This window comes from Miscanthus floridulus, chromosome 4, assembly GCF_019320115.1.
Source record: "Miscanthus floridulus cultivar M001 chromosome 4, ASM1932011v1, whole genome shotgun sequence".
Taxonomy (NCBI): domain Eukaryota; kingdom Viridiplantae; phylum Streptophyta; class Magnoliopsida; order Poales; family Poaceae; genus Miscanthus; species Miscanthus floridulus.
The window spans coordinates 35,717,909-35,789,997 of record NC_089583.1 but is presented as its reverse complement, the minus strand read 5'-3'; the positions used below and the strand labels follow the sequence as shown (position 1 = coordinate 35,789,997).

The following is a 72,089-nucleotide window of genomic DNA, read 5'->3' as shown; positions in this document are numbered from 1 at the left end:
CGCGATGGCAATAACGATCTCCGCCATTACCTCGGTGGACGCGATCTACGCACTCACATCAACCAGAGAGCCAACGACAGAGCATCCCACGAAAGTTATCACCGTATGGAATATGACACTGCCCACGGCCCGCCGGGTTTGAAGCAGTTTACTCCACACCTTTGCCAAGCCATATGGCCCAAGAATTTCAAGCTCGAGAAACTTCAGAAGTATGACGGCAAGGAAAACCCTGAATTATGGGTCATGCTTTACGAGACTGCGTGCAGATCAGCCATGGTTGACGAGCACGTCATGTCTAACTACTTCCCAGTCGCTGTTGGCCATGCAGGTCACTAATGGCTAGTCAGCTTGCTGGTGAACTATTTCAACTCTTGGTAGGAGCTCAAGCAAGCCTTCATCGACAACTTCATTGCTACTTGTGAACAACCAGGCAACAAATACGATCTGCAATGGATTCGAGATCGAAAAGATGAGCCACTACGTGAGTACGTCCGGCATTTCTTGGAGATGCGCATCAAGGTCCCATCAATCTCTGACAACAAGGCAATCGAGGCTTTCATCACCGACCTCCGCTTCCACGATGCCCTAAGGGACAAGCTTCTCCGCAAGAGACCTGATTCGGTCACAGCGCTCCTAGCCACCGCTAAGAAATATGCGGACACCGATGACGCTAAAAAGATAATTATTGAAGAAGCAGCAAGGGTTCCACGCTTCGACCACCCCCCACACCACGACGACTACCGCGGCAACCGTGGTCGGAACAACAGTTTTGACCGCCGCAACTAGCGCAACGACTCTCGTGACCACCGTGACCAACGTAATCAGCGGCGTAACTGCCATGACGATTATAGGGGCAAGCGTGCTCGGGAAGACGATGGCGAGGTCAACACCGTTAAAAAGGGTGGCGGACGTCGTAACTATGAAGACGACTACGCCAAAGCATTGAAAGGGCCCTGCCAGCTCCATCCTAAGTCAAACCATACCATGGGGAACAGCACAACGATGATAATGACGATGATGATGCAGACCCTCATCACAAATACGTCAAGCCAACCGATCGCGTGCACACCATCATCGAAGGCAAAGTGTCCATTGAGACCAAACGAGAACGCAAGCTGCTCGCCCATGCTTGCTTGAACGTGGCCAACACCGACCATCTCCTCACCGATCCACGGCTCCCTCCGTGGTCTCACCGCGAAATCTCCTTCAGCAGAAAGGACCAATGGGCCGCAATACCTGAGCCAGGGCATTTTCCCCTGGTCCTTGATCCTTGTATCAATAAGGTTCAGTTCGATAGAGTACTGATCGATGACGGCAGCTCCATCGATATATTGTTCAAGAACAGTCTGCCTGCCCTGAAGATAGCTCAGGCAGACCTCAAACCGTACGAGGCACAGTTCTGGGGTGTTCTCCCCAGACAGAGCTCTACAACTCTTGGGCAGATCATGCTACCTGTACAGTTTGGGACCCCGGACCACTTCTGCACCGACTATGTCAACTTCGTGGTCGCCGACTTCGACGACACCTACCATGCTATTCTTGGTCGACCGTAGCTCACCAAGTTCATGGCCATACCTCATTATAGGTATCTAGTGCTCAAGATGCCTACCAAGAAAGGAGTTCTAACCCTCTGAGGCAACATGTACGCAGCTTATACCTGCGAAGATGACAGTTTCAGAATAGCAGAGGCTCACGACCTCTCTATTCGCATGGCCCAGACCGTGCTCGACGCTAAGAAGACCTTGACTGACCACCAGGAGATCCCGGAGCTTGAGGCTCAATGCAAGAACATCAAGTCCAAGGAGCACAAGGTGATCCAGCTGGTCGATGATGATCCTAGCAAAACGGCCCTTATCGGGGCCAACCTAGATCCCAAATAGGAAGATGCGCTCATTAGGTTCTTGAGGAGCAATGTGGATGTGTTCGCATGGAAACCTGCTGACATGCCTGGTGTACCTCGGAACTTGATCGAGCACTCCTTGAATGTCAACGGCAAGGCCAAACCTATCAAGCAGAAGCTACGACGGTTCGCTCATGACAAAAAGGAGGCGATTAGGGTAGAAGTTACACGGCTTTTGGCAGCCGAATTTATCAAAGAAGTGTATCATCTGGAGTGGTTAGCCAACCCAGTTCTTGTACGCAAAAAGAATAATGAATGGATAATGTGTGTTGATTACACTGATCTCAACAAACACTGCCCTAAGGATCCCTTTGGCTTACCTCGCATAGACGAGGTCATAGATTCAACCGCTGGTTGCGAGCTCCTTTCCTTTCTCGATTACTACTCTGGTTATCACCAGATCGCTCTCAAAAAGGATGACCAGATCAAGACATCTTTTATCATGCCCTTCGGCACCTACTGCTACATGACCATGTCGTTCGGGCTCAAGAACGCTGGGGCTACCTACCAACACGCTATACAAGCTTGCCTCAAAGATGAGATAAAAGATGACCTCGTTGAGGCTTATGTTGATGATATAGTTGTCAAAACTAAGGAAGCTCATGCCCTTGTTGACAACCTGGAACACACCTTTGCATCCCTTAATACATTCCAATGGAAGTTAAACCCAAAGAAGTGCATCTTTGGTGTTCCTTCTGGCATACTACTCGGCAACGTCGTCAGTCACGATGGCATATGCCCTAACCCAGAGAAAGTCAAAGTTGTCTTGGACATGAAGCCGCCCAAAAAGGTGAAGGATGTTTAGAAGCTTACCAGATGCATGGCCGCCCTCAGCCGTTTCATATCAAGATTAGGCGAAAAAGGATTACCATTCTTTAAACTACTCAAAGCATCCGAAAAGTTTGAGTGGTCGGAGGAAGCAGACGCTGCCTTCGCACAGTTGAAACAATACCTTACGTCACCTCCGGTCCTCACTGCTCCAAGAGAAGATGAAATACTCCTGCTATATATTGCGGCTACTAATCGAGTGGTCTCCACGGCCGTGGTGGTCGAGCGAGACGAGCCCAGCCACGTCTACAAGGTACAGTGACCAATCTATTTCATTAGTGAGGTACTCAATGAGTCCAAGACCAGGTACCCACAGATTCAGAAGTTGATCTACGCCATACTAATAACATCCTGAAAGTTGAAACACTACTTCGACGGATATCGTGTGGTGGTCATGACTAAGTACCCTCTGTGAGACATCATTAGCAACAAGGATGCAAATGGGCGCATCATCAAATGGGCAATGGAGCTATGCCCCTTTTCCTTGGAGTTTAGAAGCCGCACTACAATCAAGTCTTAGGCACTTGTCGATTTCATCGTCGAGTGGATAGACTTAAGCACGCCTGCCTCTCCCGGATCCGATGAATATTGAATGATGTACTTCAATGACTCTCTCAACATTGACGGTGCAGGAGCAGGAGTCCTTTTCATGTCACCATCCAAGGAGTAGCTCCGGTACGTCCTTAGGATTTATTTCCCAGCATCTAATAATGCCACCGAGTACGAAGCATGCCTACATGGTTTGCGCATTGCGGTTGAGCTTGGCGTTAAACGTCTCTACATCTATGGAGACTCTACTCTGGTCATCAACTAACTCAACAAGGACTAGGACACAACCAGCGAAAAGATGGATGCATACTGCAAATTGATCAGAAAGATGGAAGGTAGGTTCTATGGCATCGAGTACATACACATGGTCTGGGACAAGAATCAAGCAGCAGATGCACTATCAAAGTTAGGATCATCCCGAGCAAAAATCCCACATGGCGTATTCGTCCAAGACCTGCTCATGCCTTCCATCGAAGAGGAAGATTCCACGGCAGACAAGCCTCCAGACCAGAAATTGGAAGCTACAGTTCCGGCGTCAAGCACCGCCGAGCCCCCTCCGACCATTCATGAGCCCGACTAGAGAATACCTTTCATCAAGTACCTATTAGATGGCAGCGGTTACATTGATCGGATAGAGAACGAGCGCCTGATGCATCGCAATAAGCAGTACCTGCTCGTCGATGGCAAGCTATGGCGCAAGAACGCAAAGGAGGAAATCTTGATGAAGTGTATAACCCAGGAGGATGGCGAACATCTCTTGGACCAAATCCACTCTGGCTCCTATGGCAACCATGTGGCCTCAAGAATGTTGGTCGGCAAGGCTTTCCGAGCAGGGTTCTATTGGCAGTCAGCAGTAGCCGACGTAGAGAAGCTAGTCCGCCACTGTGAGGGTTGTTAGTTCTTCGCCAAGAGAATCCATGTACCAGCACATGAGATCTAGATAATACCAGCCTTCTAGCCCTTCGCATGCTGGGGACTAGATATGATCGGGCCCTTCAAACCGGCTCCAGGGAAATTTACATGCATCTTTGTGCTGATCGACAAATTTTCTAAGTGGATAGAATACATGCCTTTGGTATAGGCATCCTTAGAAAAAGGCTATCATGTTCCTCGACTAGGTCATCCATCATTTCGGCATACCTAATAGCATCATCACCGATCTGGGTACTCAGTTCACCGGGAACGCTTTTTGGGACTTCTACGATGAAAGGAGCATAGTAGTAAAATACATCTCGGTGGCACACCCTAGAGCTAATGGACAAGTTGAGCAGGCAAATGGCATGATCTTGGACGCTTTGAAGAAGAGGATGTATAGAGAAAATGACAAAGCTCCCGGAAGATGGCTCAAAGAGTTACCAGCCGTAGTCTGGGGACTCAGAACTCAGCCCAGTCATAACACCGACATCTCGCCATACTTTATGGTTTATGGCGCTGAGGTAGTCCTCCCTGCAGATATAGCTTTCAGATCAGCATGGGTAGAGAACTTCGACAAAGGCAAGGCCAACGAAGTACGGGAGCTAGAAGTGAATAGCGTAGAAGAGAAGCGGCTCGATTCTTGTGTACGTACGGCCAAATACCTTGCTGTTTTGCGTAGGTACTACAACAAGAACGTTAAAGAGCGGTTCTTTGTGGTTGGGGACCTGATCCTGAAGTGGAAGACGAACCAGGCTGGTGTCCATAAACTCACAACCCCATGGGAGGGGCCCTTCATGATCAAGGAGGTCACACGACCAACGTCTTACAGGTTAGCTCACCTAGACGGTACGGACATACCAAACTCGTGGCGCATCGACAAGCTTAGACATTTCTATGCTTAACTACTGAGATATGTACCCCTCTCGTACTTTTGATTTACTTCAATAAAGCTATTATGATTTCTTCGACCACTCTAATGTGTCACTTTGACTTTTATGGTTATTCTAACTTAGCCAGTAAAAGCCGACCACCACTCCTTCTACGGTTTTCGGAGCAGGACCTCTCTCCGGTTCCTCCCAACACGTGCACGGGATCTGCTCTCTACGTTATGGGTGATCGACAGGTCCCCCTTGGTTTGACTTATCCGCGTCTACATGTGCATAGGTCATGCACCTCACACTCCGACCACATGGCAAACTAGGGCCACACAAACTTTTTGGGATGATGTGTCAAGCAAAATGGTACAACTAAACAGAACGTTATCATGTTCTCACTCAGTTACACCAACATAAGTTTCAAGCTTAAATACGTTTTATACAAAGCAAACAAGCTTATAATGATATACAGTTACGTTATTACAAGCTTGCCTGAAGAGGCCCAAGTTTACAATAACACAACTATGTCCTCCTTCTATAGCTCTAAGCCTATTACATTGGCTGGTCGGGGCGCACGGCACCTACTGCTCGCTGCTTCCGATATCCTACTCGAGTCTTGGGGACTCTTGTGCTAGTCGAGCTGAAGGGGATGGCCCCGCCGATGCCTGGCTAGTCGAGGCCATAGGCTTTGTCAGTTGGCTTGCAACTGATGGTGTTTCTAGCTGACTTGTCGATGGCGTACCCTGTATAGGTGCTGTCCCACCTCCACATAGGTTAATGTCGCCAATTATCTTTGACGATAGGTCTAGCTGGGCCATCTGAAGCTCCTCCGCCTTGTCTGGGTCTACCTCCTTCGGGTATTCAGCCTCTAGGTGCTTGAGATCGATCAGAGGGTAGTGGGCACACACCATGCTTAGCACATAGGCACCCGTGTACTCACCCACCTCCTTCATGAACTCTTGGAACCATCCCCATGCTTGTCTGCATCTCTCGACCAGTCCGAGCTGGGGCGTCCTTGGCTCTTCCTCTATGAGCACCGGGTCGACAAGGTTGAGGATGGGCAAAATGCCAGTTGCCACCTCCTGGCACCGGTTCTTCCATGTGTAACAATCCTCGGTGGCCTCAAGGCATCATGCTTTCTAGCCGTCATGCTCTTTCATCACAGCTTCTAGATGCCTCTTGGCATTGACTTTTAAAACTGCACATCGTACAAGACATCAAATGTAAAGGCACGACAAGATAAGGCAGACAACAGAATGAGAACGGTGGTCTGGAATACTTACTCTTCAGTTCCTCCTTTATTTTGGTGGTGTGGTCCTAGAGTTGAGACTAGCTGCGTGCCAGTTTCTCGTTGTCCTCCTTCAGGCGACCACACTCTGCGGTTACGCGGCTATTCTCCTCTTGGAGGCGGGTTATCTTAGCTTCTAAGCCTGCATTACAGCTGTCATTACCAACAACGCAACAACACGTGTCTTACACTTGCTGTGATAAAATGACAACTTACTTGTTTTTTCCTGCTCTTTGTCATTGAGCTGGCCGACCAGGTTCTGGTTCTGTGTTTCTTGCTCTGTCCTCTCCTGGTCGGCGGCTTCATGTTGGCGGCGCAAGCATTCCACCTCGGCCGCTAGTTCTCTATTGTTCGTCGTGATTCCCTCAATCTGGTCGAAGCACCTCTTTCGGTACTTCGCGGTCTTCATTAAGTCCTGCATATAAACAAGCTAAGTCAGATAGATCGACTACATAACAAGGTCAAGTGGTCAAGCCAAACATACCTAGACTTCTATCGCCAGACGCTTTGTCGCCCGTTCAACTTTTAGGGTCTCTTCGACCTCTAGGATTTCTTCGTGCATAACCCACTCGTCATTCCGCCAGCACGACACATATACATGTTGTCGTTTATCTTGGGGACAGCCCAGGATTTCTTCTACTTCGTCCTCTTCGGCCTCTTGTTCAGGGGGCGGCGCTGGTCTAGAGTCTGCAGTCTCCGCAACCACTATGGCCTTCCCATGAGCCATAGCATCGGCTAGCGTGCTCTGTGCCAACTCCGATTGCTGCTCCTTGGCTTGGTCTGGTTCCCTTGGCGCCAAGGTACCTGCTTTAGCAGGGTTAGTGCTCAGAGCACTTGTACTTTGCTCGGCTGTCTTCGCAACTAGCTTCTTAGGGACTGACGTCTGGCCGCTCGTCTGCTGAGGTTCTGGCGGAATTTCTTCTATAGGTTCCTCCACAATCGGCTGCTGAGCAGTTCCTTCTGCTAGTACTGGTGAAGTCGTGCCACACCCGGCTAGCTGGTCGAGATTTTTGGTGGACGCCGACTTGATATACCAGGGAAAAGTTCAGAAGACAATAGTATTCAATATAAATTATAAGCTTACATCAAAGTTACCGATTCTTATAGCTTGGAAGCATGGAATGACATGGCGAAGGAGCATCTCTTCGATCGTGCCTGCTCCGCGTGCTCGGCGGGTTCCACCAGGTCTTTTTCCATGACCGGTACTGGCGCCAGGGTTTGGTGCTCGACACTTCCCCCGCTTGTCCTCTGTGTTGTAGTGGTCGGAGATGCGATCACTACTGGCACAGAGGAGCCACCCTACTCCATCGACCCCATTTGTCTCCTCCTCTTTCGAGGGACGAGTCAGAAGATGTCCGCATCCTCTATTTCATCGTCTGAAAGGGGGAAGATGGCCTGGCAATGTTTGTTGGCAGCCGGCCCCTTGCCAGCAGCTCTGGCCGATGCATCCTCCACAACCTCGAGTGCTGCCTAGTGGATGTCTTCGGTCCTGGCACTGGTCTGGGCGGCTAGGCCGACAACTTGCGGCCAATCCACACCAGGGGGTGGAGACACAAACACTACTGCCCGGTCATGACCATTACTCTGGGAAACATAAAGGAGACAACAGTGAATTTCTTGTTACAACATGATTCTACAGGTACAAGGAAGCATCATTTACCTTTGGGGGAGGTTGAGCCAGCTTGAAGGCGTGCTTGATGTCATTTAACCTGACATAATTGGGATCGGCTAGGTTGAATAGCTCCCCAATCCTGGTCTTGACTTCTATCTTGTCGAGCGCCTCTTTCCTGGTCCTTATTGGATTTGCGCTCCCCTGGTACTCAAAGCCAGGATGTACCCTCTTCTGGCAGGGCTAGATCCTTCGGCTGATGAAGTTCCTAACCACACTTGGACCATCCAGCTTTCCCCACGGGATCATCCCGAGCAGTTCTACGATCTACTCCAAGTGCTTGGGCTTCTCCAACCAGCTGTTCTTCTTCTCTAGAATCAACCCCACGTCGCATAGGGTGATTGTGTTCAGCTCTTCATGGATGTAGAACCACTTCTTGTACCATTCGTCCAGTGAGGTGTTCCAGGGGTAGTGCAAGTACTAGGCTTTCATACCGTCACACAGATTGAGGTAGATGTCTCCAGCTATCTTTGAGCCGCCGCTCCCTTTCTTCCACAGACAGAACAAGTGGCAAAAGAGGTCGAAATGGGGTTGGAAGCCACCATAGGCCTCGCAAAGATGGATGAATGTGGAGACAAGAAGAATCGAGTTGGGATGCAGATTGCAAATCCCAATCTCGTAATACAAGCAGAGACCCTGAAGGAAAGGGTGCACTAGAACCCCAAACCTCGCTTGAAGAAATCCTCGAAAACCACAATCTCACTTGGTTGTGGATCGGGGAAACTTTCTCCTTCCGGCGCATGCCATCCCACGAGTGCCTTGTTGTGGAGCACTCCCATGGCGACGAGGTCTTCGATGGTCTGCTCATTGCTCCTTGATTTCTACCACTCCTTCACCATGACTCCGCCTTTCTTCTAGGCATCTCTCTTTGCCATTAATCTGCCCTTGCTAAGGGGGTGGATGCGGTGGAGGGGGGATTGGTGGTGATTTTTAGAGGAGTAGGGTTCGGCAAGAGGAAGAAGAAGGTTGCGGCGGCGAATGATAATGGGGATCGGTAAAAAGTAACTTACCAGCTCTATATTATAAATAACCAAGAGCTCCGTCGTTTTGTCTGCCCGAGATTCTTGGTAGACGTGTGCACACGCCGCAGACGGTTGTTTTCACAACCTCAAGATCTACGCCAATAAACACGCCTCTTCGTTTCCAGTGTACGTGCCTCTTCATTGATAATGTGAGAGGGCCCACACTGACGCACATCCATACAGGCGCCAAGTGACTGTTTGCCAGAAAGAGTAAGAAGGCAGAGTGATATGTTATATCCGTCTGCTTTTTTGACCAGACGTGATAGATTGGACTTGACAGAGTAAGGAGATAAATAAAAACACCAAATAATAATACAAGCGGCGTTCTTTTTTTCGCTGCATGTCTTGAGCTCAATGATGGACCAAACCACTGTCGTGCTCAGGGACTGCCGAGACAACTGCCGTGCTCAGGGACTGCTCTGACTACTGCCGTGCTTGGGGACTGCTCCGATTACCATCGTGCTCGAGGACTGTCCCAACCACTGCTCGGAGATCGTTCTTCTCGGCTACATGTGATTTGTACTCACATACAGTTGAGAGACATTTATTTAGACCTTGCTACAAGGCTCATACTTCACCTTCCAGCAAGCTCGGGGACTACATCGGTACGATGCACCTGCTGGTGCATCTCGTATCGCCTGCATGACGATTGGATTCTTAACTTTAATGAAAATTCTTTTTTAGACCCTGGCACCACATGCCTGTGTCACCTACTACCAGGCTTGGGGACTAAGTGGGCACACTTCACCTTATGGTGAATGTGTTTGTTTAATTGACCCTTATGCTTTGACTGATTGTAAGGATTACTATCGTGCTCGGGGACTATCCTGACCACTGCTCGGAGATTGTTCTTCTCGGCTACATGTGATTTGTACTCACATATAGTTGAGAGACATTTATTTAGACCTTGCTACAAGGCTCATACTTTGCCTTCCAGCAAGCTCGGGGACTACATTGGTACGATGCACCTGCCAGTGCATCTTGTATTGCTTGTACAACGATTGGGTTCTCAACTTAATTGGGAATTCTTTTCAGACACTGGCACCACGTGCCTACGTCACCTACTACCAGGCTCGGGGACTAAGTGGGCACACTTCACCTTGCGGTGAATGTGTTTGTTTTTCGACCCCTACACCTCTGATGATCAAGGACGCTACGCTCCAAGACACACTTACATTTCTGTTTAGAAATACAAGTGGGCACACTTCCCAGGACGGAAATCTTTTTATTTTTTCTTAAGAGCACCATATATTCTTCAGACAACCTACTTCTTCGGCGACAACGGTGGTCAGAGATGTCAAGGACTCAAGCCTTACTTGTTGGAGAAGGTTAAAGTGGCGTGTCGCAGCATAATATATGGTGCTCAAGGACTAGATGTGGGGGTATTAACCCCTATACCCTTATGGCTAAGCTTGGGCCGGCCCAGATCGGTGGGTCCGGTCCACCAAAAGATGACGTGTGGCCCGGCTAACCTGATCGGAGTCCCGCGCAAGGAGTCAAGGCAGATTTGGCGATCAATCAAGATCCTGGTCAGTTAGAATAGGAATCCTTATCCAGCCACATATGGCAATTGTAACTGGCTAGGATTAGTTTCTAGATCTGTAACCCTGCCCCCCGGACTATATAAGGCAGGCAGGGGACCCCTCTAAAAAACATCTCTCATCGACATACAACAATACAAATCAGACGCATGACGTAGGTATTACGCCTTCCTGGCGGCCGAACCTGGATAAAACCTTGTGTCTGTCTTGCGTCACCGTCTTGTTTGTGGCTTGCGTATCTGTCTGTTGACAATCTACTACCTTGGGCATACCCCTAGGTAGACTACCGACCATATTTCATCGACACTCACCATCCCCGGTGTAAGTGTGTCAAGCTCGTTGCCAAACTTGATGTAGGCACGTTTACTCCAAGCGAAGGGACCCTTCATCTAGTCCCAAATGTAGGCATACGTTAGGCGACATCGCGTGTCAGGCACCTAGAACCAATCATGATGAGGCAGAACTATGGGCCATCCCACCGATAGACGTGACCACATCCAAAGCTGAAGTAGGTAAACACAGCCTCCTAGCAAGGAGTTCTATGAACTCTAGTGGCATGCCTCACAAAGCTGACAGTATAGGAACCCCAACACTCCAAAAGCCTAGCTGTAGCCCCCTGTCATGTCCTAGTCAGTGAGACAGGGGAGGTACATACATGACGCAGTGTCTCCCAACCCATCGGGGAAGAGAACACAATCAAACTGGTACATGATCCATGACCTGCACTAGTAGATAATTGTCTGCTCGTCTACAAAGTCAGGACACTGACCAAAGTTCTACCTCAGCCAGCTGATGAGTACTCTAGAGGTGTGGGTACTCACTGTCTTTGGAGGAAGCTTTCTCTTGAGGAAGAGTTGCACTCGAGCTCTCCAACCACTAGCAACGCACTGGCCGATAACTGGCTGACCTCTTATATGGAGACTAAGGAGCTTCTGCGCGTCCTGAAGAGTAACGGTCATCTCACCGCAAGGAAGGTGGAAGTTGTGAGTCTCTGGCCTCCACCTACAAAATAAGGACCAGGTACTATTGTCATGTGCTCATCGATAAGTGAAAATATAAATGTAAGTGGATTAATTCATAGTTATTTTACCCGTCGACCAGAGCTAAGATCGTTGCGGGGTTGATGGCGGGCAACCCACGCCGAACCTAGAACAATACAACGTCTAGGCTAGCCCTCTTAAGGAGAGGAGTGTACCTATCATCGTACCGCATGTCCTTGAACCTATCATGGGTTCAAGGACAAAGAGGGTGTAGTTCCTATAAACAACGGAATTTATTAGATTAATGCGTGAACACAAATAAATATGCAGTGCAAAAAATAAAGAAGCAGAACTGAATAAGTTACCTCCCCCTCCATAGTAAGTCATCCTCAGTGGTGCTCCTCATAGTATGGATCCAGCAGGTGGAATGACTCCATCCTACAAAAAATTGAGAAAGTCCAAATTAGTTAAATGTAAACAAATAATGAACTCTTCGATACTAGTAAACATGATTCTCAAATTGGACAATTAAAAAATAAAGTACATTGAATAGCATCATCAATTCATAAATGAGGTTCATTTGTTATTTGCACCTAACTAAGCGGTCAATGGCATGTATGGGAATTATGCCCAAGTCTCCCGCATTTGCCACATTGGTTCTACTCAGGGTCAGTAAGAAAGGGGGTTGCTCTCCCTCGCCTCGTTCTACCAAAAACCTGGTCCATGACCATCTTGTGTCTCGTTCTCTTTCTAGTTCCACGTTTGTCCCAATGTGTACCTAGGTCTGCAATGTACCTCGGACCAGTGTACGGTGGCCACTGCCCCTCATCTAGGTAAGGCTCCAAATGGGGAGACCAAGTAAGTACAAGGCTATCAACACTGAACTCCAGCGGTATCTTGGTCTCATAGGCAAAGTTGCGATGCTGAGATGCTGCAACATAATGAGAACAAGGAAAGTGGTAATGTCTGGTTCTCCCACATCTGCATGAAAAATTACTAAGTAACACAATATAACTCCTTGATGGCCGAACCTCACCATCAGACGTTGTACCACCCCTTTCTGTGACCTGATACTTACCGGTGTTGTGGTCAAAACATTTGACATCATGTGTGAGAGCCCTTTCCTTTGCCTTCTCTAGATGCTTTGTAGGTTTAGGTGTCCATGCCAGATTATTCCTCTGTAGTGCCATTGCTTGAGTGTGTCTCTCATTAAACTATGCAACCAACCTATAGAAGGTGAATGATACAATGGCATTGACGGGCATGGCACGTATACCCTTAAGCACACTATTAAATGACTCAACCATATTGTTAGTCTAAAACTCGTACCTCCATCCACCATCATCATAGGCTCTTGACCATTTTTAGGTTCTCTCATCAATCCTCTCAACCACTGTCTACCTTCTCCATTTGTTGCCATTTTTAGCTGCTCCAACTTCTCCTTGAAGAACAGCACCTCAAGCATGCGAGCAACTTCCTCGAATAGAGGAAAGTTATCCTTCGTGCCATCCTTCTGAAGTAAATTCTCAGCAAGGTGCCAAGTGCACTAACGGTGGTGCAAAGGTGCATACCCCATAATCTACTCTTGTACGGCACTGAGTATGCCCTGGTGTCTATCAGATATGACACTTAATTCCCTACCAAGGCCAATGACATGTATATGAACAAGACACAAGAACCATCCCCATCTGTCTTTGTTCTCCCTCTCCACCAAAGCAAAAGCCAAAGGAACCAATGTGTTGTCTGCATCATAGGTAATGGCTACCAATAGTGTGACCATGTACTTGCCAAGTAGAAAAGTACCTCTAGGGATAAGACTGGAAAATAGTGCCTAAAGGCCTCGACGCACTAGGGAAAGCATCAGAATGCATGGAAGAATATATGCCACTTGTCCTTCCATTCATTTGGCTTTGAGATGTACTCATAATGCATGCCTAGATTTGCTGCTTTTATTGCATTGAACATTGTAGGCAACTACTTGTACCCCTCCTCCTAGTCCCCATATATCATCTTCTAAGCCCATTGCTTTGCCCTCCATGCTTTCCCATACTTTATGTCATACTTAAATATCTCCTTAGTCATCTCCATAATTGTCCTGACCTTCAAGTTGGCCTGACCCTACAATGTTGTGTATAACCTTCTAGCAATGAGGGTAGAGGTCAACCGTCGATGCTTCTATTTTAGATCTTTCTGCACAAGTGTGTGGACCTACAATTTAGGTGATCTTGAGCTTCCTTGTGGCCTTCTGTTTTCGAGAACAGACTGTGGTAGAACCACCTAATCTAATGTCGTCCCAAGAGTACTTATCTTCTATTAGACACTAAGTACCCAAGAGAATGCACTAAATCATGCCGTTCCGTTGAGCACACCCCAAGGGAGAACTCGAGAATCCACATTTTTCCCTCAGGATCATAAATTAGTGGATAAAGCTTACAACATCCTTAACCATTTCTTACATCACTTTATTACAATAACAGAGTATTACACAAGTTGAATGCAATAGCAGAATTAAAACAGTTTACACGTAAAAGACTTTATACATTTCGGGTTCACAAGTTTTATCTTGCAGCAGAGCACAACATATGACTAGAGTTACAACAGAAATAGAGATTAATGATGAATTATTAACATAGTGAACATTTATAAACCAGATATGATGGCAGATCATATAACTTCTCTTAAAAAACTTTTAGTGAGAGTTATAAATAAACACTATGATCGAAGCGCAAAAGGAATCCTCTCTGAGCCCACCAGGAGGTTTCCACACACAAAAGTTATCTACCATCCATCGGTCACCTACAATAGGGGGAATAAAACCCTGAGTACTTGATTGTACTTGACAAGACTTACCCGACAGAAGGAAAGTAAAAGACTCCAAGGATATGCAAGGCTTATTTGGTTTGCTGGTTTATTGCCTTTGCATGAAGCATTACTAATAGTGCATCCTTATGTTCTAAGTTTTTAGCAGTTGTTTTTAGTTAATTAGGTAATCATTCTAGGTAAGCACCTATGCTACTTTCAAGCATGTGGATAAGCAATCAGAACCATTTTATCACCTTCTAAGTTCTAGTTTTTACTACGGTGATAGACCATTGCCAAGTCGATATCATTTCATAGAAACGATGATTTGTGAACCAATGTATCCTAGTTGGGTACCCCAAAACACACGCCCCGCTTGTACTCCAGGCACAAACAAGACCAACCCATTCCACTCCTATCGAGGGGTCTAGGTCCCCATCCAAACTTGGACTCCAAGCCCCCACACTTGAGACTCGGTCTCGGTATGGTGCTTAGACCTCCACCTTTCCCCACCTCCAATCAGTCAGTCCGAAAAGAGCTAGAACCCACGACAAGAGTGCAACGAGCCTTCTCGCTCCCATAAGCAAGTATGTGCTCAGGATAATAAGTCTGTGACCTGACTACCATCCACAGCAACAGGCGGTCCTCAATCGTCATGAATAGGGAAAACAATGTAACCAAGCTAAGGCCCATGGCCGCGAGACACAACTTGTTACACCCACCAATACCCATACCATACCCCTACCCGGTCTCCATTTTCTTTTCATCATTTTATTATGAGAGTAATAGTAATCACCTATTGTGAGTAACGGCAGGTTACTCACGCTACCGACAACCTAAGCATAGCAGCTACTCGAACCTGCAGTAGTAAGACTCTTAGGATATATATATATATATATATATATATATATATATATATATATATATATATATATATATATATATATATATATATATGTGTGTGTGTGTGTGTGTGTGTGTGTGTGTGTGTGTGTGTGTGTGTGTGTGTGTGTGTGTGTGTGTGGTTTCCATAAAACTCTTGCAACATAAATGCACAACACATATATACGGTGTATACAAAAAATAGGGGTTATGCACCAGGCCATGCCTGGGCAAGATATAGTCGAAGGTTAGCATTCCATCGTGGTAACACGATCATCAAGGCACCATCTTTTCTGCTACCCCAGTCGACTCCACGATCCATCATTGTCCCTATGATGATACACGTAGATGCAACGCTGAGATGTAATTAATTTATGACAAACGCAACTCTAAGAATACGGCTACACCTCGTAAGCTAATGAGCTAGCTCTAATGTCTAACATACTAGTCCACATATCCATGTTGTCGAGTAACGCGTCGTTTCTCGAAAAAATATTTTAGTTCTACCATACCGAAGTGTTTCAGTATTTTTCGATTTAATACATTTATATATACTTACACTAGGGCTCATTAACTATCTTAGCAAACTAATTGATATGAAACTACAGAAATTACAGTGAGCACCTAATAATGTTAGTAACTTTCTATGAAGATTTCAGCGCCAACACTACCACCAAATTCATCACAATAATTCCTACAAGTTTAAGTTTTAACAATATTAAGTACTTCAAATTAATTAGATTACTCTTGAAAATTCTATGAAACTATGTGAACAAAATATACTAGCAAATAGATCATGATTTTAGGAACCAAACAAAATTAGTTTCACAATTTTTTGGTTAACTATACCAATTTATCTCGAATTTACAAGCTAGTCTCAGAAACTAAATTAGAAACGCTTCAGAAAAAGAAAAGAAAAACAACAAAAAAAGGGACGGTGGCCATCCATTCGAAACAGTAGCCCGGCTTAGCCCAACGTGGGACATGGGCACGCACAGTAGGCCAGCCCAGCATCGGCCCAAGGCGGGGAGCCCCCGCAGGCCCACTCTTTTGCAAAAGAGGGCTCAGGCTTTTAGACATTTAAGTGGAACAGTGAAGCGCTATTACCGTAGACTCGCGTTTTGCATCCAGGACCTCAGAATGTGTCGTCTTTGCAACGGGGCCATCCTTGGTGTCCCCGCGCGCGATGGCGCGGCAACTGACGGCAACCCATGGTTTCACCAAGCAACAGAGGACCTATTCTGACCAACTAAAGGGCTGACCACCATCAATAGTTCAGACAGCGACGATGGGTCATGGTGAGATATGAGGAGGTGCCCTAGGATACGCTGCAGCGATAGGCGGCAGTTCACGACAATGGTGCAGTTGTTCTAGCAAGCCTACGCACTCTTAGAAGGGTAGAGGTGGCGGAGAAGCATTGGCAGCTCATCGTGGTGCATGCTCCAATGACGGTTGAAGCAGGGAAGGTTCAAGATGGTTAGGCCATGTGCGCCTGGGCACAGCGGCGATGTCCTATGGTGAACCTGCCACATCACAATAGCTCCAACAGAGGCCCTGACCAGAATGACACGGGCACCAGCTAGAGGAGGTCAAGACGAGTTCACCAATATGAGCAATCGAACTACTACCAGTCATACGGTCCTACCCCCAACTTCTCGGCACGGTGGCATTTTGACCGGTGACGAGCAAAATGCTAAATTGGTGGTCGGTAGCGCTTGGCCGAGCATGGGGAAGATAGGGCACCTGGTTGTCTTCTTATGCCACTTACTAGTGCGAGGAATCGAACTATGAAACCCTAAGCTAGGCAAATTGGAGGGCAGAAAGGCAAAGCTCTAGTCACGGTCATGCCATGGAGAGAGCACACGAGCGAGGGCGAACGGATTAAGATGGGCAACTCCATTCGATGGCGGTAGCATGAACACGTGCGCATAGGTGTCAAAGTTCCTAATGGCTAGAGGGGGGGTGAATAGCCTATTAAAAATTTCTACAACAACACTTAACAAACTGGTTAGACAATTATGAGGCGAAGCAAGTGTTGCGCTAGCCTATGAAAAATTGCAAGCCACCTACCACAATTCTAGTTTATATAGTTTCTATCCACACAATAACTATGACACTACACTAAGTGTGCTCTCAAAAGCTAACTAAAGAGCCACACTAACCAAACTAACAAGCTCTCACAACTATCTACACTAAAGAGCTTGACAACTAGTTTGCGGTAATGTAATGAGAGTGAGCAATTTGTTTATACCGCCATGTCAAAGAAGGAGCCAATCAATCACAAGAATAAATAACAATGAAGAGCAATCACCTCGGAATCAAATGATGAACACAATGATTTTTTATCGAGGTTCACTTGCTTGCTGGCAAGCTAGTCCTCATTGTGGCGATTCACTCACTTAGAGGTTCACACGCTAATTGGCATCACACACCAAACCCTCAATAGGGTGTCGCACAACCAACACAAGATGAGGATCACACAAGCCACGAGCAATTCACTAGAGTACCTTTTGGCTCTCCGCTGGGGAAAGGTCAAGAACCCCTCACAATCACCAAGATCGGAGCCGGAGACAATCACCACCCTCCGCTCGACGATCCTCGCTGCTCCAAGCCATCTAGGTGGCAGCAACCACCAAGAGTAACAAGCGAATCCCACAGTGAAACATGAGCACCAAGTGCCTCTAGATGCAAACACTCAAACAATGCACTTGGATTCTCTCCCAATCTCACAAAGATGATGAATCAATGATGGAGATGAGTGGGAGGGCTTTGGCTAAGCTCACAAGGTTGCTATGTCAATGCAAATGGCCAAGCGAGTGAGCTTGAGCCGGCCATGGGGCTTAAATAGAAGCCCCCACTAAATAGAGCTATTGTACCCCTTCACTAGGCACAACACGGGGTGACCGGACGCTTCGGTCATATTGACCAGATGATGGACCTCAGCGTTCGGTCACGCGATGCGTGCCACATGTCACCTCTCTTCAAATACTGAGCACTCGATCTCAACGGTCAAGTGATGACCGGACGCGTTGCTGCGAAGTGACCGGACGCTGGACCTTAGCGTCCGGTCGTTTCCAGTAAGCATCCAGAGATGATTTTTCATGACCAGACTCACCCAGCGTCTAGTCACTTGGCATTTCCCCTATGCTTGACCATGTCAGTGTGACCGGACACAGCCAGCCAGTGTCTAGTCATTTCAGCGCCAGCGTCCGGTCGACGACCGTCAATGCGCTTCTTCTGCTGCTACTGATCAGACACGCCAGTCCTTTAGAGACCAGCGTTCGATCACTTACAGTGACCACATTCACCTGAGTTTAGGGCATCGGTGGCACCGTCGGACTGTCCACACACTACGGGCGGATGTAAGGTCGAGATGGTGGACTAGAGGGGGGGTGAATAGTCCTTTCTAAAATTAACCGTGTTGGCTAACCGAAACAAATGCGGAATTAAAACTATCGGTCTAGCCAAGACTACACCCCTCTATCTATGTTCTCTAGCACCTTCCAAAGATGCTAATTAAGCCACAAAGGTGTCGGGCTAGCTAGAGCTCATCTAACCAATTCTAGAAGCAAGGCCACACAAACCTATGCCACTAGTACTTTAAGCAACAAGGGAGTTCCTATACAAACTAGTAAGCAAAAGCACAAAGCTATCTAAGCTTACTAGCAATGCTCAATAACAAGGCAACCAATGCCAAATTTGGGAGCACGATTACTTAGCTACACAAACTTAGCAATGTGACTAACAAGGTTACACAAACCAAATTAGCCACACAAGGGAGCTACTTCTATGCTACACAAGCAAGAAGGTAACTAGTAAGCTACACAAGCTAACTAATTATAAGAGCAACTACACAAGCACAATGTATATAAAAGTAATCACAAGCTTGTGTAAGGGGATTGCAAACTAATGGGAAGAACTAGGTTGACACGGTGATTTTCTCCCGAGGTTCACGTGCTTGCCAACACGCAACGTCCCCGTTGTGTCGACTGCTCACTTGGTGGTTCGGCGGCTAATTGGCATCACCCACCAAGATTGCACGTCGGGCACCGCAAGAACCTACCCTGAAAGTGAGGGTAGCTCAATGACAAGCTCAACTAGAGTTGCTCTTCGTGGCTCCCGTGGGGCGAGCACAATGCCCCTCACAAAGCTCTTCTTCGGAGCACCGCACAAGCTTCTTGCGGGCTTCAACGGAGATCACCACCAAGCCATCTAGGAGATGGCAACCTCCAAGAGTAACAAGCACCACCAGCTTGCAACTCTATCACCTAGTGCCTCTCGATGCAACCTCATGATGCAATCGCACTAGAATCGCTCTCTCATACAATCGGATGATCACTATCAAGCATATGTGAGATGGAGGGCTCCCAAGCACTCTCAAGCATGGACACAAAGTCCCCCAAGGTGCTCAGCACCAGCCATAGCCAAGACCACCTTCTATTTATAGCCCCACGGGCTAAACTAGTCGTTACCCCTTCACTGGGCAAAACTTGAGACAACTGGACGCTCCGGTCGTGCGATGCACGCCACATGTCCCCTTCTTTAAACGCTGTTCACTCGATCTCAATGGTCATCTGTTGACCGGATGCTGCAGCAAAATTGACCGGATGCTGAACCTCCAGCGTCCGGTCATTTCCAGTAAGGGTCCAGAAATGATCTTTACCGACCGAACACGTCCGGTCGCCCTTGACCGGACACAGCCAGCATCCAGTTAGACACCCTGACCACTGAGCTACCACATCAGCTGGACCAGACGTAGACGCCAGCGTTCGGTCAGTTCGAGACCCAGTGTCTGGTCAATTGACCGACGCTGGCATCTTCGCTATTACAATTGACCAGACACGTCGGTCTCTCTAAGACTAGCGTCCGGTCACCTTATGACCAGCGTGACTAACTCCTTTTCACCTCTAACTTCTTCTCCTTTGCAAATATACCAACACCACTAAGTGTACACCACCATGTGTATGTGTGTTAGCATTTTCACAATCATTTTCCAAAGGATTAGCAACTCAACTTGTCACGCCCCTCAATCCTAGCGACGATGCAAAGTTAGATCACTTAAGTGGCACTAGAAGACCGATATGCAAACAAATTTGCCCCTCTTGATAGTATGGCCATCTATCCTAAATCTGGTCATCAACTTCTCTACACATCTATGACCAGTGAAATGAAATGCCCTAGGTTATACCTTTGCCTTGCACATTCCATTCCATCTCCTCCAATGTCGATGCAACACATGCACCAACATGATCAATAATGATATGATCCACTTCATATCATCATGTGATCATTTGGTTCATCGATCTTGACTTCACTTGCTTTTCACTGTTGCCTTCATCCATCGGCACCAAGTCTTGCTCAAGCTTCACCGCCACGCGGTCCATCGCTCCGAAGCCTCTGACTTGCCCTTCATGCTTGCAATCGGTCCATCATGCCAAGTTATGTCTTGATCTTCTCCACCTTGATCACATGACTCAATGTCATGTCCCATGTGCAATAAGCTCCTTCATCATCACATGTGTGAGCTTTGCAACATCTCCAAGCCATTTTCACCTTTTATGACATATGTTGCTCACACGCATGTACCTATGGACTAATCACCTGTGTATCTTATATAAACACAATTAGTCTACCTAGGTTGTCACTCAATTACCAAAACCACACAAGGACCTTTCAATCTCCCCCTTTTTGGTAATTGATGACAACTCTACAAAGATATGGAAATTAAGCTCTTTTGGATTCATGTTGCTTGCCCAAACAATTTTATCATGTGAAAATGATTTTGGACAAGTACCACAAACCCGAGATGGTAGTATTAGCTCCCCCTACATATGTGCTAGAGTGTTTGATTTGAAGCTCGCACATATGCATAGATTAAAATTGTGGGAGAGTAATTACTACTAAATGATGCTAAGGTGTATAGAATAAATCTTTGAAGCGTGTACCAATCGGAGTTGCACCTTTAAGTTCATCCTTAGCACCATGGTTAGCTAGATATCACTTGAAAATAAAAGCACTAGATACCTTGTGAGATCAACATTAAAAGCAAGGTACTAGCATTACTTGAAAAGCATACCAAGTGTCTAGATATCATCCTATGCATGCTAGTTATCAAATCATCATTCAAGTTCTACAACTAGCATACACCACACAAGCATGCATATTGAATTTGAAAGCTTATGCAATGCAAGCAAGCACATGAATATGCACATATCAAATGCAATCAATCAAAGTTCATGAGCTTGCTCCCCCTACTTGTGTGCTTCTCTTGTCCAAGAATTTTGATCCATCTCTTTTCTTCAATGTTGCTCCCTCTTTGTCCATGTCCATGTCCAACCTCAACTTCTTTGAGCTTTTATATCTTATCTCGCCCCCTTGTATAATCTCAATCTCAAAGCTTTCATATCTTTGTACAATCTCTCCCCCTTTGTCATTAATTTCCATAAAAGGTGTGCTTCTCATTAATGCAAAGGTATGCATTTGGGGTAGATGGTTGAGGCTTGAATCTTATATTTTTTATGGACATCACTTGATTGTTGGAATGACGCCATTTGTAAATACCACTTGTATCTTGTGTAGGGCTTCTTGAGATACCACACATAAGATTTTTTATCTTGAGATCAATTTGTGGGACACCTCCCCCTATGTGATAGCATGGGTCATCCATTTGATACACTTGAGCTCTTGTAGGTGAGGGATGCATTTTTCATTTGATGATCACTTAAAGTTGAGGATCACTTGTGGAACCATCATCTTGCATGATTGATACCATGTGTAGATGTGATGCCACTTGAAAGAATCTTTTAGTATGGAACCACTTGTTGGATTTATTAATAAAAACCATTTCTTGAACATTTTCTATCTTCATGAGTACCACTTATAGGATATCACTTGAGAGTTGATCTAGATACCTCTTGACACAAACAAACTAGATATCTATTTGCATTGTTGTCTTGTGCTTGTACTCTTATCACTATCATGAGCTTCTATGGCTGACTTGAATTAAATTGATTTGCCTAAGCTTTCAAGTCCGGTTTGAACCAATGACAAGCTTCTTTACACCTCTTGCAAGGGTTATCTTGCCAATGTTGTACTTGTCACTTGTTGGCAATCCAAATTAAATCAAGTACTTGGGTTTACTTAGCTCATGAACAAATTCATATACTAACCACTAGATCAATTAATCATTCAAGCAATAGTGGTAGGCTATGAATTTAAACATTTCATTTGTTATGCATGATCCTATGAAGTATGTACTATATGCACTATTCACATACTAGTAAGGGATGAAATGATCATGCACATTACAATGATACCTTTGCTATGTTGGAGTAGAGGATAGTCATATAGATTCTAATTCATTACTCCAATAGTAATGCGAAGTCCAATTTATAAGCTTGGTGAAGACCAATAGATACCATTTTGAATTCCATTCTTCACCCATATGAAATGAATACCGCTAATGATCAAATGCACTTTCTTGATGTGGTTGGCTTGCTTCATCTTATGATCAAGGCTTGCATGAGAGCATCAATGTGAGAGTACCACTTGATATATCATGATTAGCTCTTTTTTTGGGTGTTGCTTGCTTTTCTTGATCAATCCTTTTGATTTCTTCAACTAAGCATCTCAAATGTCCCTCAGATCACCACTTCCATGTTAGCCTTCTAAGTACCACATTTGGTTTACCTACTCATAGGCGGCAAGCCCCTACAATAGAGAGAAGTGACCTTTCTCCAAAAACCATTCTTGATACTCACTTGAAATGACTTGATTGATTGATCCAAGTGATGGACTTAACTTGGTGAGTAACCTTGATTCCTTCTTTAAGTCCTTTTCTTTCTTCTTGTTTAAGTCATTTTCTTTCTACCAAATGATTTCCAATAGTCACTAGAACTTAAACTTCAACTTCATCTTGAGTTTGATCTTGATCTTTCAATTTGAGTACCAAATATATGCAAAGTACACTCCACAATCAAATGGCCTTGTACTCTTTGCTTGTCATGCTTTTAGATCATCTCAAAACCAAACTTATATGCCTCAATTACTTATAAACATGTTTCCAATTTGAGGACCTTTCAATTAAAGTGACTCTAGATCAATCCAATATTTGTCACTTTTCTGGCAGATTTTGTACCCCTCAAAGAAATAAGCATATCTCCCAAAGTACAAATCCAAATATCACAAAATTTTGTGGAGCTGTGCTTTACTAAGTTATCTAGCAGCTGTAAAAATTTGAGCTTCATTTAACTTCTAGATTGCTACCCGATTTTAATTCTTCCACCAGTGCTACATGCTGAAAACTGCTGCACTATAGCTGACAAGAATCACTCCAAAACCGAAGCATTTCTTATCCAATTCTCATAAAATTTCTACAGCACCTCAAACCATAAGTCTAGAGCATGTACACAAATTTTCATACTAATCCAATAAGTTTTGATCACTCAAACATGGCTAAGATCATAGCTCACTCAGATTTTCAATATAGGACAGATTTCGATCACTTGAGCTATACTTCATCAAATATGAATCAAACTTGAAACTAACTTGTTTGAATACTTCCAAAAGACATAAATCCATTCAATCCACTTACTAAATATTATCTTATGAACTTATCAAATGCAAATCAATCTAAACTTGACTACTAATCAATTATTCATTCAATCAACTTATAGCAAGCAACTTTGCACATTTGTCCATTTCAATCAACTCATATGCACCCAAATGAAATGATCAACAAGAGATATACCTTGGTTGGCTCATAATCATCCAACTTGCAAGCTTCAACTCAATTATTTACAAACCATTAAATATATCTAATAAATCACCAATAACTTGAATTTGACACTTGCATGTTGTAGCACATTTGGACTTCACTCAATTTGTCATGGCATTGGGATAATGATCATCACTTAGCAATACTTGGCTCAACTAAATGATCAACAAGATGAATATCATTTGAACCAAGCCTCCAATGCTGATGGCACCTACAAACAATCATCCACTTTTTGATGGTACCCAAACAATTTTGGGTCCTCTCAAGTTAGGTGCAACATACTTAGGCAACGCCTTAGTATGAGTAGCGGGATGTTTTGCAATAGCAACCATAGAGGTACCATTATCATCCTTTCTAAGCATATTATTATCAATAATTCAAACAGGATTAGAAATGTCACCTAGGGGACATGAATGTGCCATGTGTCCCCTTTCCCGGCATGAGTAGCACTTTCTCTTTGCTTGAGCCTTCTCTTCTTTGCTCATGTAGTGCTTCTCATTGCCTTGCCTCTCATGGATTGCTTAAGCCTTCTTCTCAAGCTTGGTAGGAAACTTAGAGGCAAAGTGTCCCATACTTCCACACTTAAAGCACTTGATGTGAGCATAATCTTTCTTCTCATCTTCATTCTTGCTCATCATCTTGGCATCTTGAGTTTAAATTGGATGCCTTGCCTTTCCACCCCTTCTTGTTTTCTTTTTCTTCATCATCAAGTCACCACCATCTTCATGATTGATCTTGATTTGCTTTTGGGGTGTCTTCTCTTGCTCAACTTGTGGCTTTGGTTGAGGCTCTTCTAGTTGCTTCACCAATTGCTTGGTTGGGCACATAAAGGTAAGATGACCCCAAGTGCGGCACTTGAAGCACTTCACATACTTGAGCCTCTCCTCTTCTTTTATCTTCTTGAGCTTCTCAATGTTGGGGCAGCCATTTGCAAGGTGTCCTGCTTCATGACACCGGTAGCACATGGTATGAGAGAGCTTTCTTTATTGTAGCTTCTTCATCATTCTTTCTCTCTTTCTTTCGCCCTTTGTCATCTTCTTCTTGAAGCCAAGGCCACACTTGTCACCATAGTTTCTTTGAGTCTTCAACATGTGCTCAAAGGTGACTTTTGAGTTGTAGCACCTCTCTAACTTGTAGCTCAATTTCTTCACTTGTTCATTGAGCTCATTGTTCTCCTTCAAAAGGTTAGTCTCACAAGACATAGAAGTATAACAAGCATCTATATGTGAAGAGCATGGCATATCTAATAAATCATCACAAGAGGTGGATATATGCTTCTTGCCTATATCACAAGGGTTAGCAATAGTATGTGATTGATCAATTGACCCATGTGATGAGCTCTCATTATTTTTAAGTTTCTTTGTAAATATTTTAATGAGAGAAGCATGTTGTTCTAATAATTCATCATGAGATGCAAGTAGTGTTTCATGATTCAATTTTAGCTCATCATGTGAAGATTTATAAGCATCAAGTAATTTCTTATGTTCTTCACAAGAGTTCTTTAGAAATGAGTTTTCATTTTCTAATTTCAATGTTTTAGCTTTCTCATTTTCTAAAGACATAGTCATGCTAGCAAGTCTACTAACAAGCTCATCATATGAATTGACATGATCAACCACATTATCATTTGATACCTTGGTGTCACCTTGTGACATGAAGCAATGTGGTGATGTAGTTGGAGAGCTTGTAGTAGCATTTTCATCATGGCTTGAGCATGAACCATTATCACCATCAAGTGTGCATGGGGTGGCATCATCACTTACAACACTTGTGGCGTCATCATCAACCTTGTCAAGTGAACTTGTAGTGGATCGATCATCATCATCACTTGACCATGAGGTGGAGCAATCTTTCACAATCATCACATTGTGATCATGCTCAACACACTCATGCGCCTCCTTCTTAGGCTCATCCTCCTTCTTAAATTTGCCATCATCCCATGTGGAGGAATCACCGTAGAAGGCTTGGAGTGCTATCCACATATCATGAGCACTCTCCAAGTCCCACACATGTCCAAAAACTTCGTCATGTAAAGCACATGTTAGATAATAAAGAGCACGATGATCAAGTTGTAAGCAATCCTCTTGTGCTTGGGTTAGATTGTCCTTATCCAAAGCATCACGAGAAAAACCAACAACAATGATCCACCATGCCTTAGGACCCAAATCATGGAAATGATCAAGCATATGACGTTTCCACCGTGCATAATGTGTGCCATAAAAAATGTGTGTCACAAACAACTTCTAGCCCAAAGTTTGCCATCCTCTCGGGTCGGTGAAGACCACAAATGAGAGACCTGGCTTTGATACCACTTGTAAGGTCGAGATGGTGGACTAGAGGGGGGTGAATAGTCCTTTCTAAAATTAACCGTGTTGACTAACCGAAACAAGTGCGGAATTAAAACTATCGGTCTAGCCAAGACTACACCCCTCTATCTATGTTCTCTAGCACCTTCCAAAGATACTAATTAAGCAACAAAGGTGCCAGGCTAGCTAGAGCTCATCTAACCAATTCTAGAAGCAAGGTCACATAAACCTATGCCACTAGTACTTTAAGCAACAAGGGAGTTCCTATACAAACTAGTAAGCAAAAGCATAAAGCTATCTAAGCTTACTAGCAATGCTCAATAACAAAGCAACCAATGCCAAATTAGGGAGCACAATTACTTAGATACACAAACTAAGCAATGTGACTAACAAGGTTACACAAATCAAATTAGCCATGCAAGGGAGCTACTTCTATACTACACAAGCAAGAAGGTAACTAGTAAACCACACAAGCTAACTAATTACAAGAGCAACTACACAAGCACAATGTATATAAAAGTAATCACAAGATTGTGTAAGGGGATTGCAAACCAACGGGAAGAACTAGGTTGACACGGTGATTTTCTCCCGAGGTTCACATGCTTGCCAACACGCTACGTCCCTGTTGTGTCGACCGCTCACTTGGTGGTTTGGTGGCTAATTGGCATCACCCGCCAAGCCCGCACGTCGAGCACCACAAGAACCTACCCCGAAAGTGAGGGTAGCTCAATGACATGCTCAACTAGAGTTGCTCTTCGTGGCTCCTGTGGGGCGAGCACATTGCCCCTCACAAAGCTCTTCTCCAAAGCACTGCACAAGCTTCTTGTGGGCTTCAACAGAGATCACCACCAAGCCGTCTAGGAGGTGGAAACCTCCAAGAGTAACAAGCACCACCAGCTTGCAACTTGATCACCTAGTGCCTCTTGATGCAACCTCACGATGCAATCACACTAGAATCGCTCTCTCACATAATCGGATGATCACTATCAAGCATATGTGAGATGGAGGGCTCCAAAGCACTCTCAAGCATGGACACAAAGTCCCCCAAGGTGCTCAGCACCAGCCATGGCCGAGGCCACCTTCTATTTATAGCCCCATAGGCTAAACTAGCCATTACCCCTTCACTGGGCAAAACTCAGGACGACCGGACGCTTCGGTCGTATCGACCAGACGCTGGACCTCAGCGTTCGGTCGTGCGATGCATGCCACATGTCCCCTTCTTCAAACACTGTTCGCCCAATCTCAATGGTCATCTGTTGATCGGACGCTGCAGCAAAACTGACCGGATGCTGAACCTCCAGCGTCTGGTCATTTCCAGTAAGGGTCCAGAAATGATCTTTGCTGACTGGACGCATCCGGTCGCCCTTGATCGGACATAGCTAGCGTTCAGTCAGACACCCTAACCACTGAGCTACCACATTAGCTGGACCAGATTTAGACGCCAGCGTCTAGTTAGTTCGAGACCCAGCGTTCGATCAGTTTACCGACGCCGGCATCTTCACTGTTACAATTGACCGAACATGCCAGTCTCTCTGAGACCAGCGTCCGGTCACCTTGTGACTAGCGTAACTAACTCCTTTTCACCTCTAACTTCTTCTCCTTTGCAAATGTACCAACACCACCAAGTGTACACCACCATGTGTATGTGTGTTAGCATTTTCACAATCATTTTCCAAAGGATTAGTAACTCAACTTGCCATGCCACTCAATCCTAGCGACGATGCAAAGTTAGATCACTCAAGTGGCACTAGAAGACCGATATGCAAACAAGTTTGCCCCTCTTGATAGTATGACCATCTATCCTAAATCTGGTCATCAACTTCTCTACACATCTATGACCGGTGAAATGAAATGCCCTAGGTTATACCTCTGCCTTGCACATTCCATTTCATCTCCTCCAATGTCGATGCAACACATACACCAACATGATCAATAATGATATGATCCACTTCATATCATCACGTGATCATATTGGTTCATCGATCTTGACTTCACTTGCTTTTCACCATTGCCTTCGTCCATCGGCGCCAAGTCTTGCTCAAGCTTCATCGCCACATGGTCTATCGCTCCAAAGCCTCTGACTTGCCCTTCATGCTTGCAACCGGTCCATCAAGCCAAGTCATGTCTTGATCTTCTCCACCTTGATCACATGACTCAATGTCATGTCTCGTGCAATAAGCTCCTTCATCATCACATGTGTGAGCTTTGCAACATCTCCAAGCCATTTTCACCTTTCATGGCATATGTTGCTCACACGCATATACCTATGGACTAATCACCTGTGTAACTCATATAAACACAATTAGTCCACCTAGGTTGTCACTCAATTACCAAAACCACACAAGGACCTTTATGCAGACACTCCGCCGGTGAAGTTTCTAACCCTTGCTCAAATGTGCCAACCACTAAGTGTATCACCTTGTGCACATGTGTGTTAGCATATTTTCACTAACATTTTTAAGGGTGTTAGCACTCCACTAGATCCTAAATGCATATGTAATGAGTTAGAGCATCTAGTGGCACTTTGATAACCGCATTCCGATACGAGTTTCACCCCTCTTTATAGTATGACTATCGAACCTAAATGTGATCACACTCTCTAAGTGTCTTGATCACCAAAACAAAATAGCTCCTACCATTTATACTTTTGCCTTGAGCCTTTTGTTTTTCTCTTTCTTCTTTTCAAGTCCAAGCACTTGATCATCACCATGGCATCACCATCATCATGTCATGATCTTCATTTGCTTCACCATTTGGCATGTGCTACATATCTCATGATCACTTGATAAACTAGGTTAGCACTTAGGGTTTCATCAATTCACCAAAACCAAACTAGAGCTTTCAATCTCCTCCTTTTTGGTAATTGATGATAACCCATTCACAAAGATATAAATTGAAATTCAATTGAATCTATGTTGCTTGCCCAAGCATATTTACCATGTGTAAGAGGATATGGACACGTTTCATGAACCCCAAATGGTAGCAATTCCTCCCCCTATATATGTGCTAAGAGTTTGGATTATAGCTTGCACATATGCTTAGATAGGAAATATAGGAGACAATATCTACCCAATGATGCTAAGGTATAAAAGATGGACCTTTGAAGCGTGATACCAATCGGAGTGCACTATTATACCATCCTTAGCACCATGGTTAGCTTGATACCACTTGGAAACACTTTGGAAATGAAATCACTAGATAACCTCTGCATGCTAGATTTTCATTCCATCATTCAAACCTACAACTAGCATACACCACACAACCATGGATATTGAAATTTAAAACTTGTGCCATGCAAGCAAACATATGAAATGCACATTCAAATGCATCATACAAGTTCATGAGCTTGCTCCCCCTACTTGTGTGCTCAAAATTTTAATTGGTCCCTTTCCTTTGTCATATCTCTTGCCATATCTCTCCCCCTATGTCAAGTTCTCCCTCTATCATTTATATCTTTATTTCTTTCCCCTTTGTTGTCTTTTCACCATCTTAGTACATTAATATCTTTGTTTTTCTCCCCATGTATGAATATCACTAATATCTTTGTTTTTCTTCCTCTTTGTCATCAATGACCACAAAGGTTCAAAAAATAGATAGGTTGAGATTATCAAAGTCAATCAATGGGGTAAGGATCATTTTCCCAAATTTGATTCAATCTAGAATATTTACCAAAGATATTTAACTTGGTTTGATCCAAGGACAACCTTCTTCACACCTCCAAATAAGGGTTATCTTGTACCATGTTGAGTTAAACATTTAGAGCTCATTTTCTAGATAAAAACTAGGTTTACAAGCCCACAAACATGTCATATGCTACCACTAGATCAAAATAAGCAGAGAAGCAATAGTGGTACCATACAATCATCAAATTCATTTGATTTTCATGAATGAGCCTATTAAAAATGAAAGATGTCTAGATGCACTAAACAAGTCCTTAGCAAGGATGTATGCCATGCCAATAAACTTTTACCTTAGATTGCTCGAAGGAGAGGCATGTCATATGAGTGGGGGTGCATCAACACATATTTGAGAAATCCAATATGTTCAACTCATTCCTTAGCTTGCAAAACCTTTTCTCATCCAATGGCTTGGTGAATATATTGGCAAGTTGATCTTCGGTGCCTACACTCTCAAGGCAAATGTCACCTTTTTGTCGGTGATCTCTTATGAAATGGTGGTGGACTTCAATGTGCTTTGTTCTTGCATGTTGAACTGGATTGTTAGTCATCTTGATTGCACTCTCATTGTCATATAGCAATGGCACTTTCTTGAACTTGATTCCAAAATCACTCAAAGTGGCCTTCATCCAAAGTACTTGTGCACAACAACTACCGGCGGATATGTATTCGGCTTCGGCGGTTGATAATGCAACACTATTTTGCTTCTTTGATGACCATGAAACAAGTGATCTTCCCAACAATTGACATGTGCCCGAGGTGCTCTTCCTTTCAACCTTGCATCCCGCATAATCCGAGTCGGAGTAACCAACTAGCTCAAACTTTGCTCCTTTGGGATACCACAAACCAACATTTTGTGTATGCTTCAAGTACCTCAATATTCTCTTACTAGCCTTCAAATGACTTTCTCTTGGTGAGGCTTGAAATCTTGCACACATGCATATACTAAACATGACATCCGGCCTTGATGTGGTCACATAGAGTAGGCTTCCAATCATAGACTGATACAATTTTTGATCCACCATATTTCCACTTGCATCGCTATCCAAGTTGCCATTTGTTCCCATTGGTGTGCTAATGGCTTTACTATCACTCATGCCAAACTTCTTGATCATGTCCTTGATATACTTGCCTTGACTCACAAATGTACCATTCTTCAATTGCTTGATTTGAAGACCAAGGAAGTAACTCAACTCTCCAATCATGAACATCTCAAACTCATTAGCCATCATCTTTCCAAACTCATCACAAAAGTCTTGATTTGTTGATCCAAATATGATATCATCAACATAGATTTGCAACACAAATAAATCTTTTTCAATCTTCTTGATGAAAAGAGTGGTGTCAACCTTGCCCACCATAAACCCTTTAGAGAGTAGGAAGTCCCTCAATCTCTCATACCATGCTCTAGGTGCTTGCTTCAAACCATACAATGCCTTCTTCAACTTGTACACATGGTCAGGCTTCTTGTCATCTTCAAAACTAGGAGGTTGCTCAACATATACTTCTTCATTGATGTAACCATTGAGAAATGCACTCTTAACATCCATTTGATAGAGCTTGATGTTATGGGCATAAGCATAGGCTAGCAAGATTCTAATTGCTTCTAATCTAGCAACCGGGGCATATGTTTCTCTGAAGTCAAGACCTTCAACTTGTGTATAGCCTTGAGCTACCAATATTGCTTTGTTCCTTACTACTATCCCATCTTGATCTTGCTTGTTTCTATAGACCCATTTGGTTCCAATCACATTGTGTCCCTTTGGTCTCTCTACTAATTCTCACACTTGATTTCTTGTGAAGTTATTCAATTCTTCATGCATAGCATTCACCCAATCAACATCCTTCAATGCTTCATCTATCTTATTTGGTTCAATGGATGACATAAATGAGAAGAGCTCACAAAATGAAGCCAATCTAGATCTTGTTTGTACACCTCTAGAAATATTACCAATTATAGTGTTCAATGGATGATCCCATGCAACATTGGTTAGTTGGAGGATTGGAACTTGATTGCTTGCACTTGCTTGATCATTGGGTTGAGATGATGTACTAGCCACTTGATCTTGTTCATTATCATGAGAGCCACTTGTACTACCTTGATTTGTATCATCTTGCACATTTGAGTTAGAGAGCACTTGCACTTGATCATCTTCATCATCATTCACTTGCCTAGGCCTCAATTCACCAACATCCATGTTTTTCATGGCATTTGAAAGTTGAATGCCTCTAACATCTTCCAAGTTCTCATTCTCTACTTGTGAACCCTTGGTTTCATCAAATTCAACATCATAAACTTCCTCAAGAGTACCACTATCCAAATTTCAAACTCTATATGCTTTGCTTATAGTGGAATAACCAAGTAAGAATCCTTCATCACATTTCTTGTCAAACTTGCTCAATCTAGTGCCTTTCTTCAAAATATAGCATTTGCAACCAAAGACCCAAAAATATGCAATGTTGGGCTTTCTACCATTCAAGAGCTCATATGGTGTCTTCTCTTTCAATGGGTGACAATAGAGGCGATTGCTATAATAGCAAGCCATGTTGATAGCTTCGGCCCAAAAAGATTGACTCATATTGTACTCACTAAGCATAGACCTTGCTATATCAATGAGTGTCATATTCTTCCTCTCAACAAGGCCATTTGATTGTGCAGTGTACTTGGTCGAGAATTGATGTCTAATTCCAAATTCATCACATAACTCATCAATCCTAGTGTTCTTGAACTCACTACCATTGTCACTTCTAACTCTCTTGATGGTTGTTTCAAACTCATTGTGAATGCCCTTGACAAATGATTTGAATGTTGCAAACACATCACTTTTGTCCACTAGAAAGAATACCCATGTGTATCTAGTGTAATCATCCACTATCACAAAGCCATATTTATTTCCACCAATGCTAGTGTATTGTGTTGGCCCAAACAAATCCATGTGCAATAACTCAAATGCTTTACTATGTTCATCATGCTTTTCTTGGGATGGGTGTTTCCAACTTGTTTTCTGGCTTGACAAGAGCTACAAAGCTTATCCTTTTCAAACATAACATCTTTCAAGCCTCTAACCAAGTCATGCTTAACCAATCTATTCAATTGTTTCATTCCAACAAGACCAATCCTTCTATGCCATAACCAACCCATGCTATACTTAGTGAACAAGTATGTAGATAATCTAGCTTCACTAGCATTGAAATCAACCAAGTATAGATTCTCATATCTAAAGCCTTTGAAGATTAAGTTAGAGTCATCTACACTTATGATCTCTACATCATCTACCCCAAATATGTAATTGAATCCAAGATCACACAATTGAGCCATGGATAGCAAATTGAAGTTCAAGCTCTCTACTAGCAACACATTGGATATGCTCATATCATTGGATATTGCAATCTTACCAAGCCCTTTGACCTTGCCTTTGTCATTATCACCAAATGTGATACTATCATAACCATCATTGCCATTGGTGTTGATTGAGTTAAACATTCTTGCATCACCGGTCATGTGTTGAGTGCACCCACTATCAAGAACCCAATGCCTTCCTCTGTCTTTGTAATTGATCTACAAAAGAAGATTAATTCTTTTTAGGTACCCAAACTTGCTTGGGTCCTTAAAGGTTAGTTACTAAGCTCTTTGGTACCCAAATGGCTTTCTTCTTTGAGCCCATCCATGGTTTACCAATGAACTTAGCCTTTACACCATTTGCACCCTTAGTAAGCACATAGAAAGAATTAATCTTAATGGATGATACATTAGCATTTTTACTCTTGTTCTTGCACTCATGCTCTTTATGACCAACTTGCTTACAACTAGTGCAAAACTGACCATTATTCTTCACAAAACTAGTCTTGTGAAGAGCAAAGGCTGCCTTGCCTTTCTTGGGGATATAGCCCAATCTCTCTTTGTAGAAAGAAGCTCTTTGGCTACCCAAGCACATAAGCAAGCGGTCCTCACCACCATAGGCCTAAGCAAAGGTGTGAGTGAGCTTATTAACCTCCTTCTTGAGGTTCTCATTCTCAACCATTAGTGAGGCATCACAAGTGAAACCATCACTACTAGATGAGGTGGAAGTAGAAGTACTATAAGAAGGGTTAGCAGGAGGAACAATGATAGGCATAGATAATGATTCATCAATTATATCACAAGTTATGCCTACATTGCAAGTTTCAACATGCTTCTTTTTATTTTGCTCATTAAGCAAAGAGGAATGAGTTTTTTCAAGCTTCTTGTGAGCCTTGCCAAGCTTCTCATGGGCTTCCTCTAGCCTCTCATGAGTTGCTTTGAGCTCATTAAGGGCTTGCTTAAGGGTTTTTACCTCCTTATTCAAGCTCTTGTATTCCCTTCTCTTAATATCAAAGTGTTCTTTAGCATCTTCTAGCATGTCAAATAATTCATCTTTAGTAGGTTCATCATCATCACTATCACTATCATTTTCATTTTCATTTTCGTTATCATGTTCTTCATCACTTCCCTCATCACAAATTTGTACCATAGTGGCCTTAGCCATAAAGCATGATGGAGTGTCAAAGAGAGAAGGCTTCTCATTGATTGCAATGCTTGCAAGTGCCTTCTTCTTGGTGGTCTTGTCATCATCACTATCATCATCATCACTTGAGGAAGCATCACTATCCCAAGTGACCACATATGAACCACCCTTCTTATTCTTGAAGGACATCTTGTCCTTCTTCTCTTTCTTTTCCTTCTTGTCCTTCTTCTTGTTATTCTTGTTGTCGTCATCATTGTCGCTATTGTATGGACATTGAGCAACAAGATGATCTTTGCTTCCATATTTGAAGCACCTTCTTGACTCTTCCTTGTTCTTGGATGAAGATTTCTTTCTTCTAGCATGGTACCCTTTCTTCATCATAAACTTGCCAAATTTCTTGACAAAGAGAGCCATCTTCTCATCATCATCATCCCATGAGCCATCATCTTCACTTGATGTTTCTTGCCTTGCCTTGCCCTTGGATGATGTGGCTTTGAATGCCATACTCTTCTTCTTCTCATCTTTCTTCTTATCTTTCTTCTCCTTCTTTTCTTCCTTCTCATCATCATCTCTATATGTATTATCGGTCATTATATCTCCCAATACTTGGTTTGGTGTCATGGTGTCCAAACCACTCCTCACTAGAATAGTGACCAATGTGCCAAATCTTGAAGGTAAGCATCTTAAGAACTTGTGGGAGAACTCCTTGTCCTTCACCTCTTCTCCAAGTGCTTTGAGATCATTGACAAGCACTTGAAGCCTATGAAACATCTCCGGCACACTTTTATCCTCCTTCATCTTGAAGCTTGCAAACTTCTCTCTAAGAATGTATGCCTTTGCACCCTTCACGGCTTGAGTGCCCTCAAATGATTCTTCCAACTTCTTCCAAGCCTCATGAGCCATCTCAATATTCTTGATTTGCACAAATGTTCTCTCATCAATTGCATCATGAATGGCACTTAGAGCAATGTCATTATTTTGGAGAAGCACTTCTTTGGCCACGGTGGGATTCTCCGGATCACCAATCTCAATTTTGGTTTCTACCACCTTCCATACTTTTTTATTGATTGACTTGATGTGTGTGGTCATCTTTGATTTCTAATATGGATAATTTATACCATCAAATTGGGGTGGCTTCTTGGTGTTGTTGATTTGAGCTATTTTTACACCGAAGGTTATTAAGCCTCAAATCACGGTGACCTCGACTCTGATACCACTTGAAAGGTCCTAATGGCTAGAGGGACGGTGGCCATCCATTCAGAACAGTAGCCCAGCTTAGCCCAACGTGGGACATGGGCGCGTGCAGTAGGTCAGCCCAGCATCGTCCCAAGGCGGGGAGCCCCCATGGGCCCGTTCTTTTGCAAAAGAGGGCTCAGGCTTTTAGACATTTAAGTGGAACAGCGAAGCACTATTACCATAGACTCATGTTTGGCATCCAGGACCCCAGAATGTGCCGTCTTTGCAATGGGGCCGTCCCCGGTGTCCCCGTGCGCGATGGCGCGGCAACCGATGGCAACCCGCGGTTTCACCGAGCAACAAGGGACCCGTTCTAACCAACTAAAGGGCCGACCACCATCAACAGTTTAGACGGCGATGATGGGTCATGGTGAGATATGAGGAGGTGCCCTAGGATATGCTGCAGCGATAGGCGGCGGTTCACGACAATGGTGCAGCTGTTCCGGCAAGCCTACGCACTCTCGGAAGGGTAGAGGTGGTGAAGAAGCATCGGTAGCTCACCGTGGTGCATGCTCCAATGACGGTTGAAGTAGGGAAGGTTCAAGATGGTCTAGCCACGTGCGCTCGGGCATGGCGGCGACGTATTGTGGTGGACCTGCCATGTCACCATAGCTCCAACGGAGGCCCTAGCTAGAATGACATGGGCACTAGCTAGAGGAGGTCAAGATGAGTTCACCAATACAAGCAATTGAACTACAACTAGTCATACGGTCCTACCCCCAACTTCTTGGCACGGTGGCATTTTGACCGGCGACGAGCAAAACGCTAAATTGGAGGTCGGTAGCGCTTGGCCAGGCATGGGGAAGATAGGGCGCCTGGTTGTCTTCTTATGCCACTTACTAGTGTGAGGAATCAAACTGTGAAACCCTGAGCTAGGCAAATTGGAGGGCGGAAAGGCAGAGCTCTAGCCGTGGTCATGCCATGGAGAGAGCACACGAGCGAGGGCGAGTGGATTAAGATGGGCGACTCCATTCGATGGTGGTAGCAAGAACATGTGTGGATAGGTGTCAAAGGTCCTACTAGCTAGGGGGGTGAATAGCCTATTAAAAATTTCTACAACAATACTTAACAAACCGGTTAGACAATTATGAGGTGAAGCAAGTGTTGCGCTAGCCTACTAAAAATTGCAAGCCACCTACCACAATTCTAGTTTATATAGTTTCTATCCACACAATAACTATGACACTACACTAAGTTGGTGTGCTCTCAAAAGCTAACTAAAGAGCCACACTAACTAAACTAACAAGCTCTCACAACTATCTACACTAAAGAGCTTGACAACTAGTTTGCGGTAATGTAATGAGAGTGAGCAATTTGTTTATACCGCCATGTCAAAGAAGGAGCTAATCAATCACAAGAATGAATAACAATGAAGACCAATCACCTCGGGATTAAATGATGAACACAATGATTTTTTACCGAGGTTCACTTGCTTGCCGGCAAGCTAGTCCTCGTTGTGGCGATTCACTCACTTGGAGGTTCACGTGCTAATTGGCATCACACACCAAACCCTCAATAGGGTGCCGCACAACCAACACAAGATGAGGATCACACAAGCCACAAGCAATTCACTAGAGTACCTTTTGGCTCTCCGCCGGGGAAAGGTCAAGAACCCCTCACAATCACCATGATCGGAGCCAGAGACAATCACCACCCTCCACTCGATGATCCTTGCTGCTCCAAGCCATCTAGGTGGTAGCAGCCACCAAGAGTAACAAGCGAATCCTATAGTGAAACACGAACACCAAGTGCCTCTAGATGCAAATACTCAAGCAATGCACTTGGATTCTCTCCCAATCTCACAAAGATGATGAATCAATGATGAAGATGAGTGGGAGGGCTTTGGCTAAGCTCACAAGGTTGCTATATCAATGCAAATAGCCAAGCGAGTGAGCTTGAGCTAGCCATGGGGCTTAAATAGAAGCCCTTACAAAATAGAGCCATTGTACCCCTTCACTGGGCACAACATGGGGTGACCGGACGCTCCGATCATATTGACCGGACGCTGGACCTCAGCGTCTGGTCACACGATGCGTGCCACGTGTCTCCTCTCTTCAAATACTGAGTGCTCGATCTCAACGGTCAAGTGATGACTGGATGCGTTGCTGCGAAGTGACCAGATGCTGGACCTTAGCGTCCGGCCATTTCCAGTAAGCATCCAGAGATGTTTTTTCACGATCGGACGCGTTTGGTTATGCTCGACCGGACTCACCCAGCGTCTAGTCTCTTGGCATTTCCCCTATGCATGACCATGCCAGTGTGACCGGATGCAGCCAGCCAGCGTCTGGTCGTTTCAGCGTCAGCATCCGGTCGACGACTGTCGCTACGCTTCTTCTGCTGTTACTGATCGGACGTGCCAGTCCTTTAGACACCAGCGTCTAGTCACTTACAGTGACCATGTTCACCTAAGTTTAGGGCGCCGATGGCACCGTCGGACTGTCCGCACACTACGGGCGGACACTCCATCGATGAAGTTTCTAACCCTTGCTCAAATGTGCCAACCACCAAGTGTATCACCTTGTGCACATGTGTGTTAGCATATTTTCACAAACATTTTCAAGGGTGTTAGCACTCCACTAGATCCTAAATGCATATGCAATGAGTTAAAGCATCTAGTGGCACTTTGATAACCGCATTTCGATACGAGTTTGACCCATCTTTATAGTACGACTATCGAACCTAAATATGATCACACTCTCTAAGTGTCTTGATCACCAAAACAAAATAGCTCCTACCATTTATACCTTTGCCTTGAGCCTTTTGTTTTTCTCTTTCTTCTTTTCAAGTCCAAGCACTTGATCATCACCATGGCATCACCATCATCATGTCATGATCTTCATTTGCTTCACCACTTGGCATGTGCTACATATCTCATGATCACTTGATAAACTAGGTTAGCACTTAGGGTTTCATCAATTCACCAAAACCAAACTAGAGCTTTCAATCTCCTCCTTTTTGGTAATTGATGATAACCCATTCATAAAGATATGAATTGAAATTCAATTGAATCTATGTTGCTTGCCCAAGCATATTTACCATGTGCAAGAGGATATGGACACGTTTCATGAACCCCAAATGGTAGCAATTGCTCCCCCTACATATGTGCTAAGAGTTTGGAATGTAGCTTGCACATATGCTTAGATAGGAAATATAGGAGACAATGTCTACCCAATGATGCTAAGGTATAAAAGATGGACCTTTGAAGCGTGATACCAATCGGAGTGCACTATTATACCATCCTTAGCACCATGGTTAGCTTGATACCACTTGGAAACACTTTGGAAATGAAATCACTAGATAACCTCTGCATGCTAGATTTTCATTTCATCATTCAAACCTACAACTAGCATACACCACACAACCATGGATATTGAAATTTAAAACTTGTGCCATGCAAGCAAACATATGAAATACACATTCAAATGCATTATATAAGTTCATGAGCTTGCACCCCTACTTGTGTGCTCAAAATTTTAATTGGTCCCTTTCCTTTGTCATATCTCTTGACATATCTCTCCCCCTATGTCAAGTTCTCCCTCTATCATTTATATCTTTATTTCTTTCCCCTTTGTTGTCTTTTCACCATCTTAGTACATTAATATCTTTGTTTTTCTCCCCATGTACGAATATCACTAATATCTTTGTTTTTCTCCCTCTTTGTCATCAATGACCACAAAGGTTCAAAAAATAGATAGGTTGAGATTATCAAAGTCAATCAATGGGGTGAGGATCATTTTCTCAAATTTGATTCAATCTAGAATATTTACCAAAGATATTTAACTCGGTTTGATCCAAGGACAAGCTTCTTCACACCTCCAAATAAGGGTTATCTTGTACCATGTTGAGTTAAACATTTAGAGCTCATTTTCTAGATAAAAAAAACTAGGTTTACAAGCCCACAAACTTGTCATATGCTACCACTAGATCAAAATAAGCAGAGAAGCAATAGTGGTACCATACAATCATCAAATTCATTTGATTTTCATGAATGAGACTATTAAAAATGAAAGATGTCTAGATGCACTAAACAAGTCCTTAGCAAGGATGTATGCCATGCCAATCAACTTTTATCTTGGATTGCTCGAAGGAGAGGCATGTCATATGAGTGGGGGTGCATCAACACATATTTGAGAAATCCAATATGTTCAACTCATTCCTTAGCTTGCAAAACCTTTTCTCATCCAATGGGTTGGTGAATATATTGGTAAGTTGATCTTCGGTGCCTACACTCTCAAGGCAAATGTCACCTTTTTGTCAATGATCTCTTATGAAATGGTGGCGGACATCACTGTGCTTTGTTCTTGCATGTTGAACTGGATTGTTAGTCATCTTGATTGCACTCTCATTGTCACATAGCAATGGCACTTTCTTGAACTTGATTCCAAAATCACTCAAAGTGGCCTTCATTCAAAGTACTTGTGCACAACAACTACCGGCGGATATGTATTCGGCTTCGGCGGTTGATAATGCAACACTATTTTGCTTCTTTGATGACCATGAAACAAGTGATCTTCCCAACAATTGAAATTTAAAATTTGTGTCATGCAAGCAAACATATGAAATGCACATTCAAATACATCATACAAGTTCATGAGCTTGCTCCCCCTACCGATTCAACGGAACGACTGATTTTTAGTTTTAGGTTTGATTTTTTATCTCTCAAGAACACTAGTTAACAACATTTGTTTTCAAAATTTAAAGTTGCCTTTTCAACTACACCACTTGCTTCTCAACCCTACTTAAATACTACACACAAGTTATATTTTATTTTTGTTTGTATAAATTATTTTTCATACCAAACAATTATAACGATTCATCCAATTTTTCTTGTTAGGATTTTCATTAGCACATTTTACGCACTAAGTAGGTTAACTTGGATATTTATTTGAGCCCACAAAAGTGAGTCACAAAGGATTCACTTATCATTTCATATGCGTTATAAATTTTTAAAACCCGAAAACTTGTTTGGCTAATCTCTTTCTCGGGCCTCAACCTTGGTGCTAAGCAAGTTCGTAACACCAGAGGTGTTACACAGACCCTCCAATTGCAATCTGTATTCTCACACACCACTGTGTAATGGCGCTCCACATAGGAGTGCCTCACCTTGAATGGTCTTTTACATCTCACAAAATATTCCTATAACCACCTTCTCAAGGTGGGCAAGTCCTTGAACACCATGCCCTTCTGAATTTCCACACTGTCAACGGCCTCAGGAGCCTCTAGCAGCTCATCATCTCTACCTTCTCTATAAGCACGTTGAGAATGACTGAGGTCGCTGAATTCATGAACTAGTGGATCACGATCAGGACACAAATGCCTGATGAGCTCTATCTCTTGTTCACTCAAAGGTGCAACTAGGCGGTCATCATCAGAATCAACAGCTCTTGTTGTGCCATAAGGCTCCTCATCATCCGCAATATTAACATCTACACTATTAGAGGCTATAAACCCTGGGTCCATGTTGGTTGATGGAGGCATAGGAGGATAATCATCATTATCAGGATTGTCTCCTGCATATAAAGCATGAATATGGATAGAATTGAGACAAAGGAATGGAATGAAGGAAGAATAGTGAAAGCAAAAGTGTTACTATGTCACTTACTTGGATGATTATGGGTCAAAGGTATTGCCTGAGGGGCAGCAACTCCATCATCGGACCAACATTCTGCACGAACATCAGGACATACTCCAACCTCATTCAGGGCAGATTGAGCATCGGGCACCAGAACCACATCTTCCACATCCACCTCGCGGTTAGGTAACAGAGGGTCAGAAGGTGCCAGATTCTTCAGTTCTAGAGAGAACCCTCGAGGGGGTGAATGCCCATTAGGGGGTGAATACCCATGAGGGGTGGGATCATTGAACAACTTCCACACAACCAAATCTAAACATTGAAACTCATTCTTCATGATAATTTTTATATATTTGTCCCATTAAACCTCTGATGCAATTGGAACCAACCGTCTAAAAATATGGCCTGATTTACCATAGTGAAGTACCCCATCAACTGAGATGCCATCCTCATTTGAATTGCAATGAAGCTCATCACGAGCACTACCAAACAACTCAGAAAACAACGGTCGATCATCGAGCATGAGAGGCACCCTTTGCATTCCAACAAAATGGACATTCCCAAACTCATCTTCCTCCACACTTCCTCTATGATACAGGGTGACTACTTTGTCCATCTAGTTGGTATGCACAACATCAAAGTTATTACGGGTTTAACTAATAAGGGTATAACTAAATTACATACATAATTAAGTATCCCACTGTCTACCTAAAAAAATAAGTATCTAAACCACCTAGCTATCTATCTAACTATATAAGTAATTTTACTAACTACAGTTACTACAAGTACTACCTATATATAACTTAATTACCTAACTATCTAACTTACAAATAAACTAAATAACTAAATTAACTACCTACAAAACTACATAAATAACTAACGATCAAACAATCTATCTAAATTAGCTAAATATATAACCTCTGCATAACTAAATTGTCTCACTAAATACCTAAATTAACTAACTAAATTATATCACTATATAACTAAATTAACTAACTAAACTATCTAAACTAACTAAATTATAAAACAAAATTACAGAAAATATAAAAAATTACCTTACCTGAGTTGGCTGACGACCGGCCGAGGGAGAGGGGTGGCCTCACAGGGTGCCCGATGGGGATGTCGGGGAGAGGCGGGGGCCGCCCTCGCCGCCGGTGCGCGAGGAGGAGGAGGATGGGGCGACGAGGGAGCGGACAAGGCCGCGGAGCTTTTTCGGAGGTGGTGGCGCAGCCTGCTGCGGTGGCGCGGGTGGCCGGAGGTGCTGGCGCGGGCGGCGGCTGAAACGACCGAGACAGAGAGCGCTCCGCCATAGTCGAGAGGAAGAGGAAGAGGGCACGCGGTATAGGTATAAGACCTCGGCGCCAAGATCGGTGGGTCTGAGGTCGGTGCCAGGGATCTTGGCTCCGAGGTCGGCGCCAAGATCTATGGCTCCGACCTCGGCGCCAGGATTCGTGGCGCCGACCTACCTGCCATGTCAGTACCACTTGGATGCTCCGTTGTTCCTGGTCAGGCATCTAGGCACCCAGATCTACGGCATCGAGACGTGTTACCTTGGTGCTGTAGGCCACGGCGCCGACCCCAAAGGTCCAAAGATTAGTTTACATCGCTCAGAGGGTTAAATGTAAATTTTCTTCAAAGAAAGGGCTAAATTGCAAAAAAAATGATAATTTTTGGACCTATTTGTGTAAGTTTCAAACCTTTTAAATGTATGATCCCAATTTGGTTAATTTGTGCTCATATATACCGAACTTTTTTTTAGATTTTATCGCATTGTATATGAAAATTTTAACTAGGACTAGGGTTTTAAATGCTGGCTTCGCCACTGCCATGCATAGGAATAATTGCCTACCAAATTTAGATCAAAGTGAGATCATGTATTTAAGAAAAAAAAATGTTATTAAAATATAGGAAATGAATTGAAGAAATGGCACTACCAGTTATACACCGTCTTCTGCACACCAACGTTGAAGATTGTGAATGTTATATGGAAGCACTAACCAACTGACAAGTGCAATGCCAACAGTCATCACAAGCAGTGTGAATTATAAGCTGCTTCTTGAGAGCTGGCTGAATTTCATCTACAGCCTTGATCTCAAAGAAATCCGTTGCAAAAAGAGTGGTTATCAAGCAAGCTATGATGCCCACAGAGCTAACGAGGACTGGGTACAACGTAGGGGTGAGTTCATGATTGATCCCGAAAGAAGAGATTGAGGCAATGACAAGACAGGCATAGAATATTGTCCGCAATAATGGTCGATTCTTTTATAATTCGTTTTTTAGTTTGTTTTTTTTTCAACTGAAACAATATTTTTTTCTCATGATAAATCAGGTAGAACAGTATTTTGGTTTATTTTTTCAGCGAAGCGAATAGAGGCCAATCTACTAAAAGTAGAAGTCAATTTTCAATGTAGCATGTGTACTTGTATAGTCATGCAAGTATGATGTGAATATAGTCAGGCTGTTCATTTGTTGATTTTAGTCAGAGCTTATCAGCTAGTTAACAATAATTTTTTCTTACAACAAATCAGCACCGGTTGAACTTATCAGTCCAGAAACCCACCGGGGGAATGTGTGGATAGCGTGACCTTGCGACGTGCGTGCGTATGCTACAGATCTATCCCACAAGGAAGGAAGGCTAAAAAAACATGTCTGAACGAAGATGTTGAACGGTGAGACGGGTCACGGGTGCATGCGCAGTCGATGAGTACTGTGCGGCGCACGACCGCTGCAGCGTGCAGCGGTCGCAGCTCTCGCCGGAAGCGGCCGTAGAATTGAGAGGGTAACGTGACGTGCCAGCACAGAGGTGTTCATCCTCGCCCAGCGTTGACTGTGGCTTATCGTAAATGATCATAAATTTCCAGTCGGAACAATATTTTTCTCTCACACAAAACAGCCAGCAGTACTTCTTCACGAACCAGCCAACCGAACAGGCTGAAGAAGGAAGGCCTCGTTTTACTTCCTTCCTCTAAAATTTACTTTTCTATCTTATCGAATGTTTAACACATGTATGAAGTATTAAATATAGATTAAAAATATAACTAATTATACCGTTTACGACTATTTTACGAGACAAATGTTTTAAGCCTAATTAATTTATAATTTGACAATATAATGCTACAATACACATGTGTTAATAATAGATTAATTGAACCTAATAAATTCGTCTCATGAATTACTAACAGATTCTATAATTTTTTTTATTAGTATATACGACGTCCCCGTATAAGATCCGAACAAGCCGAAGACTCAGCGTCATCCTCCAACGAAGGAACGGCCGCCGCCCGCCACACCGGTCACCGGTCAGTCAGCACTCTGCAGTCAAAAAAGCGGTGACACCAGCCAGACCATCTTCCGTCACAAGGTCAACACACTTCCGTCTCTAGAGATGAAGCTACTGGGAGTACTATTTTTCTCCAATTCAACATACTCCCTCTATCTTAAAAAAAATATAATTCTGTATTTCAAATCTTATCTCAGAAAGCTGTAGATATAATATCAACTTTTCTAATAAGACTCACCTATTAAAATACCATTACTAAACATTCTAGAAGGCAATGATTATTTTTTAATTTCTACTGGTGAGGAGAATGATGGAGAAAGATACGTACGTAATTTTACACCTACACTAATTTTATCTCAAAAAGTGGGATTTACATCTTTTATGGGACCACTCAAATTCAAATAGCTTTGTCATGTTCTGAAATTTTTAGCTGAGCACGAGCATCACTTGTGTTGTGCTGCGTGCCGCCCAAGACGACAGACAGGCACGTCAATCAACCGGGCATCATGGAATCGAATAAGGCCTTGTTTAGATGACATCTAAATTCTAAGTTTTTTTACTTTCTCTATCACATTAATTTTTAGCCGTTTATATGGAGTATTAAATGTAGATAAAAAATAACTAATTATATAGTTTAGTTGGAAATCACAAGATAAATTTTTTAAGCCTAGCTGATCCACAATTAGACAATATTTATCAAATAAAATAAAAATGGTACTATTTATTGAGTTCACTTTTTTTTTGCAAAGTGAACTCGGCCTAAAATATAAAAAGCAGTCCGAAAGCGGGCGGGAGGCATCCCCACACCTGCTCTGCTCCGCCGAATACATTCTCCGCCGCGGCGCCGCCCAGACGGGGACGGGCACTCGGCAGACTGACTTGTGGGGTCCGCATAGAGGTGGCACCGCGGAATCTGTAAGTGCGCCGCTCGCCTGGCCGGGTTATACGGCCGCGGCGAGGAACCCAAAAGCCACACACAGTCACAGAGGAATCCGGCCATCCGGGAGAGGAGCCCTAATCTCAAGGCCGCTCGTTGCTGCGAGCCCCCTCCTCCTCCCCCAGCCGCCGCCAGCCGCACACCCACCGAGCACCGAGCTCCTCGGGCTTTCTCTCGGCTCTCTGCGTCCCTCCCTCCCGCGCGCGCTCAGGGTTTCGGGATGGAGGCCGAGGCGGCGGCCAAGAGGGCGCGGGAGAGCGGGGAGGACGCCGCCGCGGCGGGGCCGGGGGCGGGGGCCGAAGCCGCGGCCGCCGGGGCCGGCGAGCAGGCGGGGATCTCCGCCGTCATCCCGGGATGGTTCTCCGAGATTAGCCCCATGTGGCCTGGTGCGTCCCGCTCCTCTGCACCTTGTTTTCCGTACTCTGCTGGCGCATCGTGATGCTCCCCTGTTCTGTTGAGCACACTTCTTTCCTTCGGATATTCTTCTTTCGTCATCTTGTTTCGTCACTGCTGGTCATGCCAATCACGTGTGCTTGCCCTTGCTCATAGGTCGATTTTGATGTCTAAATAAATTGTAGGTGAGGCGCACTCTTTGAAGGTGGAGAAGGTGCTGTTCCAAGGCAAGTCAGACTACCAAAATGTGATGGTTTTTCAGGTAACTGTTATTACCCTTTTGCTTGCACCCAAGCCACCTGCAATCGATTCGTCAGTGGGACTTGATTCTGTGCCTCCCTGTTTTGCTTTATAGTCGTCTACGTACGGGAAGGTGCTCGTCCTCGATGGAGTTATTCAGGTGTCAGAGAGGGATGAGTGTGCGTACCAAGAGATGATTACTCACCTGCCCCTTTGCTCCATCAAAGACCCCAAGAAGGTAAATGGCGTGATCCTTTTTGCTGTTGCTACCTTGCCTTTCTAAGCATCTTTATTTATTTGATTTCACTTATATACAATTAAAAATAATTAAATACACCTATTAATTTGTTTTTATGGCAAAAAAGTTGAACCAAAACTGCAATTGTTAGCTTATAATAACATGACTGTTGATACGATTTTGAAATACTTTACTGGTGCTACTGGCATCATGGCCAAGGACAATCCTGGCAATACATGGCCAAGGATAATCATCTACATGCCGTGGTGCATTTAGGTATTAAAAGGTCTACTCTGATGCTATTTGCATCAATTGAAACATCTTTAAGAATAGGTCATTGGATACTTCATACATTTCTAGCTTATGTAATGCCTGGAAAAGTCTGTGGTAAAAATTTGTTAGAAAGTGTATGTATTGCCATGTTTATTAACAAGGTGAATTTAGGTATTCATACTTTTCAAAATGGTGTATATGTATAGTTTCTAAAATTTATTGGATGTAATGATACATTGTTTCATGATACACAGGTGTTGGTTATTGGAGGGGGTGACGGTGGTGTTCTGCGTGAGCTTTCACGGCATTCCTCTGTGGAACAAATTGACATTTGTGAAATTGACAAGATGGTTGTAGATGTAAGATCTCTCTTCCTGTATGTGCCAAAATACTATGCAGTGACCAATGATATTATATTTTCTTTAGTGACTAATGCATTTCAGTGTTTGTAGCTTAAGGGCTTTTAGATGTTTGAGAGCATTTGCTTTCTGTTAGATTTGTCTGAACACCAATAGTTTGGTTTACGTGTCTTTATTTACCTTCAAATTTAGGTCTGCAATTGATTTTACTGATATTACTTGATTTTTTGACTGTCATGTTAGCTGCTCCTGCTATGCCTTTTTCAATTTTTAAAATTCATTCATTTCCATATTTTGATACTACATTTTGTGCGCTACATCGGCGCCCGGGTGTAGTGAAAAATGAGCAAGGGTCTTCGCATCAGAGTCGACGGGTGCGAAGGGTAAGGAAGCTAGTCGAACCAACTAGGATCCGTTTAGGTAGTTGGAATGTAGGGTCACTTACAGGTAAGTTAAGAGAATTAGTTGATACCGCGACTAGGAGGCGTGTAAATATATTATGCGTTCAAGAGACTAAATGGAAGGGTCAGAAGGCGAAGGAGGTGGACAATACAGGTTTCAAGCTTTGGTATACAGGGACAGTCGCGAATAGAAATGGAGTAGGAGTTTTGATTGATAAGAGCCTCAAGAATGGTGTGGTGGGAGTGAGAAGGCAAGGAGATAGGATTATCTTAGTCAAGCTTGTTGTTGGTGATATGGTCTTGAACGTAATTAGTGCGTATGCCCCCCAAGTAGGCTTCGACGAGAGTGCTAAGAGATAGTTCTGGGAAGATTTAGATGGCCTAGTTAGAGCTATACCTAGTAGTGAGAAGCTTTTTATAGGAGGAGATCTTAATGGGCATGTAGGTACTACAAGCGCAGGTTTCGAGGCAGTTCATGGAGGTTTTGGGTATGGTAGTAGGAATCAGGAGGGGGAGGAAGCTCTAGACTTCGCGGTAGCTTTTGACCTGATGATAGCCAACACTTTCTTTAGAAAGAGAGAATCCCATCTAGTGACCTTCAGTAGCGGACAACACTGTAGTCAGATTGACTTTGTCCTCGTAAGAAGAAAGGACAAACGAGCATGCTTGGATTGCAAGGTGATACCAGGGGAGTGTGTTGTTTCTCAACATAAGCTTTTGGTGGCAGATTTTCGTTTTCAGATGCGTGCCCGTAGGGATAAACAAGCTAAGATTGAAAGAATAAAGTGGTGGAAACTGAAAGGGGAGACGTCAGAGGTATTTAGGGAAAGGGTTATCAAAGGGGGCTCTTGGAAGAAAGAAGACGACATAAACAATATGTGGGACAAGATGGCAACCAACATTCGGAAGGTAGCCTCAGAGGTGTGTGGAGTAACCAAAGGAAGGGGACGTGAGGCTAAAGATACTTGGTGGTGGAACGAGGAAGTCCAAAGGGCTATTAAGGAGAAGAAAGAATGCTATAGACGCTTGTACCATGACAGGAGTGTGGACAACATAGAGAAGTATAAGGTGGCAAAGAAGACTGCAAAGCGAGCTGTAAGTGTGGCAAAGGGTAGAGCGTACGAGGATCTTTACCAACATTTGAGTACGAAGGAAGGAGAGAAGGACATTTATAGGATGGCTAGGGTTCGTGAGAGAAAGACACGGGACTTCAACCAAGTTAAGTGCATTAAGGATGAAAGGGAGCATCTCTTGGTAAAGGAGGATGAGATCCGACATCGATGGCAAGAGTATTTTGACAAATTGTTCAATGGTGAGAATATGGACACAACCTTTCAGTTGGATGACTCTTTTGATGACACCAATAGGCGCTTTGTGCGGAGAATCCAAGAATCTGAGGTCAGAGAGGCGTTGAAAAGGATGAAAGGAGGTAAGGCGATGGGACCGGATGGTATCCCAATCGAGGTGTGGAGATGCCTCGGGGACATAGCTGTAGTATGGTTAACCAAGCTGTTCAACCATATTTTTCGATCGAACAAGATGCCTGATGAGTGGAGGAGAAGTATATTGGTACCGATCTACAAGAATAAAGGGGATATTCAAAGTTGTACAAATTACCGAGGAATTAAGTTGATGAGCCATACTATGAAGCTATGGGAGAGAGTTATCGAGCATCGCTTGAGAGCAATAACGCGGGTCTCTATGAACCAATTTGGTTTCATGCCCGGAAGGTCAACCATGGAAGCCATTTTCTTAATAAGACAAGTTATGGAGCGGTATAGGGAGAAGAAGAAGGACCTACACATGGTTTTTATTGACTTGGAGAAGGCTTATGATAAAATACCAAGGAATGTTATGTGGTGGGCGTTGGACAAACATAAAGTCCCAACGAAATACGTCGGGCTCATTAAGGACATGTACAGCAATGTTGTGACTAGAGTTCGAACAAGTGATGAAGACACGGATGACTTTCCGATTAGGATAGGACTACATCAAGGGTCAGCTTTGAGCCCTTATTTGTTTGCTTTAGTGATGGATGAGGTCACAAGGGACATACAAGGGGACATCCCTTGGTGTATGCTTTTCGCGGACGATGTAGTGCTAGTTGATGAAAGCCGGACAGGAGTGAATCAGAAACTGGAGTTATGGCGGGAGACTTTGGAGTCCAAAGGTTTTAGACTTAGTAGAACTAAAACTGAGTATATGAGATGTGACTTCGGCACTACTACTCGGGAGCAGGAAGATGTTAGTTTGGAAGGTCAAGTAGTGCCTAGGAAGGATACCTTTCGATATTTAGGATCAATGCTACAAAGGGACGGGGATATTGATGAAGATGTTAGCCATAGAATCAAAGCAGGGTGGATGAAGTGGCGGCAAGCGTCTGGTGTCCTATGTGACAAAAGGGTACCACAGAAGCTAAAAGGCAAGTTTTATAGGACGGCGATTAGACCTGCTATGTTGTATGGTGCAGAATGTTGGCCTACGAAAAGACGACATATTCAACAGCTAAGTGTCGCGGAAATGCGTATGTTGCGTTGGATTTGCGGTCATACAAGAAGGGATCGAGTTCGGAACGATGATATACGTGAGAGATTAGGGGTAGCGCCAATTGAAGAAAAGCTTGTCCAACACCGGTTGAGATGGTTTGGACATGTGCAACGGAGACCTCCAGATGCACCGGTGCGTAGTGGAATCCTAAGTCAGGATAGTAACGTGAAGAGAGGCAGAGGAAGACCGAAGTTGACTTGGGTAGAGGCAATAAAAGGAGACTTAAAAGGATGGAATATACCCAAAGACTTAGCCTTAGATAGGAGTGCTTGGAAGACAGCTATTCACGTGCCTGAACCTTGATTGCTTCTGTTGGGTTTCAACTCTAGCCTACCCCAACTTGTTTGGGACTTAAAGGCTTTGTTGTTGTTGTTGTTGTTGTTGTATTTTGTGCTAGTGATTTGTGCTATTTTTCTCTGACCTCGAAGTTCTAGGAGCAGCTAAGTGAAATAATACTATTTCTAATTGTTTCTTTTGTCTTGTGGGGTTGTGTTTCGCTTGGTATTGCTACCCTGCTACAATTCTAGCTATGTAGGTGTTCTTTGTTTCGTGATTATTGCCAGTTTGATGAACTATTGTCCGTTGTAGATGCAATCTTCCTAGATTTAGCAAATTTCTTAAAGCAATTTTGTTAACGTACTTCAGCTTGCTTGGAACTAAAAGGCTTTGTTGTTGTCTTAACAGTTAACCTTTTCGATGGTTTGTCTCTTGTGTTACTTATTTTTTAATTGTCTGTTCCATTGTGCAGGTCTCCAAGCAATTTTTCCCTCATCTAGCTGTTGGATTTGAAGACCCTCGTGTGTCATTACACATTGGAGATGGTTAGTAGCATGTTATATTCTCTGCTTGTCAAGATTTGTTTTGCTTTGCATACTATTTGTTTGGGAGGCAACATCTGAGCCTTATTTGTCCCTGGTTCAAATGTAGCTTGAATTTTGTTACAATCAATACATAGGATATACAACTTCTGGTTTCAACTCTTCAACTTGTGTTGACATCATTAGTTGGGTTTGTGTCTCATCCATGTTAATTCTTGTTGGAATTTTGAATGCGTATTATTCTATATTTAATTATTTATGTTGAATACATAATTCTATATTTGTTTATTATTTGGTCCATAACTAAATTGGCATATGCTACATTTTGAAGTTCCCCTGCCAGCACCTGGGCCTGGCCCCTTCTTTTTATTTCCATGGTTCCAGCTTGATATCCGTGCATAGTTTTAGTCATGTCCTTTCTTTCTGATTCTTTTAATAGTTTAATATTGAATTTTTAATGGCCTACTTCATATTTGATGGATGTTTATGTGATGTATTTGATTAATAAGTTCTGTGCTAATATTTATGTGCTGTTTAAAGTCTCTGTTGATCTGTTAATGCAGGGGTCGCCTTTTTGAAAAATGCTCCAGAGGGTACTTATGATGCAGTAATTGTGGATTCATCTGATCCGATAGGTAACTGTTGTTAATCGTGTGTTTTGTACCTACTGCTCTGTCATTAATGTTTTATCAACATCTGCTTGCATAACCAGGTCCTGCTCAGGAGCTTTTTGAGAAGCCTTTCTTCCGGTCAGTGGCCAGAGCTTTGCGTCCGGGTGGAGTTGTATGCACCCAGGCAGAGAGCATATGGCTACATATGCACATCATTGAAGATATTGTTGTCAATTGTCGCCAAGTTTTCAAAGGCTCGGTTAACTATGCTTGGACAACGGTACCTACATACCCTAGGTATGCACAGCTAATCCTGTGTACGCGATTGTGCCAGTTTCCCCCTTTTTCCCCTTGGTTAACATGCTTCCATTGCAGCGGAGTTATTGGCTTCATGCTTTGCTCCACCGAAGGGCCTGCTGTTGATTTCCAGCACCCTGTTTTCAACATTGAAGAGGATGAACATTCTACGAAAGCAAAAGGGCCCCTTAAGTTCTACAACTCAGAGGTTTGTATTTTTGCTGATTTCACTGCCTTCGCATGAGAACTCCTCGAGCTATTTCCTGATTCTATGTTGTATTTTCAGATCCACACGGCATCATTCTGTTTGCCCTCTTTTGCAAAGAGGGTAATCGAGTCAAAGGCGAACTAGACGTGAGGATATTTCACCAAGTCCGTTCGATTGGGCTAAGTACCTTAGGCGCAACACAGAATTTGTTGTAGTGTGAAAAGGGGATGCCTCCCTCTTTTCTCCCCCTTTGATGAATAAGCACAGGAGATGAGATGCAACAGTGATTGGAGCTGTCGGTCTATACGATTCTGTTAGTTGTATGTCTCTGCCTGGTGCAGCTATGAAAACGTTTTGCAATAGCTGTTTTCGGCAGTCCTCAGATCAGGTTGAGTTTTGGGCATCATTGATTCTGTTCCTGCTTCGATACCAGGGATGGAATATATAACAAATAAAACTGTGTAATGATTGTTGCCATTGCATCTTTTTAAAACTGGTTCAGCTCCCTGCTCACTATTTTGGCGCGCGAGAGGGTCCTCTGGGGTCTTCTCGAAGACCAGTCGATCTGAGGGTCCTCCGGGGTCTTGGCTTGAAGACCCTGGAGCATGATTTGTGGTTTTATGATGGTGTTGCTGAAGACCCACCTGACAATGGCTCTTTTTTTCATTCTATTTCCCCAATACCTCTCTCTCGTTCGGCCTCCAGTGTGGTGCTCCTATATTTTTGATGGATTGGGGAATCAGAATGAGTTGCTCTCCTATTTTTTATGGATTTCGATGACTGAGGAATGAGAGGCATGAGTTGATTGGGGAGTGAGAATGGGTTGCTCTCCTTTTTTTTTTATGGATTTTGATGGAACGAGGAATGAGAGGCATGAGTTGCTCTCCCCTTTCTTTGATGGATTGAGGATTGGTTTTCTTATTGAGGAAAAAATAGTAAAAAGAGATTGAAAAGGGGATATGTTGGGGCATCATGTTTTTTCAACGAAAGACTAAAGAATGCATTTGACGTTGAGTTGTGACCAAAGGTAAGTAGTGTAGTTTATTTGTTTGTCTAGATTTCAAGAATGAGAGAAGAGCTTGGCAAAGGATATTCGGAACCCATGTATGTTGCTAGAGGATGACAAAAAATTTGTTGTGCACGAGGTTTCAATTGGATGCTAGACTGGGCTTGTACACACATGTTCGTGAGGGTAAATTTTTATTTAACTTGAAGATGAGAGAGAGAGAGGTATTTCCTCAGAAGTCGCTTTATTTTTTAATATTATTTTTGTTATGTATATAGATATTATGAAATCAACGGCAGCGCTAGCGCGTAAATGTCTGGACGGACGCCCACGCGCTGCACTATGTTCGCACGCAACACACGGGCCCGCGCCGCTCGAGCGTCAAGAGGGGTGGGGGCGGCTGAAAGCTATAGTTTGGTTTTGGTGAATTGATGAAACCCTAAGTGCTAACATAGTTTATCAAAATGATTATGAGATAGGTAGCACTACTCTGTGTCTAAGCAAATGAAGATCATGACATAATGATGATGGTGATGGCATGGTGATGATCTTGGAAAAGAAGAAAGAAAAATAAAAAGCTCAAGGCAAAGGTGAAATTGATAGGAGCTTTTTAATTTAGTGATCAAGACACTTAGAGAGTGTGATCACATTTAGGATCAATAGCCGTACTATTGAGAGAGGTGAAACTCGTATCGAAATACGGTTATCAAAATGCCACTAGAGGCACTAACTCATTGCATATGCATTCAGGATCTAGTGGAGTGCTAACCCCCTTGAAAACATTTGTGAAAATATGCTAACACATGTGCACAAGGTGATACACTTGGTGGTTGGCACATTTGATCAAGGGTGGTGAAGTTTAGGGTCAAAAAGAGTTACTTTGTATTGACCGGACGCTGGTTACGCAGGCGACCGGACTCTGGCTGAACACTATTCAGCGTTCGGTCCTACTGATGTGGCGGCGCACAAAGAAGACAGTGAGTGACCGAACGTTGGGCGAGTCTGGTCGGGCATGACCGGACGCATCCGGTCGCAAATTTCTACCTCTGGAACCTTACTGGAAGTGACCGGGCGCTAGGGTCCTATGTCCGGTCCTACACTGTAGTGCGTCCGATCACAACTTAAGTGCACTGATGACCATTGAGATTGGGCGATCAGCGTTTGAAGCAGGGGCCACGTGGCGTGCATTGCACGACCAGATGCTAGAGTCCTGCGTCCGGTTAATTCGACCGACGCGTCCGGTCGCCCCGATTTCTCAGTGAACAGAGAGCCAACGACTCTATTCGTGGAGGCTCTCTATTTAAGCCCCATGACCGACTTAAGCTCACTCTCTTGGTCATTTGCATTGACATAGCAACCTTGTGAGCTTAGTCAAAGCCCTCCCACTCATCTCCATCATTGATTCATCATCTTTGTGAGATTGGGAGAGAATCCAAATGCATTGTTTGAGTGATTGCATCTAGAGGCACTTGGTGCTCGTGTTTCGCTGCCGGATTCGCTTGTTACTCTTGGTGGTTGCCGCCACCTAGATGGCTTGGAGCAGCGGAGGAGGATTGGCATGGGTTGGTGATTGTTCGTGGCCATCTCGGGTGATTGTGAGGGGATTTATGCCTTCCCCGGCGGAGCGCCGAAAGGTAACCCTAGTGGATTGCTCGTGTCATTGAGTTACCTTACTTGTGGTTAGGTTCTTGCGGTTTTCAATTGTGTAGACAAGGTTCATGCAACACCTCTTAGCCGTCGAACCACCAAGTGTTGGTCGACACAATGGGGACGTAGCGTGTTGGCAAGCACGTGAACCTCGGAAGAAAATTGGTTGTCTCTTGTCCTTTGGTATTCTCCCGGTGATTGAGTTAGTATTCATCTTGTGATTAGTTTACTCCTCTACGCGGTGGTATAATCACCTTACTTACTCATTTATATACCCCGCAAACTAGTTATAGTAAGCTCTTTAGTGTAGCTATAATGGAGAGCTTGCTTTATAGCTTAAGTTCATCTAGTGGAGCTCTTTAGTGTAGCAAGTGTGAGAGCTCTTAGTGAGTAGTGACTTACTAAATTGTGTGTCTAGTGATCATAGTAACTAGAATTATTGGATAGGTGGCTTACAACGCTTGTAGAGCTAGAGCAAGTTTGCTTTTCACTATTTGTCACACTAATCAAATTGCTCTAGTTGGTTTGTAGATTTTTAAATAGGCTATTCACCCCCCTCTAACTATATTAGGACCTTTCAAGTGGCATCGGAGGCGTGGTCACTGTTTAATTGAAGGCTTAACAACCTCAGTGTTAAATTATGGCTCAAGTTGTGTTCAACCATATGGGGGGCAAACCACCGTTCTTTGATGGCACAAGCTATGGTTATTGGAAAAGTAAGATGAGGATGTATCTTGGTTCAATCAGTGATCAAGTATAGGATGTGACCGAGAGTGACTATGCTATCACTGATCCTGACAATCTCACCAACCAAGACAAGACCAACAAGCAATGCAGTATAATGGCTCTCAACACCATATACAATGCCATTGATTCTAAGGTGTTTAAGCAAATCAAGGATTGTGAGAGAGTTAATGAGGTGTGGAAGACATTGGAGGAAATATATGAGGGCACACCGGCGGTGAAGAGTGCCAAGTTGTATATTCTCAAGGACAAGTTGACAAGCTTAAAGTTGAAGGAAGATGAGAGCATTTCAGAGATGTTTCATCGATTGCAAGTGATTGTCAATTATTTGAAGGCATTGGGAGAAAAGATCAATGATGATGTCTCTTATTGGTTCTTGATGTGCTTACCTCCAAGATTTAAGATGTTGAGATTGCTTATCATAAGAGGCAATTTGAAGAGGATTACCCCTAACCAAGTACTAGGTGATGTCATGACACAAGAGACATACCGTATGGAAAGGGAAAGGGTTGACAAGGATGACAAGAAGGAAGACGAAGACAAGAAGAAGAGTGTAGCATTCAAGGCTAGCTCATCATCCAAGAACAAGGGCAAGTCCAAGAAAAAATCAAGTGGTGATAAGGATCTTAGTGACATTGATGATGAGGCCATGGCTCTATTTGTGCGCAAGATGGGCAAATTCATGAAGAAGAAGGGCTATGGTGCAAGAAAGAGAAGAGATCACACCAAAAGCAAAGAATATATGAGAAGATGATACAATTGCAAGAGCCCCGATCATGTTGTAGTGGATTGTCCCTACAATAGTGACAATGATGAGGATAAGAAGAAGCACAAGAATGAGAAGAAGGAGAAGAAGATGATCTTCCAAAAGAAGAAGGGTGGAGGCTATGTGGTCACTTGGGATAGTGATGGCTCTTTGGATAGTGATGGGTCTAGTGATGATGGCAAGAAATCTATCAAGAAAGCACTAGCAAGCATCGCCATCAACAACAAGCCCTCCATCTTTGATACTCTATCGACATGCCTTATAGCAAAGCCTACCAAGGTAAAATATGATGTGAGTGATGATGACGAATGTGAAAGTGATGCTTGTAGGAGTGATGATGATGAGGAGGAGTACACCAAGAAGGAGTTCATGGACATGTGTGAGCAAGTGCACACTTGTTTTGAGATGAAGAGAAAGGAGTGCAAAGAATTGCACAAGAAAGTCAAATTTCTTGAGCAATCTCTTGATGAGCTCAATGCCACTCATGAAAGGCAATTAGAAGCCCATGAGAAGCTTGGCAAAGCTCACTCTAAGCTCAAAAAGGCTCACTCCTCTCTCATCGAGCAAGTCAAGAAGGAGGAAGCCAAGAAAGAGCAAGTGATTGTGTCTTGTGATGTGGGACTAACATGTGATATTATTGATGAATCTTTTTATAAGCCCATTATAGTTGCTCCCACTAACCCTTGTTGTAGCACTTCTACTTCTACTTCACCTTTGAGTGATGGTTTCACTTGTGATACCTCACTAATGGTGGAAAATGAGACCCTCAAGAAGAAGATGAATGAGCTCAATCGTGCCTTAGGCAATGCCTATGGTGGAGATGCCTGCTTGCTAAAGTGCTTGGGTAGCCAAAGGCTTTCTCTCAACAAAGAGGGATTAGGCTATACCCTTAAGAAAGGCAAGGTGGCCTTTGTCACTCCCAAAGCTAGCTTTGTGAAGGGCAATGGTCGGTTTTGCAATAGATGCAAGCAAGTTGGGCATATAGAGCAATATTGCAAGACTAACAAGAATAAGCAACCTAATGTATCCTCAATTAGATTTGATTCTTGTTACATGCTTGTTAAGGGTGCCAATGGTGTGAAGGCTAAGTTCATTGGTACACCAATTATGGGCCCAAATAAGAAGGCCATTTGGGTACCAAAGACCTTGGTAACTAACCTTTAAGGACCCAAGCAAGTTGGGGTACTTAAAAAGAATTGATCTTCTTTTGTAGGTTAATTATAAAGTTGGAGGAAGGCATTGGGTGCTTGATAGTGGGTGCACACAACACATGACCGGTGATCTAAGAATGTTCAATTCAATCAATGAAAACAAGAGCAATGGGATTGATAGTATCATATTTGGTGACAATGGCAAAGGCAAGGTCAAAGGTCTTAGTAAGATTGCAATATCCAATGACTTGAGCATTTCCAATGTGCTACTAGTAGAGAGCTTGAACTTCAACCTATTATCGGTAGCTCAATTGTGTGATCTTGGTTTCAAGTGCATACTTGGTGTGGATGATGTAGAGATCATAAGTGTAGATGGTTCTAACTTGATATTCAAATGATTTAGATATGAGAAGGCTTGGTCATATTGGAATGAAACAATTGAAAAAGTTGATCAAGCATGACTTAGTTAGAGGCTTAAAACATGTCACATTTGAGAAGGATAAGCTATGTAGTGTATGTCAAGCCGAAAAGCAAATTGGTAACACACATCCTAAGAAGAGCATAATGAGCACATCTAAGGCATTTGAGTTGGTACACATAGACTTGTTTGGACCAACCACATACACTAGCATTGGTGGAAACAAATATGGATTTGTGATTTGGATGATTTCACTAGATACACATGGGTGTTCTTTCTTGTTGACAAGAGTGATGTGTTTGCAACCTTTAAGACATTCATCAAGAGAATTCATAATGAGTATGAAACAACCATCATAAAAGTGAGAAGTGACAATAGAAGTGAGTTTAAGAACACAAGAGTGGATGATTTGTGTGATGAGTTTGGAATTAGGCATCAATTTTCGGCCAAGTATACTCCATAATCAAATGGCCTAGTTGAAAGAAAGAATAGAACCTTGATTGACATGACAAGATCAATGTTAAGTGAGTACAATGTGAATCATTCTTTTTGGGTTGAAGCAATCAACATGGCTTGCTATTATAGCAACTGATTCTATTGTCACCCCAAGATAGAGAAGACACCTTATGAGCTATTGAATCGAAGAAAGCCCAACATATCATACTTTTGGGTGTTTGGTTGTAAATGCGGCATATTGAAGAAAGACACTAGATTGAGTAAGTTTGAAAAAAATTATAATGAAGGTTTCTTGCTTTGTTACTCCACTACTAGCAAGGCATATAGAGTTTAGAATTTGGCTAGTGGTACTCTTGAGGAGGTTTATGATGTGGAATTTGATAAAACAAATGGTTCTCAAGAGGAAGATGATAATCTAGATGATGTAAGAGGCACTCAATTAGTCATTGCAATGAAGAACATGGACATTGGTGATATAAGACCTAGAAAGGTGATTGGTGTTGAAAATGACAAAAATCAAGTGCTCTCTAACTCAAATGTACAAGACAGTGGTTCTCAAGATCAAAGTCAAGCAAGTGCTAGTGTTGACAAAGTGCAAGATCAATAACAAGTGGCTAGTTCATCATGTCAACCAAATGATCGATCAAATGCAAGCAATCAAGTGCAAGTGCTCCAACCAACCAATGTCGCAAGAGATCATCCTTTAGACTCTATAATTGGTGATATTTCTAGAGGTGTATGAAAGCATCTAGGCCCCTAGTTGGGTTTTGGTGATTAATGACAATGCATGATTACTATGACTAATGTGTGTTTTGCAGAAGTAATTAAGTTAAGTCATGGTAATGGAGATCGATTGGGCTATCATGGTGGTCATGCCCCTACGATGGAAATCGTTTCGGTTTCCAAAGGATGGACGACAAGGTTAAGGATGGACTAGTTCTAAGTGTCGATTGGAGTTGAAGAGACACTTAGAATAGTTTAGGACTTTGTTTTTCCTTTGGCCATACTATTAAGGGGGGTATGGATGGGTAGCTTGACCTAGGTAAGTCTAGTGGGTTAGGTGTGGTGCACACTTGCTAAACCTAGCACTAGGTAGCTCCTAAAAAGCCCATAGATCTATTGGAGCAAACTTCATTCGCATACGTTCAAAAGTTGGAAGTGAATGGAGGGTCAAATACTGACCAGACGCTGGCTTTGGTGTGACCGGACGCTGGCGCAGAGTCTGGTCAGTTCATTTGATCAAGGTGAAGTCATCTGGAAATGACCGGACGCTGAGAGGTGAAGTGATCGGACGTTGAGGGCCAGCGTCCGGTCGACTCCAGTAAGGTTCCAGAGAGGGAAAATCACGATCGGACGTGTCTAGTCAGTGTTGACCAGACGCTGGCTAGCGTCTGGTCACACTTTAAACACTGGAATTCGGGGTGAACTGACCGGCGTGTTCGGTCAACATGACCGGAGCGTCTGGTCACCCCGCAGAGGCACATAACGGTTCATTTTTCAGCGCATGTTATAAATACTTCCTCCATTCGTGTGTGGGGTGACTTTTGCTCATTTGAACAGCTAAGAAACACCTTTGAGAGTGCCAAGAAGAGTAAGGTCCTAGTGAGGTGATTGAGATTTGAGAATCCCAAAGAGAGCCCTCATTAGTGAGATCAAGAGTAGCAAAGTGTGCATCCACCCTTCTCATTAGGCTTGTTGTGGTCAAGTGAGAGTTCATGCTTGTTACTCTTGGTGATCGCTATCACCTAGACAGCTTGGTGGTGATTGGGAGCTTGGTGATCATCCAGCGGAGCTTGTGGATGACACAACTCAAGTTGTGAGTGGTTGTGGGTGATTCACCACGACGGAGTGTCGAAGAATCAACCCATAGAAAGCACTTGATCCTTGCGCGGATCAATGGGAAGCTACACCCTTACGCGGGTGCTCCAACAAGGACTAGTGGGGAGTGGTGACTCTCTGATACCTCGACAAAACATTGCCACGTTCCTCCTTCTCTATTGACTTTGAGTATTTACTTTGAGCAATTTAATACTTGTCTTTACATTCATAGAATTGCCATGCTAGAGTAGGATTGGAACTTAGGTTGCAAGACTTTTTGTGCAATTGAACATTATAAACACTTTCTAGGCACAAGGGGTTAATTGGGCCAACAATAGGATTTAATTATTGCACAGAAATTTAGAATTAGCCCAATTCACCTAACCCTATTGGGCATCTTGATCCTTTCAATTGGTATCGGAGCCTCGTGCTCACGTTTTTAGGCTTAACCACCTAGAGAAAGATGTCTCACGAGGATAGACCTCCTCCTTCCTTTGAGGGGGGTGATTTTCCATATTGGAAAATTCGCATGGAGACGTACTTAGAAGCTCTAGATGTTGGAATACTTAGAGCCACCTCACAAGACTTCCCAAAACCTTAGGATGCTACTAACACTACTACACAAATGATTTTGCGCGACACCCCCTGGAGGCCACCGAGGTGGTCACCTATTTTTACCCGTCACGGTAAATGCCACGGTTTACCTAGGCGGGCATTTTTTATTTACCACGATGGGCTTTTTTGCCCGTACCATGGCGGACGTCTTAAGATGTCCGCCATGGAAAATACCCTATTTTTCGTGGCGGACATCTTAAGACGTCTGCTACGGTAAATCGATTTACCATGGCGGACGTCTTAAGATGCCCGCCGCAGAAAATGTGCAGGCCCAATAGCCATCTCCAATATAAACTGAGGCCCTCGCACCATCATCGCCGCCTCCCCCACTCTCTCTTTCTCAGCTCCCCGCCTCCCCCACTCTCCCTCTGCCTCCCTCTACTCTCCCTCTACTCTCCCTCGATGCAGGCAGTGGCGTACGACACAGCTCTCCTCCATAGCGCCACCCCCTACAGTGGCGCGCGTGGGACAACAGCGATGGCTGCGCCCTCCTCCTCCCCCATGGAACCTCCATGAACGACGACGGCGTGGGGCTAGGGTTTCAAATCTAGTAAGTTCATCTCCCTCTTCCTCTCTCCATCTCCCTCACTCCTCCCTCTTCCTCTCTCCAGATCCGGCGACAGTGACCTCTTCCTCCACGGATCCGGTGGCGGTGACCTCCTCCCCCACAGATCTGGCGGCTGCACCCTCCTCCTCTGTGGATCTGGCGGTGGAGCGATCGGATTCGGCGGTGGATCTCCACCATGACCACGACGTTGGGACCTCCACCACGGCGGGCCAGGACGCAACAGTGCGGCGGCCTCCCTCCACCACAGCGCAGCGGGATCCATGAGGAGGCATCGGTGTGGTCCCCTACGAGCGACTGGCGAGGTGGTGGCGGCCGTGGGAAGCCCGGATCCGTCGCCGGTGGGCTCGCCGGTGGGCTCACCAGTGGGCTCGAGAACGGGCTCACCGATGGGCTCCTGGTTTTTTTTGTTTTTTTAAATGATTAACCGCAGTGGGCATCCTAACGTGCCCGCCGTGGTAAAAGTATATTTACCGCGGCGGGAACGTTACACCGCCCGCCGCGGTAAATCGATTAACCGCGATGGGCAAGGCCGCCCGCCGCGGTTAAGCCACGATTTATCGTGGCCTCTAGGCCGCGACGGACGGCTTTGCCCACCGTGGAAAACCAAAAATGCCCGCCTCCAGTAAAGTTTGTGTAGTAGTGTAACCTACAAGGCGATGAGGTGAATTACGAGAAATGGAATGCAAAGGCTCGAAACGCCATCATTAGAGGTCTTTGCAAAGATGTGTTCAACCGGGTGAGGAACCACAAAGACGCCCATGCACTATGGTCAGACGTTTGTGCGCTTCATGAGGGAACCAAGAGTGAGCGTGAGGAACGCTATCATCTTGTCATGAAAAAGCTTAACTCTTTTAAAAAGCTTCCTAAAGAAGGTGCTAATGAAATGTATTCACGTTTGAATGATCTTGTAGAGGAAGTCAATAGGCTTGAACTAACTCAAATGCAACCATCCGATGTTGTAAGAAAGATCTTGAATGTCCTCCCCATTGACAAATATGGGTACATTGTGACCGTGCTTCATCAAGGTGATCTTTCCACCGCTATACCAACACAAATCTTGGGAAAGATAAATGCTCAGCATGCACATCACACCTCAAGATGGCTCATCCTCTAACAAGAAGAAAGAAAAGGACTTAGCATTCAAAGCTAGTCAAGAGAAGGGCAAAGCAAGGCTTGAGTATGAGAGCTCAAGTGATGATGAAGTTGATGATGCAAGCCTTGCTCTCATGGTGAGAAAAACTGCCAAGATGCTAAAGAAGCTCAACAAGAGTGGCATCAAGTTTGATGGCAAGAAGAAGTTCTTCACTAGCTCTTGAAGGAAGTCAATCTTTGAGATGGATTGCTACAATTGTGAAGAACTTGGTCATCTAGCTCACCAATGCACAAAGTCCAAGAAAGATAAGTTCAAGAACAAGAACAAGGGCAAGAAAGATGACTCAAGTGATGAAGATGAGAAGAAGAAAGACAAGCCATACAAGAAGAGAGATGGCAAGAAGAAAGACTTCCACAAGAAGAAGAGTGGAAAGGCATACATCGTCGGTGATTGGCTCACTAACATTGATTCATCTAGTGGCTCATCCGATGATGATAGTGACAACGAGAAGGTGGCCGCCATTGTCATTGACTCTTTGTCATCTTCACTGCCACCACCGCCATCATCCCCTACACACCTATGCCTTATGGCCAAGGGTGATCGCAAGGTATCAAATGATGATAGTAGTGGTGATGAACATGCTAGCAATGATGATAGCGATAGTGATGATGATGAATATGAGTCACCTTCCTATGATGATCTTGTTAAATTGCTAAATTAATACACTAAGATCATTAGAAAGAGTAGAGCTAACAATGAAAAACTAGAGGCTAAGAATGATTCACTTTTAGCAAAATGTGATATGGCGGAAAAGGCTAGTATTGAGCTTAGAGAAGCAAATGATGCTATATCATCCAAACTCAAGGAGCTCAAATCTTCTAAGAAAGAGCTTAGAGAAAAACATGATAAACTTGAGAGGATACACAATGAGCTCATCACTAGCCATAACAAGCTAAAAGAAGAATATACAACTCTAAAGATCAATCATGATAATCTTGTTATTGCTCAAGAATTCTTATCCAATGAGCCACATGATGCTACTAATGATGTTGTTAAGATTGATATAGCTACATCATGTGATGATTTGATCATTGAGAGCATTGAGCAAAGTTCTAGCAGCAAGGGCAAGCAAGTGGTTGTGGCTGATGATTATGATGAGTTTGTCAAGCTCAAGAAAGATCTTGAAGAACTCAAAATCACCAAGTCTATAGTGCTAGAAACTCTTGTTCATGATGATGGTTTGATCCTTGAGAATGAAAAGCTCAAAGAAGAGAAAAATAAGCTCAAGGAAGAGAAAAACAATGATGCTCTCAAGGAAGAAAACAAGAAGCTCAAATTGGAGAAAGAGCATCTCAAGATTGGATTGAGCAAGTTCACAAGAGGCAAGTATCTACAAAGTAAACTACTTATGAACATCTTCATGAAGATGGATAGAAGTGGCATTGGGTATTTGGCAAACCAAGAAAAGAAGGCTCAAGCTCAACAACAACACAAGTCAAAGCCAAAGTCAAAGAGATGTTTTGAGTGTGGATAAGAAGGTCACTTTGCCCATGAGTGCCAAACTCCACCACCACAACCCTTGCCCAAGCATGCTAGACATTTTGCCTTCAATGCTCACTACATGCTTAGAAAAGATTCTAGTGGAAAGATGAAAGTCATGTTCTTAGGACCTCCAAATAAGAATAGGCCTAAGAAAATTTAGGTTGCAAAGTCACTTGTTGAGAAGGTGAAGGGCCTTCAATAAGTTTGGGTTCCTAAAGCTTGATCTCTTGTATGTAGGTGAACTACAAGACCGGTGGAAGTCATTGGGTTATTGATAGTGGTTGCACACAACATATGACCAGTAATCCTCATATGTTCACCTCACTAGATGAAGAAGTAGATGGACAAGAAAGAATCACATTTGGAGATAATTCAAAGGGCAAGGTTAAAGGATTGGGCAAAGTGGAAATATCAAGTGATCATTCTATCTCAAATGTGTTATATGTTGCTTCATTGAGCTTCAACTTGCTATCCATTAGACAATTGTGTGATCTTGGCTTTCAATGCTTGTTCACCGAGAAGGAAGTTGTTATATCTAAGAAGAATGATGATCAAGTGATATTCAAAGGATTTAGATACAACAACCTATATCTAGTGGATTTCACCTCTGAAGATGTAAATTTGAAGACTTACTTATTCACCAAAACAACACTTGGGTGGCTATGGCATAGAAGACTTGCTCATGTTAGGATGAGCTCACTCAAGAAGCTAATGAAGAATGATTTGGTGAGAGGGTTGAAGGACATGAAGTTTGAGAAGGACAAGCTTTGTAGTGCATGTCAAGCCGGCAAGCAAGTTGCAAATACTCATCCAACCAAAGCTTTTATGTCAACCACAAGAGTGCTAGAACTCCTTCACATGGATTTATTTGGACCAACAACATATAAGAGTTTGGGAGGAAATCTTTATTGCCTTGTGATTGTTGATGACTATTCAAGATACACATGGGTATTCTTTCTTCATGATAAATCCAAAGTTGTATCTTGCTTCAAGAAGTTTGCCAAGAGAGCACAAAATGAATTTGAAGTGAAGCTCAAGAAGATTAGAAGTGACAACGGGAAGGAATTTGACAACACAAACATAGAAGCCTATTGTGATGAAGTTGGGATCAAGCATGAGGTCTCCGCAACATATATTTCTCAACAAAATGGTGTACTTAAGAGAAAGAACCGGACATTGATCACTCTTGCAAGAATAATGCTAGATGAATACAACACCCCCGAAGCTCTATAGGCAGAAGCTATCAACACCACATGCTATGCATTCAACCACCTATTCCTTTAAAAGTTCCTTAGGAAGACACCTTATGAGTTGCTCAATGGGAAGAAGCCGAATGTCTCTTTATTTAGGGTGTTTGGTTGCAAATGCTACATCTACAAGAAGCGGCAATACCTAGGGAAGTTTGAAAGACATTGTGATATTGGTTTTCTTGTTGGTTACTCATCAAAGTCCAAAGCATATAGAGTATTTAATCATGCCACCGGCTTGGTTGAAGAAACATATGATGTGGAATTTGATGAATCTAATGGCTCCCAAGGAGCACATGAGAATCTTGATGATGTAGGTGATGAACCATTGAGGGAGGCTATGAAGAACATTCCGGTTGGAGACGTCAAGCCTAAAGATAATGAAGATGATGTACAAGTGATTGATCCACCTTCTTTATCAAGTGTGCCACAAGATGATGATAAAGATGGAAGAGTAGAAAATGAAGACACCCATGTCTCTTATGATCAAATGGTGGTACAAGCATAAGATGTTGATGCTCCACAACCTCCTCCTCAAGTGGTCAATAGAAGAAATACATCTCTACTATAAGATCATCCACAAGATCTCATCATAGGAAGTCCATCAAAGGGTGTAATGACTCGCTCACAAAAACTTGCTTCATTTATTGCTCATCACACTTTTGTCTCTTGCTATGAGCCTACCAAGGTAGAAGAAGCTCTTCAAGATCTGGATTGGATAAATGCCATGCATGAAGAGTTGAACAACTTCACCCGCAATGAAGTTTAGACTCTTGAAGAGCGGCCAAAAGGTGCAAGAGTCATTGGAACAAAGTGGGTGTTCCGCAACAAGCAAGATGATCAAGGTGTAGTTGTGAGGAACAAGGCAAGACTAGTTGCAAAGGGGTTTTCTCAAGTTGAAGGATTGGATTTTGGAGAGACCTTTGCACCGATTGCAAGACTAGAAGCCATTTGTATCCTCCTTGCATATGCATCACATCATGAAATGAAACTATATCAAATGGATGTGAAAAGTGCATTTTTAAATGGTTTTATTAATGAACTAGTCTATGTTGATCAACCTCCTGGGTTTGAAGACCCTAGATATCCTAGAGATGGAAGATACTATTGCAGAGGGGTTCAGAGGTCATAGGCAGCTACCGTATGCTCACTAGATTACATTCTTGATCCACAGGGCAGTTATAGTGAGGCCGCCTGAGATGCTAGCTGAGTATAGTAGTGCTACTACAAAGTTTTCTGCATATAACCTGACTCAAATGATCTGCCATAGTACACCGAGTGCACCTAGCCAACTGTGTCATCGTCCAGAGGTGCCAGAGACTGTAGCCTAGCAGGATGATACTATTAGGGGCATAGCAGCTATAGAGGAGGAGCAGCTTAACGCTCAGCAGGAGGGGATGGTCGAGAGCGACCCCAGCGACAGCTCAGATGAGGAATACCGTGATATCCCTCAGATGCCTCCTCGATGACATGATCATGAGACTAGTAGCTCTAGTTTAGCTCCATTTGCACCGCAGACAGACCCCGATCTACTTACCATACTTGAGCAGATGAGGCAGGATCAGGCTCGCCAGGCTTAGGAGACTGCCACTACTTTTGCACAGTTCTAGGCTCGATAGGATGAGTTTCAGCAGCAACAGCAGACCATACAGCAGCAGCAGCAGGCCATGCATTAGCAGCAGCTCCTCATGCAGCAACAACTCCTTAGATTTATGCAACATGTAGTGTCGGCTATTGGGGTTCCACCGTCACAGCCTTTACCCTAGCTTGGTTAGATTGCCACCACTTCTATGACTCCAACGTTACAACCTAGTGGGCTTCAGAGTCAGGGACAACCACTAGCACAGTTTGCTTCACCTATAGAGTAGGTGTCCCAGTGGTTTGCTTCACCCGTGTTAGCCCCGTAGTTCACACCTCTCTAGACGGGCTTCACACCGGCTCAGACTTCCTCGCTACTAGTGCCAGACACTTCAGTCTCCAGGAGTCTTGGAGCGACTTTTAGTGAGTTGATAGGGTAGCCTACTCTACCATATTTGCATATCCCAGGTCCTTCTATAGTTGCACCTATTACCGGGACTATAGAGATGCTCTCTTCCTCAGTGGCATCATTAGAGCCAGCTGCTCCAGTCATACCTACACAGTCTACAGCAGCTCCAGTTATTGATCTGACCCAGACCTCTTTAGCATCGCTTCCAGCTATAGAGGGTCAGATAGCTCAGAGCTCTGGTTCAGATGATGATGGCACTCAGTTTTAGCTTGCTCCTCGTACCTCAGCGCCCGACTCATCCGCTGCAGCCTCGTCGACTGACCCTTAGGTTTTGGTGTTTGACACCAAAGGGGGAGAGGGATCAAGTATGCTAGACGGAGGGAGCGACTTAGGGGGAGCTCAGTTTACCTATTTGACTATCTATTATATTTGGTTTTTATGTGTGATACACTATTATGCATTCATGTGTTTACTTTTGTGCATCAAACTATATCTATGTGATAGTGATATCTACGTAATCATGATATATGACATGTGTGCTCTCTACTTTGAATTATTTATATGTCATATCACTTGTGCTATGCTCATTTGCTTTGCTTCCATGTTTTACTCCAATGCAAATGAGCTTTATTACTTGTACTAATGCTTATTTCATATCTTTTGAGTACATCATGTTGGCTTGGGTCATATAAGCTTGCCTAACTCTTTTGTTCTTATTGTCAAAAGCTTATATGAACCAAGCATGTTAAAAACCTCAACTCTTTCACATACTCGAGGTCATATTGTCATCAATCACCAAAAAGGGGGAGATTGAAAGCATCTAGGCCCCTAGTTGGATTTCGGTGATTAATGACAATACGTGATTACTATGACTAACGTGAGTTTTGCAAAAGCAATTAAGTTAAGTCATGGTAATGGAGATCGATTGGGCTATCATGGTGGTCATGCCCCTACGATGGAAATCATTTCGGTTTCCAAAGGATGGACGACAAGGTTAAGGATGGACTAGTTCTAAGTGTCGATTGGAGTTGAAGAGACACTTAGAATAGTTTAGGACTTTGTTTTTCCTTTGGCCATACTATTAAGGGGGGTATGGACGGGTAGCTTGACCTAGGTGAGTCTAGTGGGTTAGGTGTGGTGCACACTTGCTAAACCTAGCACTAGGTAGCTCCTAAAAAGCCCTTAGATCCATTGGAGCAAACTCCATTCATGTACGTTCGAAAGTTGGAAGTGAATGGAGGGTCAAATACTGACCAAACGCTGGCTTCGGTGTGACTGGACGCTGGGGCAGAGTCCGGTCAGTTCATTTGATCAAGGTGAAGTCGTCTAGAAGTGACCGGATGCTGAGAGGTGAAGTGACCAGACGCTGAGGGCCAGTGTCTAGTCGACTCCAGTAAGGTTCCAGAGAGGGAAAATCACGACCAAACATGTCCGGTCAGTGCTGACCGGATGCTAGCTAGCGTCCGATCACACTTTAAACACTAGAATTCGGGGTGAACTGACCAGCACGTCCAGTCAACATGACCGGAGCGTCCGGTCACCCCGCAGAGGCACATAACGGTTCGTTTTTCAGCGCATGTTATAAATACTTTCTCCATTCGTGTGTGAGGGTGACTTTTGCTCATTTCAATAGCTGAGAAACACCTTTGAGAGTGCTAAGAAGAGCAAGGTCCTAGTGAGGTGATTGAGATTTGAGAATCCCAAAGAGGGCCCTCATTAGTGAGATCAAGAGTAGCAAAGTGTGCATCCACCCTTCTCATTAGGCTTGTTGTGGTCAAGTGAGAGTTTGTGCTTGTTACTCTTGGTGATCGCCATCACCTAGACTGCTTGGTGGTGATTGGGAGCTTGGTGATCATCTGGCGGAGCTTGTGGATGACCCAACTCAAGTTGTGAGCGGTTGTGGGTGATTCACTGCGACAGAGTGTCAAAGAACCAACCCGTAGAGAGCACTTGATCCTTGCGCGGATCAAGGGGGAGCTACACCCTTGCATGGGTGCTCCAACAAGAACTAGTGTGGAGTGGCGACTCTTCGATACCTCGACAAAACATCGCCGCATTCCTCCTTCTCTATTGACTTTGAGCATTTACTTTGAGCAATTCAATACTTGTCTTTACATTCATAGAATTGTCATGCTAGAGTAGGATTGGAACTTAGGTTGCAAGACTTTTTATGCGATAGAACATTACAAACACTTTCTAGGCACAAGGGGTTAATTGGGCCAATAATAGGATTTAATTATTGCAAAGAAATTTAGAATTAGCCCAATTCACCCCTCCCCCTCTTGGGCATCTTGATCCTTTCAGTGTACAAACAAAATCTAAATTGGCATCATTTTGTGAACATTTCTCATTTGTGTCATCCATTGAACCTAAGAAGATAGATGAAGCTTTGAAGAATGTTGATTAGGTCAATGCTATGCATGAAGAGCTAAACAACTTCAAGAGAAATCAAGTATGGGAGTTAGTTGAGAGGCCTATGGATCATAATATAATTGAAACCAAGTGGGTCTTTTGGAATAAGCAAGATCAAGATGGGATAGTAATAAGGAACAAAGCAAGATTAGTGGCTCAAGGTAACACTCAAGTTGAAGGTCCTGACTTTGGAGAAACATATGCTCCGGTTGTAAGATTGGAAGCAATTAGGATCTTATTAGCCTATGCTTGTGCCTACAATATGAAGTTGTACCAAATGGATGTGAAGAGTGCATTTCTCAATGTGTACATCAATGAGCTTGTGTATGTTGAGCACCTCCCGGTTTTGAAGATGAAAAGAAACACAACCATGTTTACAAGTTGAGAAAGACTTTATATGGATTGGAACAGGTACCAAGAGCATGGTATGAGAGATTGAGGGATTTCCTACTCTCTAAGAGATTCAAGATGGGAAAGGTTGACACCACTCTCTTCACCAAAAAGCTTGGAAATGACTTATTTATATTGTAAATCTATGTTGATGATATCATATTTGGGTCAACAAATCATGATTTTTATGAAGAGTTTGGAAAAATGATGGCTAATGAGTTTGAAAGGTCCATAATTGGAGAGTTAAGTTACTTCATTGGTCTTCAAATCAAGCAATTGAAGAATGGTACATTTATGAGTCAAGGCAAGTATATCAAGGACATGATCAAGAAGTTTAGCATGAGTGATAGCAAAGCCATTAGTACACCAATAGGAACAAATGACAGCTTGGATAGTGATGCAAGTGGCAATATAGTAGATCAAAGATTTTATCGGTCTATGATTGGAAGCCTACTCTATGTGACCGCATTAAGGCCGGATGTCATGTTTAGTGTATGCATGTGTGCAAGATTTCAAGCCTCACCAAGAGAAAGTCATTTGAAGGCTACAAAGATAATATTGAGGTACTTCAAGCATACACAAAATGTTGGTTTATGGTATACCAAAGGAGCAAAGTTTGAGCTAGTTGGTTACTCCGACTCGGATTATGCGAGATGCAAGGTTGAAAGGAAGCGCATCTCGGGCACATGTCAATTGTTGGAAAGATCACTTGTTTTATGGTCATCAAAGAAGCAAAATAGTATTGCATTGCCAAAGCCGAATACATATCTGCCGGTAGTTGTTGTGCACAAATACTTTAGATGAAGGCCACTTTGAGTAACTTTGAAATTAAGTTCAAGAAAGTGCCATCGCTATGTGATAATGAAAGTGCAATCAAGTTAACCAACAATCTAGTTCAACATACAAGAACAAAGCACATTGATGTCCGCCATCATTTCATAAGAGATCACCAACAAAAAGGAGACATTTGCATTGAGAGTGTAGGCACCGAAGATCAACTTACCGATATCTTCATCAAGCCACTTGATGAGAAGAGGTTTTACAAGCTAAAGAATTAATTGAACATATTTGACTTCTCAAATATATGTTGATGCACCCTCCATTATATTTGCTTGCATAGCATAAGTTTTAAATCTCAATATCCATGCTTATGTGGTGTATGCTAGTTATAGGCTTGAATGATGAAATAAAAAATTAGCATGCATAGGTTAAGTAACTAGACTCATGCTCACATTATGAAAACTAGACCCTCACTTGTAATGTTGATCTCATGGGTTATTCTAGTTTTTGTGTATGTCTAGTTACTAATGGTGCTAAGGATGGTATATTGGTGCACTCTGATTGGTATCATGCTTCAAAAGTCCATCTCTTATACCTTAGCATCATTTGGTAGACATTGTCTCCTTTATTTTCTATCTAAGCATATGTGCAAGCTACAATCCAAACTCTTAGCACATATGTAGGGGTAGCAATTGCTACCATTTGGGGTTTATAAAACTTGTCCATATCCTTTTACATATGGTAAATATGCTTGGGCAAGCAATATGGATTCAATTAAATTCCAATTCATATCTTTGTGAAAGGGTTGTCATCAATTACCAAAAAGGGAGAGATTGAAAGCTCCAGTTTGGTTTTGGTGAATTTGATGAACCCTAAGTGCTAACCTAGTTTATCAAAGTGATTATGAGATAGGTAGCACTACTCCAAGTGTTTAAGCAAATGAAGATCATGACATGATGATGATGGTGATGGCATGGTGATGATCAAATGCTTGGACTTGAAAAAGAAAAAAGAAAAATAAAAAGCTCAAGTCAAAGGTGAAATTGATAGGAGCTTTTCGGTTTAGTGATCAAGACACTTAGAGAGTGTGATCACAGTTAGGAACAATAGTTGTACTATTAAGAGGGGTGAAACTCGTATCGAAATGCGGTTATCAAAGTGCCACTAGATACTCTAACTCATTGCATATGCATTCATGATCTAGTGGAGTGCTAACCTCCTTGAAAACATTTGTGAAAATATGCTAACACATATGCACACGGTGATACACTTGGTGGTTGACACATTTAATCAAGGGTGGTGAAGTTTAGGGTCAAAAAGAGCTACTTTGTATTGACCGGTCGCTGGTCACGCAGGCGACCGAACTCTGGCTGAACACTGTTTAGCGTCCAGTCCTACTGATGTGGCGGCGCACAGAGGAGACGGTGAGTAATCGGACGATGGGCGAGCCCGGTCGGGCATGACCGGACGTGTCCAGTCACAAATTTCCGCCTCTGGAACCTTACTAGAAGTGATCGGACACTGGGGTCCTATGTCCTGTCCTACATT

At 43.5% G+C, this 72,089-nt stretch overlaps 1 protein-coding gene across 2 annotated transcripts; it reads left to right on the top strand.

Annotated features, from left to right (window-relative positions):
- The first annotated feature begins 45,391 nt into the window (after positions 1 to 45,391).
- Positions 45,392 to 52,417, top strand: LOC136551320 (spermidine synthase 1-like). Of its 2 annotated transcripts, XM_066542893.1 has the most exons (10): positions 45,392 to 45,791; positions 45,831 to 45,902; positions 46,095 to 46,171; positions 46,265 to 46,387; positions 46,915 to 47,019; positions 50,716 to 50,788; positions 51,349 to 51,420; positions 51,498 to 51,693; positions 51,772 to 51,901; positions 51,980 to 52,417. In XM_066542893.1, exons 1-10 carry the CDS (start codon positions 45,737 to 45,739, stop codon positions 52,043 to 52,045), a joined length of 969 nt encoding a protein of 322 aa, XP_066398990.1. In that variant the 5' UTR covers positions 45,392 to 45,736; the 3' UTR covers positions 52,046 to 52,417. The 2 variants fall into 2 exon arrangements, with proteins under 2 accessions (XP_066398990.1, XP_066398989.1); XM_066542892.1 differs by having other exon boundaries at positions 45,393 to 45,902.
- The last annotated feature ends 19,672 nt before the right edge of the window (positions 52,418 to 72,089 follow it).

Coding starts and splice junctions, on each gene's coding strand:
- LOC136551320 (XM_066542892.1), top strand. CDS start 45,737: ATGGAGGCCGAGGCGGCGGCCAAGAGGGCGCGGGAGAGCGGGGAGGAC. Junction 46,388..46,914: donor CCATCAAAGACCCCAAGAAG/GTAAATGGCGTG, acceptor CATGATACACAG/GTGTTGGTTATTGGAGGGGG. Junction 51,902..51,979: donor TTAAGTTCTACAACTCAGAG/GTTTGTATTTTT, acceptor TTGTATTTTCAG/ATCCACACGGCATCATTCTG.